Source organism: Diabrotica undecimpunctata, chromosome 6 (genome assembly GCF_040954645.1).
Source record: "Diabrotica undecimpunctata isolate CICGRU chromosome 6, icDiaUnde3, whole genome shotgun sequence".
Lineage (NCBI taxonomy): Eukaryota > Metazoa > Arthropoda > Insecta > Coleoptera > Chrysomelidae > Diabrotica > Diabrotica undecimpunctata.
In genome coordinates, this window is record NC_092808.1 from 82,380,251 (window position 1) to 82,452,339 (window position 72,089).

Here is a 72,089-nt window from a genome sequence, read left to right on the forward strand (position 1 = left end):
ATCAATAAATTGTCGAAAATCGTATCTGCAATAATTTCAGTTTTCACCATTTTTGTCGAAAAGTTGAAAATAGCCAAGATATTGGGCAAAAACAGCAAGAACAATCAATACGGTGGCTGACGCAACGGCGGAATTCATCCCCCTAAACGTTAGCATAATAAAATTTGGCGCAGCCTTAATGCATGGTCAAATGCTATCCTGACTGGACCATAGTAAAATAACTGCGAAGATCATCCTGGAATATATAAAAGAACCTAAATGAAAAACTAAGAATAAACCACTTCGGCCGAACAATTCTTGTACTTATAAACACTTACACACATATTATTATTACATTATACATATTAAACACACATAAAGAAAGAATCATTTTGGAAGAAGTAACGGAAAAAATGGAGAAATTTTATAGACTTTAAAATAATCTTCGATTCAATTCACCCCAGTATGATGTGTAATATACTGAAACACTAGGCAATATCAGACAAATATATTAGGATAATAAGGCTACTTTACGATTAAAGTACTGCAAGAGTTGGGCACGAAGGTGAACTATCTCATCAAATAAATATCAAAAAAGAGGGTAGAGAGGGATGCGTTTTATCACATAGGTTCTGAAGCTATTTTCTTGTTGCATTTTAAATTAATTACTATTTAACTGGGAATAAGCCACAATTAAAGGTTAAAATACGTTTATTGACGTTTCAATTTCCACTTCGGAAATCGTTCTCAAAATACAAACATTAGTAAATTAAACAAATTTTGTTTTTGTTACTTAGTGAAAAATTCTTCTATTAATTTAATTTTATCTGACTCATCTATATTGACAATTCAGACATACATTATACATTTTAAAGTAGACGACTTTAAAATGATATTGCCAATATTGTTGAGTTGCGTTCCTGGGACGACTTTACTTATAAGATAGTTCATTCGATTACATGAAATCAACTTTAACTTGAGAATATCCGTCAGAAAAGATCATAACATGTAATTCGTCTTTAAAAAGACAAATACATGCCATGATGACAGTAAAATTCTCCTGTTAGTGATTCCATAGTAAATTATGAGGGAAAAACCAGGAAAAAAACCTCATAATACTATCCCGACATGGTAAGTATTTGATCTTGCATTTATTTTACCTTCAATAAATACCAAATTCCGATTTTATATGTTTGTTATTTAAAAAATATAAATGATGTATTCTCTATATGTTACTGACTTACCAATACTGGTATTTTCTTTTTAATAACTTCCTCTTTCAATATGGGTAACCAGATCCTACTACATTCTGCCGAGGAATTCGCAACACAATTGGTCTCATTTAGCACATTAAATATTATAATTAATAACACTTTAAAATGTATAATGTATGTCTGAATTGTCAATATAGATGAGTCAGATAAAATTAAATTAATAGAAGAATTTTTCACTAAGTAACAAAAACAAAATTTGTTTAATTTACTAATGTTTGTATTTTGAGAACGATTTCCGAAGTGGAAATTGAAACGTCAATAAACGTATTTTAACCTTTAATTGTGGCTTATTCCCAGTTAAATAGTAATTTATCACATAGGCTTTTTATAATAGCAATAGATTGGATAATAAAGCAAACTAAAAATAAAAGGACTACAATGAGGATTATCAAACAAATTTGCGGACGACATCTGCCTGATAACTTCAAATAATCAAACGCAAAATAAAACGACACAGCGTAGGCGCAAAATTTCGGGCCAATGCTTTTTAAGTGCAATAATTTTTTTTCGAATCCTGAGAAAATTAATAAGTATTTTTGAAAAATTTAAACGCAGAATGAAAGATTACATTATTACCGAGGACCGAAAGTCCCTTAGAATAAACAAGAAGTTTCTTTTGAATGGGATATTTGAAATTAAAAACCACACTTAATTTTCTATTCTTTTTTCAACCCTACAACTTACTAAAATTAACATTATAGAAGTTTTCAGGGACTTTCGGCCCTCAGTAATAATGTAATCTTTCGTTCTGCGTTTAAATTTTTCAAAAATACTTATTAGTTTTCTCAGGATTCGAAAAAAATGAATGCATTTAAAAAGTATTGGCCCAAAATTTTTGCCCCTACGCTCTTAAAAGACATAGCAAAACCTATTGGACTGAAAACAAACAAACAAAAAACGAGAATACTCTCAAACAAAAACAAAGAACAGCGGACCTATACACCTGGCGGAGAAACAAATAGAAGAAGTCAAAGTGTTCTGCTATCTGAAAGGTATGGGCCTCGACAAGTATTAAAAACGAAAGTGCGCCTTTTTTAAACAAATGTAAAATCTGCCTTAGTATACGGAACTCAAACATGGAAATATTATAAAAAACTTTTTCAAAAAATGCATATGTGCCTCTAATATTGAACATATTTTGGTCAGACAAAATCACAAACGAAGAACTGTGGCAAATAAAGAACGAATAAAAATTAGAAATTACAATAAAAAGGCGGAAATGGAAGTGGATAGGCCGCACGCTGCGAAAACTGCGGCCAAATACAGTCAGACAAGCCTTACATTATATCCTACCAGATAAAAAAAAATAAGGATAGCAACTAGCAACATGGAAGAGAACATTACAAAAGGAACTCAATTAAGTTAATTTATCATGGAACGTAGTAAATAATATTGCAATGAACACAAGAGAGTGACGAAAATTAATCAATAAAATTGGACGGGTCTCGAGCAATGATGCATAAGGATAGCAACCTTACACCGTCAAACTTTCTTTTGCTACTAAAATACTTAAGGCACTTTGTATCATCATGGAACTATAAAATTTATGTAAGGTAAACATAACTAATAAATCACAGAAAATAATCTATACAGTTTTATGGTAATAATTTGAAATGCACGAATCGCATTCACTTTACTGTGAATGATCTAACGGACAATGGTTTAGGCCTTGGCCAGAGAAAAAAAGACAAACCTAGTAGTTTAAAATTCTAATTGAATCTCATGCTTAGACTGAAATACCTTGGTGTATTGGATCGATCTAGGAATGAGAAGTACGCCTAGAAATAAGGGCTTGTGGCCCAGTCTTACTCATCCTTAGATCGCTACCGGAACAGAGGGCATTTAAAAAACCCGAAATATACAAATAATTAAGAATATTGTTTTAAATTTTCGCCGGTATATTAAAAGAGGTGTAGTTCGAAAATATAATTGGTGGTTCATTATTTTCATTTTTACCAGATAAGGATGAAAGTTAGTCTGTTCATGTTTGTTACTTAATGTCTCGTTTATATTAGTTTGTTCGTATTCCTTTTCGCTTTTTCTGGTCCCCCACTCCTCCTCCCCAAGAAGGTTCAAAATTAGAGAAAATTTATGTCTTTTATGTACGTTGAGTTTATCTTTTTTGTCATATATGTAGTTTGAGTTTTTTATTTTTTTTTCTTGGTGTTTCATTGGAAGTCCCCCCAAGTTGGAATTTACCCACTACAATGCAAATATTTAAATCCGCCACTATCTGTAATATAAACAATTATTATCGCATAGCTGAATAAATTAAAAAAAAATTGTCAGAAACTTTGCAGGTGGGTCATGGGTAATCTACAGCAGATGAGATACACAAGTAACAGTGATATATTGGAAATATAAATATGTTATGTTTAATACTCAATGTATTGTATTATCAAAGAATATAGACTCATATTGTGTCGTATATTCTTTGGTATTATTTTCCAAACTGCACACAAATAAATACTTTTCGTGCCATCTGTGTCAGAATAAGCCAAATATATTATAAAGGCAACGTAACCACAACCAGTCACTCATAGATAGCAGCACCAAACCTAACAAACTTGTAGGCACTTTCATTTAATGTTTTAATTTATATTTTGTGTGATTATGTGACTTTGCAAAAACTTTTTACCTTCAGTATGGTAAATATAAATCTTGTTGTTTTATGTGATGTTACAATCTCCAGAGTATTTTTTCATTATAAAAATAGAACAAATCGATAAAAATTAAAAAAAAAATCATTCACAAAGATTATAGTTGCAAAAAATTAACAAAATTGATTGTTATTGAGAATTAATGTTATAAGATATTCTATGGAAAAGGAAATCACTTTTTTTGTTGGTTTGCAAAGAGAACATAAATCCTCAATTGTTCAGTTGGCACTGACCATAGACTGTAAGCAGTGGTGTAAACAGACAATGCATTTTGGAATTAGAAAAAACTTAACTAATGCATTAAAACACGAGCACTAATAGTAACGTCGAAGAAATCTTCACACACTTTTCACACAGAACTGTATCAAAAGCACTAAAAGATATGCCAAACACTACAATACAGTTGAGTCTATGGTTCTTTACCCGTATAATAATGTTGAATAATCATATAATGTTTATTAGATTGCTTCCATCAAGAGTTCCATATAGTGGAACTCTAGGGATAGTTTACCACCTGCATGGGGTTGGTTAACTCGAACTCATTGGATACTCATAGTTACTTTATTGGTTCTCTAAGTTCAATAAGAGAGAGAGTACCCAGTTGACAAATGACAACACTAGCTTGTAGCATTTGAAATTTATTGGAATTCCCTCGTATATGTGTTAATTGAAATCCCCTTATATATGCATTATAATACCGAAGAATTTTTTCAATGTTTCTTAGTTCGTATCCTTTAATTTAAAAGCCAAATAATCTTTCGTTCTTTTTAGGTCGCCGCCGTTGATAATAAATCATTTTATTGTTTGTTTATGCCACAGGCACAAATTTCTTCTATATTTCTTTGTTCAAACCGCCCGATATTGCGTTTTCAAATTAAGAATTTACGTCCTAATTTCCGTTGTATCTTGTTTATGTGTCATAAACCCAAAGTGTTTTGTTTATTCCAACTTATGCGATCAAATTTTTAAGATAATTTCGTCACTTTCGTTGGAGCCGCGGTGAAGAGAGGTGGTCTTCAGCGTTATGTCCAAATTTTACGTCAAATTTGAAATGTTCCTCGTTGTTCGTCTTTTTTGTTGTACCTTTTCCTGTTTTTAAGAAGCCAAGTCCAGTTTAGTTTCCAAGGTTTGTGTTTCGGCGACCCATTTTCCTTTTTGTTCGTGTGTCAGAGATTCCCAGCCATTGTTGAGTTTACAGTCCAGTTTATGTCCAGTTTACAGCGCAAGTGTAATTTTTGTGAAATCCAGGTAACTTTCAAATTTTAAAGTAAAGACAGACATTTTTTTAATAATAAGAGTTTGCTGTCATAACAATAAAGGTTTGTAATAATTAATAAATTGTAAAATTTTAGGGTTTGACTTTAGCTGTCAATTTATTTGTTCAGTATTTTTTTTTTTAATTAATGTTAACTCACGACAGCTCGTTTTATTATTTTTGATTTTAGTTTGTTTTATTTTTAAAAAAAGGTTCATCTCTGTGTGGTAAATTTTGTAAGTTTATAATAGTATCTCCAACTCCTGGAATTTGTAAACAGATGAAACATGTAAGTCTTTTTTGTATTTTTGTATTTTACGACTATTGTTGTATTATTTTTTCACTGTCTATTTTGTAATTGTCTGTGGTGACAAAAAAATAAATGTTAAATTTTGTTTCTTAACATTTTGTTAATTCTTTTTTTAACTAACCCTTTTTTTGAGTTTCCATTTGGAAAAGATATGTTTTTTATGTTTAATAATTATATCTCAAGTTACAACTAGTTGTTGTAATAGTTATAATTAGGCACCTTAAAATGGCGCTCTTTATAAATTACTAGAGGTGTTTCCTGTTCCTTTTAATTTTGTCCCAAGATATTCATGACCGTTTGTTTCATATTTTTGTAGTTGCCCCAATCCAAACCTCCTTGTCTTTTACTTATCCACGACCACAGCTCTCCTACCAAAACCTGAGTGCCTTTCGCATATGTTTCGATTATTTTGCTTGCCCTTCTCCACCCCCAGTAGTTTCTTCCCCCAATTTTCTACCCCTTGTATTAATGCCCCATTTAGTAGGCAAAATATTTCGTTACAAGCTTCGACTGTTAACTCTTAATTCTTAATGATCTACTCTCGTTATTTTCCGGGTATTTAAATCACGTGCGTTTGTTTCTGCTTTCATGTTTTTCTAATATAATTTGTACACACTGAAAGAAGAAAATTTTTGGTGTCATCATCAACTGATTAGTGTACATATATAGATTATTTACATTCACTATTTACATATACATATTTATAGAATTATATACAAATTTTTGGTACATATTTCCTTATATTTAGTAACAAAAAAATAGGTCTCCTATTTTGAAGTGTTGTGGCGTCGTTTGTGACTTATTTCTTTCCTGTCGTTACGTTTTATGCTTTAATAAGAATTATTTATTTCGCCTATGTATATTTTTATATTGTTCAATAATTTGTTTCTTTCTTTTATAAATTTATTAATTGTGCACAATTTAAAAATAATATCATTTACGTATATCTTTACTTTACGCACTGCATTCTCTACCGCCAGACAATCAAGCTATGCTATTTGACTTAAATTAAAGTGATTGAATCCTGTGGCCATGCTCTTGCGGCACTTGATTTTGTTTTTGATCCGAATGCTCATTTAACTAATTTTACTAAAGGGTATTTAGGACCCTTTTTACTGGTTACTTGTGAACTTTTGGCTGTAATGTAGGTTTACTTTCGGTATCCTTGTGTCTTGTTTCTTCCATTTTTCTTCTTGATTGAGCTCGGGTTATAGCTAGTATATATGTGTTATCTATGTATACGTTCTTGATGCAATGTTATTTTCGAAAGACTGTCCACGTAATTATTTTTCCCTGTTAGATATTCTATTTCAAATTTGTATTCCTCTGGATCTAGTCTGATCCTCGTAAGTTTTGAAGTAGGTTCCTTTATTGAAAATAGGTGTGTTACGGGTTTATGATCCGTTTTTACCAAAAATGTCGGTGCTCCATATAAATAACATTTGAAAAGGTTATTTCCCTATGAATTGCTAGTAATTCCTTGATGATTATAGGTTTATTACTTTCTCCTTTACTAAAACTTATTGATGCGTATGCTATCGGTAGGTCTATTCCGTTATAGTTTTGACTGTTGCATGCGTCTGTGGTCAAAATGAATTGTTTACTGAAATCCGGATATTTTAAGATTGGTGGTTTCATCAGAGATGATTTGAGCTTATTGAATGATTCTTCATATTCCTTAGACTAAAAAAATTCTACTCCTTTCCTCGATAATCTGTTTAGTGGTATGCATATTTCAGCAAAATTTTGAATAAAACTTCTATAGTAGTTACAAAATGCTACGAATCTTTTTGTCTCTTCTGCTGTCTTAGGTGTCGGATATTGTTTAATCGTTGCATATTTTGCTTTATGTTAAGTTTTCTTAATATTGTTCTGAAGCTATTTTCTTGTGGCATTTTAAATTAATTACTATTTAAATGGAAATAAGCCACAATTAAAGGTTAAAATACGTTTATTATAAAATTACTAATGTTTGTATTTTGAGAATGATTTCCGAAGTGGAAATTAAAACGTCAATAAACGTATTTTAACCTTTAATTGTGGCTTATTCCCATTTAAATAGTAATTTATGTTAAGTTTTAGGTTGAACTTTCGACATGTCTCAAATGTCTTTTTTAGGTTATCTAAATGATGTTTTTCTGATATTCCTTATACTACTATATCGTCCATGTAAAGAAATGCTTTGTCCGGGGTCAAACCGGAAAAAGCTACTGACATTATTCTTGAAAAGCTTTTCGGTCTTACGTTTCATCCAAAAGGTAATCTGATGAATTGAAATGCTCCGTTCTCCGTGCTAAACGATGTGTATTTCCTTGATGATTTTTCTAATGATATTTGGTGAAAACCTGACATTAGGTCTATAACTGAAAACCATTTTGCTCTCCCTAGTTGATCTAGTATTGAGTCTATTTCTGGTAATGGGAATTTGTCTGTGACTATTTTTTTGTTCAGTTGTCTAAAATCTATGCATAATCTTCATGCTTTATTTCCATCTATAGCCTTTTTTGGTACGAGCACTATCGGGCTATTGTATTCTGATATAGATGGTTCTACAATTCCTTGTTTGTACAGTTTTTGTTCGTAGAAGTTGTTACATGTTAGCATGTTGTGCCTTACGGCGAATACATCGTGAGTGTTATTCACATAAAAATACCAATCTATCGCGTGTGCATTCTGGAATATCTAACTTAAGTGATTCCCGTAATTCATTCTTCCTATCTTTACTGTCATTGATCAGTCTCTATGTGCTAAGCAATTTAATGTCTAGTGTTCTGATTGTGTTTGTCTCTATCTTTACCGTTTCGTAGGTTATATTCAACATTTTGATGTACGGATTATTGCTTGAAATGATTGCTCCCGCTATGAATATTCCAAGTAGTATCTCCTGTTGTTCCACTACTCTGTTGTTCTATAGTGTTTGAAAATTTTTTACTATTCTGTAAATTTCTGTAAAGCATCTAGGCAGTATTATTATCGTGTCATTTTCTATGTTATCTAAAATATTCGTACTAACATAACAGTCTCCGTCGTTTTTAATGTGCATTTTCAGATTAGCGAAGTCCAATATGCATTGAAAATTTGAAATGAAGTCTCTCCCAATGATTGTGTCCATTGGAATGGGAAAGTTAGATTCTACTAATTAAATTAAACCCATGTTCTTTTACTTCTAGCATTGTTTCGATTTCTCCCATTGTTTACAATTCTCCTTTAGTTACTCCTTTTATTTTAACTTTTGTGTTTGGTTCCACATGTTCCTGCATAAAATCTTGTGAACATTTGAGTATAGAAATATCGGCTCCTGTGTCTATGATAAATGTATTTGTCTGTCCTAGAATTCCTGTTTTCATTTGTATGACATTTCTTAAGTTTAAGTCGAAGTTGTAAATGTAATGTATTCTACTTCTAACTGTGTATTTCTGTTATCTTAATAATTAAAAACGTGTTTTTCAAAGGTAGGTCTTCTCTCCTTGTCATATTTGTTGTGATATCCTCTCCTATACTCTGCTGTCCTCTCTTAGCTTCGTAATTTGTCCTATAGTTCAACACTCTGCCTTGTGTGGTATCTCTTGTCGCGTCGATCGATAAAAATTTGGACATTAGCTCGTGCGTGGTTGTGAAGAACATGCTTCGAATATTAAATTAGCTTTTTCTGTATTGACGTTGCGTTTCATTGTTGCAACTACAGTTTCCGTTGTATAGTTTTTTCGCTAGTTCCAATAGCATTCCTGCCTCTATTAATGCAACTTTTAATTTCTGCTAATTCTTCAACTTCAGATGCATAGACCGCTGCATCTTTATGTGCTTGTCTTTTCTTCGCCAATTTCTATTACCGTCTTCGGATTGTCGCCTCTCAGTTCTCTATTCAGTGACGCTCCTATTCTTGGGATTGTATCCTCTGTCGTTATAAGGCCGTTCTGGCCTTATTGGTTAATCATGTTTTGATTAATGTTATCGCTGTTTCCTCGTACCTTATCGCTATTTTCTCGAGGAGTGCTCAAGATGCTTTTAAAAATGAATGCAGTTTACCTGCGCTTCCATCAAACTTAAATATATATATACATATATATATATATATATATATATATATATATATATATATATATATATATATATGTATATATATATATATATATATATATATACAAGAAATACTGGATATTATTGACTGTCGATATAAACAAACAACACAGTTTATTAGGGCTGCAGTCAGTAGGTTTGGCCGGGATGTTATAGAAACACTCTTTTGACTTTTGGTCGAGCTTTCGGAATTCTTTTATTCCTTCTTCAAAACACTGTAATTAAAAGAAAGTGTAAATATTTACAACATATCTCAAATTGTCATTACAACTTACTAGTCGTTGAGATTATTTGTGTAAAGCTACGACACTCAACTTTTAATGGCGTGTTTTGACTGATCCATAGAGAACAGAAAAAAAAAACAAAAATAGTGTTATTAAAAAGTAATTAGGAGTTCTTGCTATTATATTAATAGAAATAGTATATTAAACCTGTCTTGATAGTATGCAACATGTTTTGTATGCAGGTAATACACCTGGTACATGGTACGTGTATCTAAAAGTAAATCTTTATTTTATTTTTGATGTTTTGTCAGTAAGTAACAATAAATGTTGCTCAATTTATCTATGTCTGACTTTTTGTTTATACAAGACGTATTATATTTTATGAAACACATTTCCAAGAAATCACTTTTTGAATGGATTTTTTCTTTTGCCAAAATACAGGAATTTTCGAAATTAAATTCATGTTTTAAAGTTAATGCATGTTCTGTGCGCGTGCATGCGTATATCTTTTTGGTTTTTATGTCGCTGCGATTTGATATTACTCTATTGTGAAAATTATGAGATGATTCTCCGATATACACGTTTTTACAATTGGCACACGCTATAGAATAAACAACATTCGATGACTCCTGTATTGTGAAAGGATCCTTTGTCTTTGTGTACAACTTCGATACCGTTTTCACAACCGTTCACATACCGTTTTAAAAATTGCAACTAAGAATGTTTTCAAACAAGATTATGGGCAAGTAATAATTTGAAAACTGACTGTTACGAAATTTATTTTTAGTAGCAACTATTATTTTCAGTTCAAAAACCGCAAAAACTACTCGTTTCAATTATCTGTTATTTATAGTTAACCACATACCGCAGTATCTTTTCTAAACCATAAAATATAAATTTGGCTAGATTATTTTTATTCTTATGAGTTTTGTTAAGAAGGTCTTGAAAAGAGCTTGCTATAATATTATTCCATTTAAAATGATCTCAAAAAGAGATTCCTCTCCGCCTTTTTTAATAATAAAATCACTAAAACTTATTGATATCACTAAAACATATTGATGATAAAATTATAAAGAGGTGCACAGTGCACTTTTCTTTTTTATATTTTATATATGACAAGAACAAAAGATAAAGGCACTGGGGTATACGGAGGAGCCGAATGTGGCTTTGATCATCAACTACTAAAATCAAAAATTAACTTACTTTATCTTCCTCTGCTGTTTAAAGAACAGATATTTAATCCTTTACCCCCCAATCCTTCCCAAAGAATCATCAATCAGCCAATCCCGTCCACTGCTGGACATAGGCCTCCCTCAGTTCTTTCCAGTGTTCTCTACACTGGGCCGCTTGTAGCCAGTTTCCCGCTACTCTTTTTATGTCGTCGGTCCATCTAGTCGGTGGTCGTCCTCGGCTTCTTTTATAATTTCTGGGCCTCCATTCCATAATTCGTCTTGTCCATCGTCCATCTTGTGTTCTGGCTAAGTGTCCTGCCCAGTTCCACTTAAGTCTCGTGGTTCTTTCGATGACGTCTTGAACTCCTGATCTTTGCCTGATTTGTCGGTTTGTTATGTGGTCTCGGAGGCTCACATTCAGCATTGCACGTTCCATGGCTCGTTGTGCAACTCTTAGTTTATTCGCAGATTTCTGCGTGAGTGTTAAAGTCTCTGCTCCATAAGTTTGTACAGGCAAAACACATTGGTTATAAACTTTTCGCTTGAGACACATGGGGATTGAACTTTTTAGAATATGGCTTAGTTTGCCAAATGCTGCCCATGTCAGGCCTATTCGCCTCTGTATTTCATCTGTTTGATTGTCTCTGTTTATTTTGATCTCGTGTCCCAGATATTTGTAAGTGTCTGTTTGTTGTATGGTATTATTGTCGATAGTTATATTTCCACTCATTACGAGATTTGTCATAAGTTTAGTTTTCTCAAAGTTTATCTTTAATCCTGCTCTTTCAGACAGACTTTTAAGCGAATGTAGCATAGAAACCGTATCCTGTAAGTTATCTGCGATTAATACGACATCATCTGCAAACCTCAGATGATTTAATCTTTCTCCATCTATATTGATGCCCATATCTTGCCATTGGGTGTTCTTAAATATTGACTCTAGAGCTGCCGTGAACAATTTTGGTGAAATATTGTCTCCTTGTCTTACTCCTCGACCTAAGCTGAATTTTTCTGTGTCTTCGTGTAGTCGTATACTTGATGTAGCGTTCTCGTAGATGTTTTTGATTAGGGACGTGTACCTGTAATCTATTCGGCTTTGATTTAGGGCTTCCAGTACGGTTTCAAACTCTACAGTATCAAAAGCCTTCTCGTAATCGACAAATGCAAGAACCAGTGGTATGTTGTACTCGATGCATTTTTCAATTAAGATCTTTATGGTGTGCAAATGGTCATTTGTGCCATATCCTCTCCTAAAGCCTGCCTGTTCTTTGGGCTGATAGAAATCTAGTTTAGGTGTTAGTCTCTTTGTTAAGATTTTCATAAAGTGTTTATACATATGTGTCAAGAGGCTGATGGGTCTATAATTTTCTAATTTAGTAATATCACCTTTTTTGTATAACAAGACTATCACTGCATTGTTCCAGTCTTTAGGAATCGTACCCGCATGTAAGCATTTATTAAACAGTTCGCTTACTGATTTTAATAGAATTTCTCCTCCTGCTTTTATTGCCTCAATAACGAGTCCATCGTCACCAGGCGATCGATGGTTCTTCATTTCCTTTAAAGCTGATCTTACTTCTGACACAGTAATGGGTAAAAGTATTTCCGATCCCTGATTTATGAGAGTCTTTACTCGTGTCGGTAAATTTTCTTGTGATCTTTGGCTGGTATAGAGGTCTTTATAAAACTCTCTAGTTATTTTCAGAATGTTTTGTTTATCTGTTGTTGCCTTTCCGTCTTTATCTTCTAGCTTGTATATTTCTTTTTTACTTTGTGTGAGTTCTCTTTTCATTATCTTTAAACCTTTGTTCTTTTCTACTGTTTGAGTAATTACATTAGTATTATATCTTCTTATATCTCTTCTAATATCCGCTGAAATTCTTTTATTTAGTTTTCTATATTCTTCTTTGTTTCCCTTTTCTTTCTCGCTTAGGTTTCGTCGTATTTCCATGAGAGCTTTTGTGACTTTGCTAATCTTTTCACTTTTGGTGTAATTTTTCTTGCAGAATTTGAGTTGTGCGTTTCTAACCGAGTCTGTAATTAATTTATTATGATCGTCGATACTTAGAGGTTTGGGATTAGTACTCTGTAAAGTTTCTGCCATATTTTTTATGTACGCTTCTAGCTGATTTGGTGAATTCCAAACTATGCGTTTGCCAATGTTTATCATCTTTGCTCTTTCTTTTTGTAGGTTTATCGTTATTCTAGCTCTTACTGGTCTGTGGTCTCTTCCTACTGATAGTTTATTAAGTACAGTGACATCTTGAATAATTTGCTTTTTGTCTGTTATTATATAATCATATTCGCTCTTAGTTCTTCCATCTGGACTAACCCACGTCCATTTTCTACTCTGTTTCTTCTTAAAAAAGGTGTTCATTGCATACAGTTTGTGTTGCAGTAGAAAGTTGGTAAGTATTTCGCCTCTTTCGTTTCTTACTCCGATTCCAAAATCTCCGATTGCTACTTCTTGTTCGTCCTTTTTCCTTCCGAGTTTCCCGTTAAAATCTCCCATTATCAGATTGTAATGGGCCGGTTCCTGCTTTTTTGCTCTTTCGATTTCCTCGTAGAAGGCTTCAACAATCTCATCTTCGTAATCGCTGGTGGGGGCGTATACCTGGATTATTTTCAGATTGTATCTCTTATTTAGTCTTAGATTTATATACATAACTCTTGGGGAAATGCAGCCAATGCTCTGTATCATTTTCTGTAATTTTTTGTGTACTAATAAACCTACTCCTCCAGTTGTCGATTCTGTTTCCCCATTATAGTGGAATATGTTGCCTGATTTTAGTTTGACCTGATCTTCACCTCTTCTTTTAACTTCGCTAATTCCTATAATATCCCATTTCACATGTCTGAGTTCTTCCTCCAGTTCCGTCATTTTTTCATCTTTGGATAAGGTTCTTACATTATACGTAATTATGTGCAGCGTTCGTCGTTCTTGGTAGCCTCTTACATCCCGGAGATTCTTTGCACCCTCTGTCCGCTGTCCGTGAATCCTACCGCTACCTTGGTTGGGAACTAGCGAGTGTAGTCTCTTATTCCCAAAGAATAAGAGACTACAAACGCGCCAACTGGAACCTCTTCAAAACCTTTTTATCAGTCACTACTCCTCAGTTAGGCAACTTAACACAGCCTGATGATATTGATCAAGGTATCACGGTTATTAACGAACTGATAACTCAAGCAATTGAGATATCAGTCCCCATCAGTTATGAACCCCAGTAAACCACCTCTATCACAATATATTGTCGATAAAATCAGACAAAACAGACCACTCCTCCGTTAATTTCAATGCACCCGCAACCCCCTAGTCAAAACAGAATACAATCGCCGGTCTGCGGTGATCAAACTACAGGTTAATAATCTGCAAGCCAGTTAATAGATGGCAGCTATTTCTAGTCTTGATTATCGCGATGTTAGTGCGTTCTGGTCCAAACTTAAATGCCTAACGAAACAAAAAACCAACAACCCTACTAACCCCCGATGATCCTAGATTTGGCCACGCGTTTCGTGCAAGGATCGAGAAAGACATAGGGATGACTCGCCACCCCTTTCGACAAACAGAAAACACATAATCATCCTATCGTGGCACCTGTGCATCAACAAACCTTCGAAAATTTTTGCCAAATCAGCAAATCAAATTCACCAGACCTCTACCTAACGAACATAGTCAATGTCACTCTTAGACTCTGCTATTTTCCATCTCCGTGGAAGGTAGCCAATACAATTATGCTAAAAAAAGGGCAAACCCCGCACCGATCTACACTCTTACAGGCCGATTTCACTACTAAACGTTCTAGCTAAAGTCTTCGAGAGAATCCTCAAGGAAAGACATAATGACTTTACCACCGAACCTAATATCATCCCACTATTATAATTTTGCTTTAGAGAAGGCCACTCCACCAAAACGGCATTGACAGAGATCGTCACCCATATTACATAAGTCTAAACGACGGCAAAGTCTCCATAGGCATTTTTTTCGATGTTCAAAAAGCCTTTGACCACGTCTGTTAGATATTCTATTTCAAATTTGTATTCCTCTGGATCTAGTCTGATCCTCGTAAGTTTTGAAGTAGGTTCCTTTATTGAAAATAGGTGTGTTACGGGTTTATGATCCGTTTTTACCAAAAATGTCGGTGCTCCATATAAATAACATTTGAAAAGGTTATTTCCCTATGAATTGCTAGTAATTCCTTGATGATTATAGGTTTATTACTTTCTCCTTTACTAAAACTTATTGATGCGTATGCTATCGGTAGGTCTATTCCGTTATAGTTTTGACTGTTGCATGCGTCTGTGGTCAAAATGAATTGTTTACTGAAATCCGGATATTTTAAGATTGGTGGTTTCATCAGAGATGATTTGAGATTATTAAATGATTCTTCATATTCCTTAGACTAAAAAAATTCTACTCCTTTCCTCGATAATCTGTTTAGTGGTATGCATATTTCAGCAAAATTTTGAATAAAACTTCTATAGTAGTTACAAAATGCTACGAATCTTTTTGTCTCTTCTGCTGTCTTAGGTGTCGGATATTGTTTAATCGTTGCATATTTTGCTTTATGTTAAGTTTTCTTAATATTGTTCTGAAGCTATTTTCTTGTGGCATTTTAAATTAATTACTATTTAAATGGGAATAAGCCACAATTAAAGGTTAAAATACGTTTATTATAAAATTACTAATGTTTGTATTTTGAGAACGATTTCCGAAGTGGAAATTAAAACGTCAATAAACGTATTTTAACCTTTAATTGTGGCTTATTCCCATTTAAATAGTAATTTATGTTAAGTTTTAGGTTGAACTTTCGACATGTCTCAAATGTCTTTTTTAGGTTATCTAAATGATGTTTTTCTGATATTCCTTATACTACTATATCGTCCATGTAAAGAAATGCTTTGTCCGGGGTCAAACCGGAAAAAGCTACTGACATTATTCTTGAAAAGCTTTTCGGTCTTACGTTTCATCCAAAAGGTAATCTGGTGAATTGAAATGCTCCGTTCTCCGTGCTAAACGATGTGTATTTCCTCGATGATTTTTCTAATGATATTTGGTGAAAACCTGACATTAGGTCTATAACTGAAAACCATTTTGCTCTCCCTAGTTGATCTAGTATTGAGTCTATTTCTGGTAATGGGAATTTGTCTGTGACTATGATCGTCACCCATATTACATAAGTCTAAACGACGGCAAAGTCTCCATAGGCATTTTTTTCGATGTTTAAAAAGCCTTTGACCACGTCTGGCATGCTGGACTGGCCAAGAAACTGTTGAACATCGGCCTGTCGCTCTCGTTCGTCAGACTTGTCCATTCATATGTCTCTCAACGTCTAATTACGGTGAAAGAGCAAGGTCATTTCTCCGACTCTTTTTTCTTCAGTAGGTGTACCAGAAGGTTCAGTGTTGGCACCCATATTATACACAATATAGAACAGTGACTTCCCCAACCCACAATACACCAAAACAATCACTTTGCTCTACGCAGACGATACTGCTCTCATAACATCACGAGACGTACACACAGTACTTAGGTGTGCTCAAAATCACCTTAACCTAGTCGACAGGTGGTGTAGGAGATAGAGTAACACCTAACCCAAATAAAATACAAATAATGATCTTCAGACAACCCGTCGTAGCAGATTCATCACATCCATCATAGCCGGAAGAAACGACTTTAGACTCTGGGAGAACCGCCTACAGCTCCGTGACCAGATTGAGTACCTCGGTGTGGTGTTTACAAAAACACTAAACTGGAGCGCCGATCTAGACATACCCTGTAACAAGGCTAGGAGCAGAGTCGGTCTATTCAATGTTCTTAATGTTCTTTGTGGAAAGTTCGAAAGGACACACCCACGTACACTTATATATACATACAAAACATTTATTAGGTCAGTGATCGAGTATAGATCCAGCATCTATAGTACGATTCGCCGTCACCTCACACAAAAACTGCTGAAACTGGAAAGGGAAATCCTGCGTAGAGTAAACAACAAACGACGTGACTACCCCTCCGCCCTTTTTCATCACTTGTCGAATATCCAGCCCATCATTGAGGGGCTCTTCTCTCTGAGCAGGAGTTATACAATCAAAACCATCCGTGGTCAAAACTTCAGAGCCTAAAATATACTAAAAACTACCTGCTCATCCACCGGCAATATATTTAAAAGAAAACCTAAATCCAAACTCCCCTTTCCACCCCCAATATTACTGACCCTTGCCAGCAACGAACTTCCTGATGAATACATTGACATCCTGGAGGCAACTCCCCACTACTACCGTCGCATTAATTAGTAAATGCTCACTTGTAGCTTGTCTAGACGGGGAGGGACTGGTTTTCTGTGGTTTTCCGATACCATTGCACAATGATACCTGTCTATTACAGAAGATAGAGCCACAGCTGCCCTCACGCGATCCGCGTCTCGCTACATTTATTAATTAATAAATTGTATTCATTAATTCAATAAATACATTTAGCAAAAAATTTCTGAAAAAGATCGTTTAACTCAACAACCCTTTCGCTTTTGATTGTCCAAGACGCTCCTCCGCCGACAAGTCCACGAAACCAACCACCAGTAGAAACCACACAGCTAGAGATAGAAAACCATTAACCAAACAAACAAAGCACGTCTTGAAGAGATGAAAACCTATAGCAGGACACGAAACCACAGCAAAGAACACCGAGACAATACGACGTACTTCAGAACAGTTCAGTGTTCTTCAGGCAGAACATCTACCTAAAGACTTTAGAAAAGGCTGGGTTAATAATATCTTCAAGAAGGATGACAGCAAGAGGCGCCCGAACTATCATGAAATTGGGTCAACCCTCTCACCAGAATTGGGAGAATATATCGAAAAATCTTGAAAACTGAATTAAAAGCCAGTATGTAGATATTAAAGACGAAAGTGGTTTTAGAGCTGGGGAATCCTGCGTAGATAAGCGTTTGACAGCACACTACAGTCTCGTCTCCAGACTGCAATAAAAACACAAGACGCACATTCATAAAAAAACTTAAAGGGATTTATACAAAAATAATACAAGCTGTGGTAAAATCGGTACTTAATTCTATCGACAATGTCAGGAATCAAAACGATTAAGACAAGTATGGTGTATAGCTCCAATCGTATTCAAAATATACATAAATGAAGTTTTAAAAGAGTAGAAAAACAAATCTGTCTGATTGTCATTTCAGTCAGTTGCTATCATCAAGTCCTCGTAGACACTTTGTCTCAGGACCAGCAACTTCATGCTGGTAACTTTAAAATCCTAATATATAAGATTAAATCATGTAAACTAAATTGTAACCTATAATTTTTAACGGGTTTTTACACAGATATTTAGTGGCTCAAAACATTTACACCTAGACACTGATGATGGAATATGGATTCCGAAAACGTTTTGTCTTAATGCCCGATTGGGTTTTTTAATTATATACCTTTTATAAACGATTTAACAATTTTTTTTCCAATGAAAAGATCGCCAAGTACATATATGTGAAAATTTAAAGATAATGAAAAATGGAAAGTACCTACTCAGATAATATTCTTCTATATATAACATTTTTATTATATTCTGTATATAACTCTACTACTGGAGTTATTCCAAAGAACGTCTTAGAAAACATAAGAAAAGTTGAGTCTGAATGAATATGTCTATAAAAGCATGCAGAAAGCTGTACTACTCTCGACGTCCAGATGCATACAAAAATTTTTGGAATATACTTCAGCATACCACGTCACTTTAAGGATCAATAATACTGAAAGAGTACCATCAGAGGTGAATTCTTTTGATACCGTTAGTATCTGGTATGAGTAAATTCTCCCCTTCCCCTTAGGAGTGAACGTTGTATGCCTTAAATCTGGAAGGTCTTTATTTGTCTTAATGGTAAGTTCCATTCAACCTATTTTTTTTCCTTGTTATTCATCTATCTATCCATTCAAAATATAAACAGTTTAATTACTACACATTTAACTTAATTTTTTTTTAATTCTAATAAATTCTTCATGTCATATTTAATATATTTATAATAGATATGTATTTTACTTTGATTAAAGTTTAAACAGAAAAACTTGTCTTTTTTTAATAAACACGTTCTTATGCCGTGACATCATTTTTAATAGGTTCTTATTAAATTTTATGGGTAGGATTATTATTTTGGAAAATATTATTATATTTTAAACTATGAGCTGTATTTGATAACTTTACGACATTAGTAATAAAAAATTTGTTAGCTAAATAGCCGGAATAAAACCAAAAAAGTGGATAAATGTTTTATTACATTTTACTAAATCAGCAAACACAAAGTCAATCTGTACAAAATTAAAAATATACCGTTCTGATTTTTACAAGATTATTATCGAGATACTGTATACAAGCTGTTGGCAGTGACGAAGTATTTCAGAAAATTTGAACTAAAAGTAGGCGTAAATATTTTATGAAAAGTCTTAGGGTTTTTTTAATATCGCCAATTACTAAATTTTGCCAAATTTTAGGATTCTCTTCTTTATATACGTTGATCGACGTTAACAAAAAACTCACATTACATTATAAAACATTACATTTAATTTGCCAATACTTTTCCAAGAGGAAGGCTTAATGCTTTGGAAAACAGTTTACATACAATAGGCAAGCATAATTATATTTCTAACAATATAACATTAAAAACTTTTGTTTTAAACACCTCCACAAAATTTATTATCATTTATTATCACTAAAGCTGTTTCGGCACCTTTCTCAAGTGATCTATTTGCAAGCAATTTGATTAAACCCTGCCCAATCACTCCAATGCGTTCAAATATTCCAAACTATCCCTTTTCCCCCCTATAGCACTCTGATGATGGAACGATAAAGGCACACTATTAGCCAAATTATCTTTATGTGGGAATCCTGGGTAATAGGACTCAACATGGTTCCTTAAACGATTTAAAATTCAGGCTAGCGTGAGACGCTTTATTCCTGTTGTCCTCTAAGTGATCTATTTTTGGTATGCATTTACACTTTATAGTCTTCGATTGAATAACTTGAGGAGGAAAGAACTGTTTGCCTCAGGTTGGTCATTCAGAATTATATCTGTATTTTTTAATTTGTGAATTTGCACAGATTGTAATAAAAATAACTTAACGCCTTTATTTTAAATGTGATGGATTTGAAATTGGTCATCAAAAGAATGATTATGGTCTAGAAGGTGAAGTGGGTACGTAGAATCTGTTTTTCTTGTATACGTTTGTTAAAAGCTTGACCGATGGAGTTGCAGATTTTGTTTTAAAATTTTGTTTATTGTTTGTTCCTTGTACCCATTGTTGTACCTATTTGATTAATGATATTCAATTATCTCGATGTTGTTTTTTGATATATGAATTTCTATTAATCTGAGTAACATGCTATGGTAGGCTGCCTATATAAATGATATAGAATGGTATAATGAAGAGAATGGGAGAACTCATGTTTGTTTCTAAGTCTGATAATTGATAAAGCTGCCTTTTAGTTCCTCTATAGCATACCAGTACATCATCCACGTATCTTAACCAATATAAGAACTATTTGAATACGGGATGCTTTAAAATTAAACATTAAGAACAACAAGAGTCAAAAGAAAGAGCACTTAAACAATGGTATATACAAACTTAAGTGTGGTGACTGCCCAAAAACTTCATCGGTCAAACTGATAGAACTTAGACGCATAGCAAAAATAGATTATAGATAGAAGTAACGGTCGAATCTATCATTTATAATTGGAACTATATTAATGTTGATACCATTTAGTTTTACAAATAAATTCAAGCTTTCTTCTGTTCTGTACTTAACATTTTGTAAATTTTAGAAGTTTATAAAAGATTAATTGTTTGTTTTAAAATTTTATTCGGTGCTCTTATAGAGCATAAGGAATAAAAAATTATATTAAAAATGCAAGATGATTATTTCAAAGAAGTTATGCTGTAATGCTAGAAATGTAATTTGCTTAGTTTTTTCTTAAAAAAAAACTGTAATTGTTAAAGAAGGAACCTAATAATATACAATCTAAAAAAATATTTTATTTCCTAATTCTATGCTACAATATAATTTACAGTTATTTTATTTTACAATAAATTAGTTACCTACTATATACAAAAATATATCACAATCATATTAACAATCTAAACACAGAATTTTCATTTATTTATATAATGATAGACGAATAAATTGACTTGGACAAATAATTTATGAATCACATTTTAGTTCTCGTATTCACAGAATGCATAACAAAAAACAGTATGTAAAATCATTACGTTTTACTGAAATTAAACTCGAGTGTTTTCGATCTCCTTTTCCTTTTCCTTTTCCTTGTTCTTTCCTTTTAGAATCATTTGAATCTCTTCCAAAGATTTACCTTTAGTTTCGGGAACAATATAATAACTAAAAATGGCTGTAAATATACAGCTTATTGAAAATACATAAAATGGATACTCTAAACCAAAATTGTCTGCTAGTCGCTGATAGATCTGAAGAGACAATAGTGAAGCTATAACATATGTTGCGTCGACTAGAGTCATACCGTATCCTTTAACATTGGCAGGGAAGAGTTCTGGAGCAAGGACTATAGGAACTAGACCTAGTCCCAATTTAAAGACACAAGCGTACACCATAATACATACTATAGGGATCCAACTGACGGATGCTGTTTCATATCCAGAATTTTTTACAGTAAAGTAAACTGCTAGAATAAAAAGACATATACCAGTTAGCAAACTGGACGAAATTAATAGAGTTCTTCGGCCATATTTATCAACTGAAATCGAAGCTACTGTGGCAGCTAACAGTAATATGAAGGCAAATAATATTCCAGCGGTAGCTGGCTCTATGTATGTTGATCCAGCAGCATCCAAAATAATATGTAAATTCATTAAAAGTACACTAATACTACTAAAATGTTGGGCACCATTTAAAACAAACATAATTATAATGCCTTTTCTGTAACTGGGTACTATAAATAAATCCCAAATCTTATCTTTTTCTGTCTTTTGTCTTTCAATTGCTGCGTTAATTTCATTAAGCTCAGTTTCTACATCGGCACCAGCAGGTCTTAACCATTTCAAAGACTTTTTAGCTTCTTCATGTTTTCCTTTAAAGACTAAGAAATAAGGACTTTCTGGCATAAATGGAAAGATACCAAGTTCTAAACAAGCCAGAATTGCACCTATAGTGCAATGTGCATAATAAGGAATATATGGGGCTACAGCATAAATTAAAAATATACCGAGTAACATCATAAGATAGATAAGACTACTCAAAAATCCTCGAATTTTTTGTTCAGCTATTTCAGCTATATACATGGGAGTTGAGACATATGCTGTATTACTAGCTGTTCCTGCTAAGAACCTCGCAACATACAAGTACTCTACAGATGGAGCTAAAGCTGTAATAATCCACACTGTTAGTGTTAGTACTGCTGCTAATAAAATCGAATTTTTTCGTCCTATTTTGTCAACAAGATACATAGTTAATGGCAGACATGATAACGATCCTACCCATAAGAATGTTTCCAACATTTCACCTTCCCATTCCGTAATTGGCACAGGAGAGTCCGGACCAAGAAGAATGGGTAACACAGGAGCGGTCCATCCATATTGCATTCCATCACTGATTGCGTTCAAGGTGCCTAAAAATAAAATAATTTTTAGAAGTTTTTACTTAAATATCCTAAATATTATGAAAATTATCTAAGTATAAGTTGTTTAATATGCAAGACAATAAAGTAATTTTTAATATAACTGGTTAGTAATATCGTAAAATATTATGGTATGCATACTACATATTATTCATATTTTAAATCATTCGTATTAATCGTAAAGTATTTTAAAACCTATTATATAAATTACTTTAACGTTTTATGTATCTACAGCTGATACACAACACAAGCATAAATCACGATTCCTCAGGTTACATACTAAAATTTAAGAAGTATTTAGTCAACAAAAAAAAGAGTACCTATAAAACGTATTGACAACGTTCCTTTATTGTATAATATTGTAATTGGAGATGATACTAATAAATAACCAGATTTTATTTTATATATATTAATTTTACATGTTTTAAAGAAAAGTCAACAATATATTGCCCCACAAAAAGAGATTTTTTCGTAATCGACAGGCTTATTACTGGACTCTGCCATGAGAAATCATTCATTTCTTAGCCACTCGTGGCGTATTTAAATTGCTATAAATACAAAAGTAATCTATAATATGATCTAATAAGGCACGATCCCTTTAACTTATATAAAACGGTAAAAGAGTTTACATCTGCTTATAAGAGAACCACCTCCCAGACCATGCTAAAGACGGATGGCAAATTATTTGAATCAACCGAAGATAAACTAAAAGAATGGAAAACTATATCAAAATATTTTATCAAAATATACGAGAAGAACGAAGAAGACTGGAAAACAAAGACGAAAGTCCAGAAATTGTAAAAATCAAAATTAAAAATTTCATCAAACAACTCAAAACAAATAGGAGCCCAGATCCAGATGGGATATAATCAGAAACGATAAAATTAATCAACGAAAAAAACATCGAAATTTTTGTCATTTTATTAAATTGCGTTTATAAATACAAAAACAATACCCACAAGACTAGCTAGAATTAATAATCATCCCGCTACTGAAAAAACGAAACCTCCAATGCTGCAACGAGTTCCATTTGATAAGCCTTATGAACGTGCAGTAAGGGTTCTCTTAAAAGTCTTACATAACCGAATCTACAAACGTGCGAAACAATAATCGGCGACGATCAGTTTGGATTCAGAGCAGGCGTGGGAATGAGAGAAGTGCTGCTCAGTTTGCTATTTCTGGTCCAAAAGTGATATGACCGCTAGAAGATATATTTATATGCTTCATTAACTTTGAAAAGGCACTTGGTAGAGTAAGATATGACCTACTATTAGAACGTTTACATGAAGTCGGTTTAGATGAGAAGGGTATTAACTGCTCAAAAACTTGGACTGGTACCAAAACGCTAGAATTAAGGTCAAAGTTTCCATCTTCGCAGAGGTATAAATTAAAAGCATTTGTATTGTGTTTTACCACTCCTACTATTCAATCTTTATTTCGAGTTCCTATTTGAAGTGGCACTGGAGGAATCCAATGACGGACTCAAGGAAAACGATGTTGATTGCGGATTTTGACTTAGCTCTAACGACTCATTAACAGGACTAACTCGGTCTGAGTTTGAATTCGGTATTAAAATAAACATTAAGAGAATCAAAGCAATATCAATCTGAAAAAATTAAATATACCTCAACCTTGAACAATAGACGGGCAAATTTTCGAAAGTTCAACAAGTCCAAGTACCTGAAATGTTGGATCACTAGCAGCAGTCTAAATTCTGATCCAGAAATAATATCGAAAATAAAACGAGATAATACATAAATATAATGTGATCTCTAACACTTCCTTCCTAAGTATTAACCTTTCGTCAAACAGTTGTCTCCCATTCTATTTGACTTACATATATATATACGACTCCTTTTCTGTATTATTAATTATTGTCCAGTTAGGACTGAGTTATATCCTCAGTTATATCTAGAGATTTTTTTTAGATATTTAGTTTTTGCTTGATTTATTTTGAATCCCATTGGTTTTGATTTTGTTTTTAGGTTTAACAGCATTTTCTCTGTCTTCTGTTATTAACGCAACATCATCGAAAAATTTTAGAGAGTTTAAGTTTTCGCCATCTAGCGTTACTCATTTATTTACCCATTCTAGTATTTCGGTCATCTACTCTATTATTTCTTAAGGCTTTGAGGTTTTCCCAAATTTCGATAAAGCCAAATACCTTCTGTACTCTACCCTAGCTATCGTATAGAGGGTGTTATATTCTATTCGTTTGATTTTTCGAGTAGGGGTCTTATTACTTGTATGTATATCTATAGTGCTATAAGCTTTTCTAAATTCTACCTGTTCCCGAGGCAGATAACTATCCAGTTTGTTTTGTTAGTCAACATGTAATTATCTTAACAAATACCTTTTATAAGACTCATAGCAAGCTAATGGGCCTATAGTTTTTAATATTTTTATAACGTGCTGTCCTCTATACCTTATCATTTTTAATATCCAGGAACGTCAGGACATATGTACATTATACATACTATACAGTGTGTAAAGCCAAATGGAATAAATTCATTATTTAGGGTGCTGTACGTATTTATAAAAAATCCCGAAACACGTCAAATTTAAATTATAACTTGTCATTCTTTAATGTGAAAATGCAACCCCTACCTTCAACCCCCTTAAAATGACAGGTACAACCACCAATTTTTAAAATAGGAAGTATAGGCTTGTGATATATCGTTTGAAAGGTCTTTTCATTCTCCATTGAAAAATGTTGTCGCTTTCAAGTTTATTAAGATTAATTAAGATAAAATAAATTAAAATCATGTGGTTACCGAAATTCGCTACAATACAATCAAAAACTAAAATGTAATGCAAAACGTAATAAAATGTAGAACACGAAAAAGAACTATGAATGTTAATGAAGTAGATGTTTAAAATGTTCACCGCGAACGTCTTGGCAACATCCTAATCTCAAATAAAACTGTCTTCTAACATTATTTAACATAACAGGCGTGATCGACCTAATGGAAAGCGTTATTCGTTCTTTTAAGTCATTTAAATCAGAAGTTTTAGTTTTGTATACATGGCCCTTCACATATCCCCATAAAAAGAAATCTAATATTGTAAGATCAGGTGATCGCGCTGGCCATTCAATCGATCCTCGCCTCCCTATCCACCGATTGGGAAATATTGTATCGAGGTACTGCCGGACATTAAGTTGGTAATGTGGTGGTGCTCCATCCTGCTGAAACCATATCGTATTCGCTGGAACTTGAGGGTTTCCTGTATCAGGATATAAATTTGCCAACGTTGGAATGACATCATTTTGAAGTAGTGCCAAATAATTGTTGCCATTCAAGTTGCCCTTAATGAAAAAGGGACCAATGATATTGTTTCCTACAATCCCTGCCTAAACCTTTTCAGGGTATTGAGTGTGTTCTTCTCTCATCCAGTGAGGATTTTCCGTGGCCCAGTAGCGGCAATTTTGCCGATTAGCATGACCGTTAAGTGAAAAAGTACACTCATCAGAAAACATTACGTCTTCTAATTGGATAATATTGTTATCCAACATGTCCATCATTTGCTCACAAAAAAAGTCGCTATTGCGTCCGTTTCGAAGCCATTTTATCGTTGCTTCACAAAGACAGGAAAAGATTAATTTTCACGTTGAGAAAGCCTATGAATAACTGTTCTGATGAGCTTTATTAAAGCGAAATACGTATCAACAGATACATAGACTATTTTTGCGTGAAAGGAAATCTTGACTGTCTTTAATTTTATTTTTATTCGGATCTACTCTGTATGAGTACAAGAAACCAATTCGCTAACGATTTCTGCTTAGCTGAGGAGACATGTCGTGGAATGCAAATTTTAGATTCCCCATGTCTCTATTAACATCTTTATCAGCGTCTGTTATACCTTGCATTTATAGAAGGTTCAGATTAAGGCAGTTATCTGAATTGTGTTTCGAAACTATTTTACGGATTTAATTAAAACAATTTACTAATGCGTGTTAAAATAACGTTGCCACGGAAATTCTTTAAAGTTTTTTAATGGTTACCATCTAAAAACCACATTGCTATGGTTTTTGTTCACTTTCTGATTATCAAGATCTAAACGGGAAATAAGTTTTGAGTATATTTTAGCGAATTTCGCTAACGACATGATTTTAATTTATTTTATCTTAATTAATCTTAATAAACTTGAAAGCGACAACATTTTTGAATGGAGAATGAAAAGACCTTTTAAACGATATATCACAAGCCTATACTTCCTATTTTAAAAATTGGGGGTTGTACCTGTCATTCTAAGGGGGTTGAAGGTAGGGGTTGCATTTTTACGTTAAAGAATGTCAAGTTATAATTTAAATTTGATGTGTTTCGGGATTTTTTATAAATATGTACAGTAACCTAAATAATGAATTTATTCCATTTGGCTTTTACACACTGTATATTGCAATTATCGTATTCTATCGAGAGATGTCCGAAAAACAGATGCAACTGAGGTGATATCTCCATTCTCTACTAGAGCTTCTCTATCATCTTGACCAGGAGCTTTTTGACTTCCCATAGTATTCATTGCGTTTCTTATTTCTTCCTATGTTATATCTAGAAACCTATATATATAACATACAGGATGCTGTATGAAAAATAAGAATTGATATTGGCCACTGTTATGTAAATTATCATGTAAATTTTGTGATTTGTATACACCCTGTATAAAAAGTCTTTAATACAAAATAATATGTGGTTAAATGCTTAAATATATGAATTTTACAAATAAAAGGCAGACATACAGCCCAGTTTTTTTATTAAATATGGCATAAGTACTTTCGCTTTCTCAGAGTATCTTCAGGGGCATTTCATCAAAAATTATTGGCAATCTAGCATAAATGTTACAAAAATTTAAATATATTTACACAAAAACTAACTCTCGACAAAGGACAAACAGTTTAAAAATTGTTTCGATGCTACAGTCTGGGCGGAATCACAGAACAAAATCATTCAGTCTCCTGCGTTCCGCACAGTTTAATAAAATAAAATAAATAATAAAATAATAAATTGTTTGCTCGTGTGAGTCCATTTCAAAGTGGGTAATAGAGATAAACAGGTTTTACAAACGTAAAAACAAAACCAAGAGCTGAATATGAATCCGATCATAAATTGTTATGGGCTTGCTTCAAGATGAAGCTAAAAAGAACAATGCCGCACCAAAATCAAAACACGCTAGAGATTTCAAATCCGAAAACATTTAGAGATGCATTAAAGGCAACTAGTATGTTGAACATACAAGACAATACAGAAGAAATGTGGAGAGGTTTTAGAAATGTCATAGAAACCTCTGTAGAAAAAACTAGAACCGAAAAAAAGATCATCAAGAAAAAACACTGGATGACAGACACAACGCTGCAACTTCTCGAAGAGCGAAGGAGAATAAAATCTCTCATATATCAAAACGACAGCAACAAAAACAAATTAGCAAGGTTAAATAAATATATATATATATATATATATATATATATATATATATATATATATATATATATATATATATAACAAAGTCCCATATCTATCCAAGGAATATAAACCAATCAAACAAACAATAATGGATCAAAACCAACATAACATATAAATGACGAGAAAGGGATTGCGGAGGTATGGAGAAAATATTGTCAAAGTCTATATGCAGATGATTTTCAGAATGCAAATCATGACCAGTTTATTGCAGAAACAGAACCAAACATTCTAAAGTCAGAGGTGAAAAAAGCAATCAAAAAGTTAAAAAATAGAAAATCTCCTGGCACAGACCAGATCACCGCAAAAGATGTAAAAGAGGCTGGAGATGTTGAAGTAAAAACTGATTTGGGAAATCGGAGAGTGGCTCAACGACTGGACAACATCCACTTTCATCCCTATATTCAAAAAAGAGACTCTGCTAGATTGCAGCAACTACAGAACGGTAACCCTAATATCCCATGCAAGCAAGATTCTACTTCATGTAATACATGAAAGACTAAAAGTTTTTCTATTGCCTCAGATATCAGAAGAACAAGCAGGATTTGTCCCAGGAAAATGCACAAGAGAACCCATATTTAATGTCAGACAGCTAATCGAAAAAACTCGTGAATTCAATACTCCTATGCTTATGTGCTTTGTGGATTACACAAAGGCCTTCGATAAAGTCAAATGGCAGCAGCTATGGTCCATACTAGCGGAAATGGGAACACCCCACCACTGAATTCAACTAATCAAAAGTCTTTATGAAAATAATAAGTGCACAGTAAAAATAAACAACACCCATTCTGATCATTTCAGAACAGAGGCAGGTGTCAGGCAGGGATGCATAATCTCGCCAACTCTGTTTAATATCTACAGCGAACACATTATGCAAAAGGTACTAGACGGATGGGAGGGTGAAATATCAATGGGAGGTCAAAAAATCAGTAACTTGAGATATCTGATGACACTTTAATAATCGCGGCAAATCAAGAAGAAATGGAAGACATAATGAGATGCCTGGAAGAGAAAAGCAAAACATATGGACTAAAGCTAAATAGGAGTAAGACAAAGATTATGACAGTAGACAGATCTGGGAATAATCTTCAACACATTAAAGCAATTGGGGGCTTTGAAGTAGTAAATAGTTTCATATATCTGTGGTCCCTAATAACAAATGAAGGAGGGTGTGACAGAGAGATACGTAGAAGTTTGACTATTGCTAGAACAGCTATGATGAAACTGGTAACAATTTAAAAAAAATCTAGCATAACAATACACACAAAACTAAGGCTGGTAAGGACACTCATTTTTCCCATAGCCACATATGCATCCGAAACGTGGACTTCAAAGAAAGCGGATAAAAATAAACTAGACGCTTTTGAAATGTGGGTATACCGCCGCATGTTAAGAATATCCTGTATTGATCATCGCACTAACGTATCGATATTATAACAACTTAAAGTCAAAGATAGATTGCTTAAATAAATACAACAGAGATATTTGCAGTGTCATGGACACATTGCTAGAAGAACAGGTACGATGGAAAAATTGATAGTCGAGGGTAGAGTTGAAGGAAAGAGAGCGAAGGAAAGATCTCCAAGCCGTTTGGTACAAAATATTGATTAACCAAGGGTTACATGAAGCCTAACAACTAGGCCAGTACAAGGAAGGATGGAGGGAAATCGTGAAAAAACTGCAAAGGCCTGATGGTGTCACCACATCCCAAAAGGGATTGGGGCTAAGGAAGAGGAGTAGAAATAAATAACAGACGTACTCACAATCTATTTATTAAGTAAGTGACGACCGGTTTTGACAATTACAGTTTTCTGGTTATCATCAGGTGACTGGTAATTTTTAATCTGTTTGTTCTGTGTTTAATGTTAGTTGTGTGAGTGTATTTAAATGTTTATAACATTTATTGATGTGCTGGATAGCCAACAATTTTTGACATATGCCTCTGAAGATACTCTGAGAGCGAAAGTACTTGGCCAAGATTTAATATGTAAACAAATATTTAATATATATATATATATATATATATATATATATATATATATATATATATATATATATATATATATATGTATATATGCTAGATATCTGCCTTTTATTTGTAAAAGGTGTTTTTGTTAAAAAAATACACAATTGAAAATACGAATATTTTAACGTACATTACCTATTAAGACACGGGCGATACGGCCGTGATACACGAATATTCTCAAAACGTCGTAAACATACGAAAATTAATTTTTTTAGTAGAAGAGAGGGTATGAAATGAGAATTTGCTCAAACAACAATAATAGATACGACATAATAAACGTCATTATTAGTATTGATAACAATTTAATCTATTGTATGTATCTTCCGTTGTTCTAAGTCAAAAAGTTCTTTGTCATATTATATGAAAGTATTGTTACGATAAATTCTGACCCAAAACCGTAAATATATTTATTACTAATATTTTCATTCATTTACGTATTTTTTAGGTAATGCCTACCTGACACACGATGGGTCCCCCTTTGTAATAAAAACAACAATTCGAACCTTCTGGAGACAAGCCGATTTAACCATACCGGTTCTGAGAACAATTCGCCGCTCTGTCTAGAAGGCCTTTCAGCAAAACAGCGGTCTATGTTCGATGTGTTTCGAGAAACAACTGTTTTCATTCTCGAATAACAGGACTTTATATTTATAGAGGAATTTTGGTTATGGTGGGACAGTTAATAAAGAAGATTCGCGCTCGCGATATTGTTGTTACGCTCGCCTACTAATAAATTATTGTATATGTAGTGATAAATAAATAAATATCAGTTATTGTGCTTTTTAATGAATTAAGATAAGAACAAGACATTATAAATTAAAGACTTAACAATTAATAAATTCACAACAAATGGTGCCAGAAGTGAGATCGAACGTAAATTAGACTTATAATAATAATACAAGTGAATATAAAATAAATTGTGAAAATGACGACGATTTATAAGCTGACAGTGACTAATTTAAGAAGACATCTAGAAGACAGAGAATTAGCTTCTACCGGAAAAAAGGCTGAATTAGTCCAACGACTAAAGAACGCTTTGCTAAAAGAAGGACTAGATCCAGAGACTTATATATTTGAAGACAAACATGATGCTGTCCTCTCGTCGATGTCGAAAGTTTCTGGTGATGTAGCCAAAATTTCTGGTGACATCACATCATTAGAGAACAAAGTTTCTGACGATATTTCGAAAGTTTCTTCTGATGTAGCCAAAGTTTCTGGTGATGTAGCCAAAGTTTCCGGCGACATCGCTTCGTTGGAAGACAAAGTTTCTAACGAGATTTCTTCGCTGGAAAGCAAAGTCTCTGCTAACATCTCTTCGGAAATCTCTAAAGTCACTTCTGAGATGTCTGCCCTGGACGATAGAATATCTTCATTAAAAAACCAAGTTGCTGCCGATATGTTAGCCTTCGAAGAAAAGATATGGAAAGAGATGGAAAAGAAGATGGAGGAAACAGGGACAGCAGAGAGAGGTAACAATCCGATTACAGTGGAGATAAAAGAAGACGAGACGAAATTTAAGTTGGAGACACGGCCGAAATTTGAAGGAAGTGGAGGTTCTATTCATGTTAAAGTCCCAACTTTCGACGGAAAATCATCATGGAACAACTACATGAAACAGTTCGAATCAGCCGCAAGAGCGAATGGATGGTCTGAAAAAGAAAAGGCTGTAAACCTGACTATCGCCCTTCGAGGAGATGCCTTAGATGTGCTTCAGACCATAGCCGTAGAGGAGACCGATGATTTCGAACAACTGAAGAAAAGGTTAAATATGCGATATGGCCACGAACATTTGGAGCATGTATATCAGTCACAGCTTAAAAATCGTAGACAGAAGAAAGATGAGGCTCTTCAAGAATATGAGGTAGATATTGCCAGATTAGTACGATATGCTTATCCAACAGCTCCCGAAGACATGATGGAAAAATTGGCCGTTCAAACGTTTATTGATGGTCTTCGTGATCATGAAATGCAGAGAACACTGCGATTAGCTCGTCACAAGACGCTGGTTGATGTCCTATCCGCCGCCCTCGAATACGAGTCAGCTACGCAGGCCTCTGGCGGGTACAGTAAAGTTAGGACTGTAAAAGAGGAAGGAGATGAAGATAAACTTGACCAGCTCGTTAATATGATGAAAAGCATGACATACAAGAAAACGAAGACCATCAGATGCTGGAATTGTGGCGAAATAGGACACGTACGAAGCTCCTGTAAGCACCCTAGGTACGACGCAAATCAAGAAACTCACCATCAGGAAAACTAGAACGGGTCAGCCTTAGGGGGGCAGCTTCGACCCAGAACTTTTCCAAAGACCCTCTCATACTAATAGCTTCTTTGAAATGTCGTGAAGATAGTGTATATGTAGATGGAGACATAAATGGTAAAAAGCATACGTTGTTGGTGGATACCGGAGCGACCAGAACCATTATACGCCCGACAGTTATAAACAGCCGAAAGAAACTGTTACCAACGAGGTTACGACTTCGGACCGCTACAGGTGAAAATGCCAACATTCATGGAGAAATCCAGGTACAATTGGGAATTGGGGCAGAAAAGTTTGTCCATACTGTTATAGTTGCTGACATCGAAGAGGATGTTATATTAGGAATGGACGTAATGAATATGCATGAATTCTAATTGGATTTTAAGAATAAGGTAATCAAAGTTGGCAACGAGGAGGTATTTCTCCATCCACATAATGACAACACTGTGCAAGCAGCCATTACAGAAGATACAGTCGTGCCTGCGAGAAGCGAAACGATCATAGTAGCGCGACTACAGGGAATTGTAGACGAAGGGAGACCTGTTATGATGGAGCCTTGGAACCACGACGATGAGGTTGGCCGTGGAATCATAATTGGAAAGGAATTGGTGACTTCGGCTAAAGAAATTCCTGTGAGACTTATCAATGTCAACGACTACCCAGTGACCATAAAGAAAGAGACAAAAGTAGGAACTTGTGTACCTGTGACATCCATAATTCGTCAGGCGACAACATCTGATAATTCCAACGACAAATTCGACCAAATGGTTGCAGTTGCAGGACAGTCTCTAAATCAGATGGAGAAAAGGAAATTAAGGGAATTTCTTCGGCAGTATCGTGATATTTTCGTACCGAAAAGAGGAAAGACGGGAAGAACTACCGTTGTTAAGCATAAAATTGATACTGGTAATGCTAAGCCAATTCGTCAAACAGCTCGACGATTACCACAGGCGAAGAGAGAGGAAGCTGAAACGATTGTTCAGGAAATGAAGAAAGACGGGGTGATAGAACCTTCTACGAGTCCATGGGTCTCTCCGGTGGTCCTGGTTAAGAAGAAAGACGGAACGACGAGGTTCTGTGTGGATTACCGTTTGCTGAACAACGTTACCAAGAAAGATAGTTATCCTCTGCCTCGGATCGATGACACATTGGACACATTGGCTGGAAGTAAATTGTTTTCTACTTTAGATTTGAAGTCTGGATACTGGCAGGTAGAAATGGACCCAGTCGATAAAGAAAAGACAGCCTTCACCACAGGATCTGGATTGTGGCAATTCAACGTTATGCCATTTGGACTTTGTAATGCTCCTGCGACATTTGAGAGGCTTATGGAAAATGTGTTGAGAGGGTTATCTTGGAAAACATGCCTGGTTTATTTAGATGACATAATCGTCTTGGGGGAGACATTCGAAGATCATTTGAGGAATTCAGAAAACGTTTTTAATCGACTTAAAGCTGCCCAATTGATGCTAAACCCCAAGAAGTGCCAGCTATTTCAAGGTAAAGTCAATTATCTGGGTCATATAGTCAGTAAAGAAGGAGTGGCCGTGGATAAGGGAAAAATCGATTCCATTAAGGAATGGCCAAAACCAACTGACAAACATCAAGTGAGAAGTTTTCTTGGACTATGTACTTACTACCGGAGGTTTATTAAGAAGTTTGCAGATATCGCTAAGCCATTAACGCGACTTACAGAGGAAGCAAGAGAATACCGCTGGGATATAGACTGCCAAAATGCCTTTGAAACGTTGAAAAAGCATTTAATAACATCACCAATTTTGGGGTATCCACTGCCAGAAGGAGAGTTCATCTTAGATACGGATGCAAGTAACGTGGGAATTGGAGGAGTGCTGTCTCAGATTCAAGGAGGACAGGAACGAGTCCTCGGATATTTTAGTAAAGTCCTTTCAAAACCTGAGCGGAATTATTGCGTCACGAGAAGAGAACTTCTAGCAGTAGTTAAATCAGTAGAGCACTTCTACCAATACCTCTATGGCAGAAAGTTTCTAATCCGAACCGACCATGCCGCCCTTAAGTGGTTGATGCAGTTTAAGAATCCAGAGGGTCAGATAGCCAGGTGGATCGAACGACTCCAAGAATACGATTTTAAGATTGAGCACCGGGCCGGAGTTAGCCACAGAAACGCTGATTCTCTTTTCAGAAGGCCATGCCCAGCAGAGTGTTCCCACTGCAACAAAACGGAATCCAAGGAAGCAGCAGTGCTAAGAACGACGATTGTCAACGACGACTGGACGCCTACTAAGATAAGGGAAGAACAAGAGAGAGATCCAGTTATACAGAAAATCCGAAAATGGAAAGAGGAAAACCGTCGACCACCTTGGCAGGAAATATCAAACCTATGCTCAGTAGTTAAGACGTATTGGGCCCAGTGGGACTCATTTATCATCGAAGATGGCTTGCTCAAACGAGTCCTGGAAAATGATGACGGTTCAGAGAAGAGAAGACAGTTGGTGATCCCAAAGAGCAGAATAGCCGAAGTACTTCGTCAGTTACACGACAGTCCATCGGGAGGGTATTTTGGTGTAAGGAAAACCCTTCAGCGAATTCGGGAACGGTTTTATTGGATGAACAGTTCCGACGATGTAAAAGACTGGTGTAAGAAATGTACTATTTGTGCCACGAGTAACGGGCCTTACCGAAAAAGGAGAGCTCCTATGAGACAATATAATGTTGGAAGCCCGTTTGAAAGAATAGCTTTGGACATCGCTGGGCCATTTCCAGAAAGTGAAAAGGGAGGCAAGTACATGCTGGTAGTAATGGATTACTTCACTAAGTGGGTCGAGATTTACGCACTTCCAGACCAGAAGGCCGCCACCGTTGCAGATAAGTTGATCCAAGAATATATCAGCCGATTTGGAGTGCCTTTGGAGATCCATAGTGACCAAGGCAGGAACTTCGAAAGCGATCTATTCCAAGGAATATGTGATAGACTAGGCATGAAGAAAACAAGAACTACCGCGTATCATCCGCAATCGGATGGTATGGTAGAACGAATGAATAGGACAGTTGGCAAGTATTTGACAAAGATGGTGTCCGATCATCAGCGAGACTGGGACCAATACCTTCCGTTCTTCACAATGGCCTACAGATCTGCTGTTAACGAATCAACAGGCCAGACACCAGCCAAAGTCCTATTCGGACGCGAAATGCGACTACCTTGTGATCTAGAGTTTGGGTGTCGACCTGGAGAAGATGTAGCAGGTGAAGATTATGTGATCGAATTACGAAGAAGAATGGACGATGTACATGAGTTGGTCCGTTCCCACCTTCAGATCGCTAGCGACCGAATGAAGAAACGGTACGATACACAAGCCGAAAAGGGTTGCTTTAAGAAGAACGACAAAGTCTGGCTGTATAATCCCAAGAAGCGGAAAGGTTGTTCTCCCAAATTGCAGTAGTTTTGGGAAGGTCCATACCTCATCATGGAGAAGATCAACGATGTCATCTACCGAATAAACAAGATTCCGAGGGGAAAGCCGATGATAGTACACCATAACCGGCTGGCGTCTTTCGAAGGTGACCACGAAGTAGATGAAGAAGTGGAAGTAAACCAAGTCCAAGACGTGTCTGACCTCACGTTTGAGGAATTCATGGGTGCCTATGGAGGTACCGGTAAAGCAAGACATGGTGTTACCACTGAAGAAAAGCAAGATCTACTCGCGCTCCCCGATGACTACTCGCTGGCCCTTACCATCCCGGCCAGTATCAAAGACGCACCAGGGTTGGCATCCGTCTTTCGAAGGAAGTTTGGTCGAGTTGCAGAACTGCAATGCCAGGTGCCAGCTCCCGGTAAAACCTTGAAACTCCAAGATGCATCACGTTACCTTTTCTACCTGGTAACAAAAGACACTGCCCGTGACCAACCTACCTACCGAGATGTATGGGAAGCCTTACTTCAATTGAGAGAGCACGTACTAGAGTCCGACGTGCAAAAGTTAGCCATGCCAAAGTTGGAGTGCCGCCAATTAGATTGGAGGGTTATCCGAAATATGGTGGAAGAGATCTTTAAAGACACCGAAGTCCAGGTGTTATTCTGTTGCAATCCGCATAGTTACTGGTGCGGAGAGAAAACCGTCCCTTGTCATTTTTATACAACTGGAAGTTGTAAAAGAGGGTCCAGTTGCCGATACCAGCATACCGTTCCGGTTCCAGTCCTGACAAGGTTCCAGGAGGAACAATCTTTTAAGAGGGGGGCAATGTTACGATAAATTCTGACCCAAAACCGTAAATATATTTATTACTAATATTTTCATTCATTCACGTATTTTTTAGGTAATGCCTACCTGACACACGATGGGTCCCCCTTTGTAATAAAAACAACAATTCGAACCTTCTGGAGACAAGCCGATTTAACCATACCGGTTCTGAGAACAATTCGCCGCTCTGTCTAGAAGGCCTTTCAGCAAAACAGCGGTCTATGTTCGATGTGTTTCGAGAAACAACTGTTTTCATTCTCGAATAACAGGACTTTATATTTATAGAGGAATTTTGGTTATGGTGGGACAGTTAATAAAGAAGATTCGCGCTCGCGATATTGTTGTTACGCTCGCCTACTAATAAATTATTGTATATGTAGTGATAAATAAATAAATATCAGTTATTGTGCTTTTTAATGAATTAAGATAAGAACAAGACATTATAAATTAAAGACTTAACAATTAATAAATTCACAACAGTATGTTTGTGCCATTCTATTGGTAAAAATGGGAGAAAGGTGTATTGCTCAAATCTTCTATATCTGAATAAGAAAGCAGTGTATTTAATTTTAAGCGAAGCCCATATAAGTTCAATTAGATTAAGATTCTGATGATAATGTAATAACCTCAAACTATTGTAACTATGTATAAGTCTGGTCTGAAGCCATTTAATATAGTTGATAAAGTTAACGTCATCATAAATATTACTTGACTTCGTTTTAGATTTAAAAGTAAATGAAACATTATTTGTTATTTTCCTTTCCCACTCAGCTTAATTATAACTGATGACCCTTCGATTCTGGTTTTTGTAACCCTCCGTTACAGCAATCATATCAAGGTTTATGAGAAGAATGATAATATGTCTCGTCCATATAGATATTTGGTCGTCCGTCCGCAGGTTGCTTGGCTATTTGCCTTAAAAAATTGTCCCTAACTCTCGAATCGATCCCTTGGATCTACCAAAATAATCATGAAAGCGTCTACAATAGTGAAAGCTACATCCTCAACAGGGCCAGTCATGATGTTTTGTGCAGTTTTCAATTTTTGTTCTCGTGTGTCTCTGTGTGTGTGTGAATCATGGGTGTGAATAGTAAACAAGGCAACATCTGTTATAATTTGTAATGCTTTGGTCACTAAACCTTACATATCTCTAACAATGCAAATTTTTTTACTCATTGTTGTTAATGTGAGATAGATTGTAAGAGTTCTTAGATGTTAATATAAAAAATTTTCGAATATTATTTCGCCCCAGAAGTAATTTTAAATTACTTTTTATTTTACGCCATCGATAACCCATAGTACTTTACGCAAACTTTTTTTTAGAACCAATAAGCTTAAAGTCTTCTTTAAGTTATTAAGCAAACTGTCTAAGAGTAGGTGCCGTTTTTATACCAGATTTTAACCCAGATACTCCTACTGTCCGTTAAAACATACGCTTTACAAGTTCCTGTATTATTCGACTTTTACTATTATTTACTAGATGTCACAACGTAGCCTGCTTTTTAAATATGCATCAGTAGTGGTTTGCATTTATCTGCAGTCGACGTTTAGCTAAGTAGGGTGTCGAAAATTTGCAATAAATATTAGCGCACGTGGTATATACAAAATGGATAAAAGGAAGTAAGTATTTTGAGGATACTATGGCATTATTTTTTCAGAAAGATTTAACATTTACTTTCGTTTTGGATTATATTTTACTATAGTTATTACTGTTATCAATATTTATTCTTTTTTCTGGGAAAAATAATGCTCAAAAACGACTGTATGTTATAACATACGGTAGGATAACATGCTACTCAGTCATAACATTTTGTAACTTTTTAGTTATTGGACGAAACCATTGACTCTCAATGAGTTAATAGATGAGGTTGAACACCTAGATGATCCATCTTCATTACTTGATGGTATAATTGTCTTCCCTTCATCCGAAAAATATGATACCGACGAAGATTCCGGGGATGAAAACCACATTGACATAAATAACCTTCCAGGTAGTCAATTAGAAGTACAAGCTGAAGTTGTTTTTGATAGTGCACCGTTGGAGGATGAAGGGCAGAATGAAATTATTATTTCGGGTCCAGAAGATACTACAATTGAAGATTATGATAATGAAGATAACCTCCCGTTGTCTGTGGGTGTGTGTGTCTCGCTTTGGTGTAAGTGCTCCACAACCTAAACCGAAGGAAAAATGAGAGTATTCCTGGAAAAACAAAATATTGATCCCAATTTTTCCGACTGGAAGCCAGTAAGTGCACCAAAAAATATTCTCACGCGTTTACAGTTATTTTCCCTTTTCATTGATGATGAAGTTGTGGACCTAATTACACATTTTAGTAATCTATATGCATCTCAACACAATAGCTCTGGAGAAATCAATCAAAATGAAATTAGGTGTTTTGTTGAGATATTACTTCTAAGTGGATATTTCTCATTTCCTCGAAGGTCTATGCAAAATATACATGATTCTGATAATATCGAATTTCAAAAAGGCGATAAATTTGCTAAAATGCGTCCGCTATTTGACATAATCAATAAAAATTTTCATATGTTTTGTCCATTTGAAGAAGATCACAGTGTTGATGAAGCGATGGTCCCTTACTATGGGCAGCATAGATCAAAACAGTTTATCTGAGGAAAACCCATTAGATGGGGCTATAAACTATGGGTCGGTACCACAAAACAGAGATATGTCTAGTGGTTTGAACCTTATCAAGGTGCCACAACTCCACTTTATGATACATACAAGGAATTAGGATTAGGAGCCAGTGTCGTATTGTCATTTGCCGATAAATTGCAATCTGATAATCCAGGTACGCCGTTTCACTTTTGATTATTTTTTTACCTCACTTCCATTACTACGTGAGCTAACAGCAATAAATTTAAAATGCACTGGAACAATTCGAGAAAATCGAGCTCCGGGTTGTCCTCTAAAAAATTTCAAGCGTTTCAAAAAAGATCAGAGGGGTGTATTTGAATACTTACTCGTAGAAGACGAAAATATTATAGTATGTAAATGGAACGACATTATTGCATCAAATGCTACTGCCAACCCTACAGGTGAAAAGATATTCGCAGAAAGAAAAGAAAAGTATACTCATCCCACAGCCATTTATGATAAAAAAATATAATGAAAATATAGGAGGAGTATACCGTGCAGACCAAAACATGAGCTTATAGAGAATAGGTATTAGAAGCAAGAAATGGTACTTTAGTTTATTTTCGCATTGTCTTGATATGGCAGAGCACAATGCCTGGCAATTGCATAAAAGTAATGGTGGGAAAATGGATCACCTAGCATTCAGAAGATGCATAGCGTCAGGATTACTGGAAATGTATAAGAAAACAACTAAACGCGGACCGTCAAAAAAAGTCAACTTACACATTTTGAGTCAAGGTACGATAGATTAGACCATATCGTCATTTATCAAGAAAAACAAACAAGGTGTTGTGTATGTCATAAGCAGGCAGCGTTCATATGTAACAAGTGCGATGTTGCACTTCACCCTAAATCATGTTTTTTAGTTACCATAATAAAGAATAACTTTAATTTTTATACTTAGTTTCATCTATTGTATAATGAAATCATTGATCCTTAAGTAGCTTGAATTCCTACTGTTGGTTATAACATACGCCTGATAACTCAAAAACGGCCAACCTAAATGAAAAATTTTATTTGTAAAATTCGTATATAATTGAAGTAGAAAGCCATTTATAGCAGAATTTAATAAAAATTTTGAGATAAAAAGTTTTAGGAGTATCTGGGTTAATAAATCTTCCAAATATTTTCGTATCGATATCATCTGAATTAGTTTTTACTGTGTGTTGCATTTGTTAAGTATTGTATAGAGGAGCGGAAGTTCTCCTTCTTAAATATTATTTTTTTGCTAGACAATATGCTTATATACATATTTTATAACATTAATTAATATAAAGCAATATTGTAAAATTAATCTTGACAATTTTGAATTTCTATGGGTGCATTTTTGTTAACTATTTTGAAATTGTGCGTCTGTTATTTTTATTAGAATGACAGAAGTTGTCGTTCTTTTTTGCCATAAATATTAGTTTTCTCATGCGCAAATACAAACCATTCCGCAAACGGCTAAGTAAGAATACTTCTTGTCAATTATCCATTGCAAAATATACGTTTTTCGTTATTTCAGGTTATTAAAAATATCCACAAGGAAAATGAATTTTCTGTAGTTGGCTATATACGATGAATCCAAAAAGTGTTTGATTTAAAAATTCTTTAAAACAAAATTAATACAAAAACACGTTTTCAAAATACAGAACGTTTTCAAAATGACTATTCCGATGATGATGACATCATCAGTGCTTATCTAGGTTTACATGTTTGAAGCCGCTAAAAATTTGGATTACTTCATGGCAACGTAGGACTTAAACACTAGCGTTGCTATGTCCTTAGACGAACTGTCTATGAGGACTTGTTTATAGCAACTAAATAAGTTGCTATCAACAAGTCCTCACAGATACTTCGTCTTTCAGTTGCTATCAACAAGTCCTCATAGACGCTTCGTCTAAGGGCCTAGCGACCTCAGTGTTGGAGTCCTACGTTGCCATGAAATAAATTCCGTCTATAACTTAAATATCCTAGATTATTATCAGCAAAAATGTAACTTAAAATTAATTAACTACATTTAAAGGATTTGTATCCAAATATTTAGTGTCTTCAAACATGTAATCCTAGATAGCACTGATGATGGAATAGTGATTCCGAAAACGTTCTGAGATGTAGCCCGATAGGATTTTATATTATTATACCTTTTATAAAGGATTTTTAAATAAAATTTTTTATTTAAGAGGAATAGAATTTTAATATAATGAATAAATTCTTTTAATTGTTTAAACTAAAAAAATTACACATGTTAAAGCAATCACGTAAAAAACTTAGAGAGTAAAGTAAGTAAGAATTGCCTAGCAAGATAACAGAACACCTAACATATTATTTTGAAACAAAATATAAATATAGTTTTACCTGATAAAACAGCAATTATCTGAAACAAGGTGCCTTTAAATAGATTTTCATAAGCCAAGACCGTCATTTCAAATCCTATTTTGCTGAGAAGAGGACAATATTTTAAATTCCCTTCCAAAATCTGAAAAAAAAATACAATAATTATTATTTTAAGTATAACATTAAAAACGTTGACGATGGTATCCTTAAAAAAAACTAATACTAGATAAACGTTTGCGTAATATTAGCCCAGTAATGGATGGTAATCCATAGGTATAAAATGCTTCGCAATACTGCTATAAACAGTTTAGTCTTGCCTGCCAATTAAACATTTTACTTGATCAGATAATGATGCCTGCAGAGATATACACATAGGATTAAATTATGTTAGTAAACAGGTTTCTGATTTAAGTGAATATGTTTGGTTACATATGTATGCAAAAGCCGTTTTCGACCCGATTTTTAGGTAGGTGCTGCTCTTATTTTCATCTTTTGGTTGTTATCCTTATCTGTTTGGAATCCTAGCTATACAAATTCTAAGCGAGTTTCTATATTTTTTCCATATGAGACTGTTAGGTAGTTTCTTGCCTACTATTCTGCATGTCATGAATATAGTACCTCTTACAATTATTTAAGGACTAAATTAAATAGAATATAAGACAGTGCGTCTCCTCGTTTAAGGCTAGTATTTTCTAAATACCTTTGGTCTTCCACCATACAATTAATGTTCAACATGGTTTCACTGGCTAGATTATAATATCGTGTACAGTGCTGTTTTTACTCAAAATTGTGAGTTTAGTAACGGTCATATTGCAGCTCATTGGCTTATTAGACGTCTTCCATTACCTATTATACAAGTCCAGGAACTTTAGCATATCTGCTATATATAAGATCTCGACACTTACCCGATGGACTTTTATTTGGCCCTGGTATCCAAATCTTTTTAATCAAGTCGACATCGAAATATATTATAGTAATAGAAAGTGATGCGCACGTAGGATTTAGAACGTTGCATGAAAGGACGCTAAGGATGGTTAATGAGATCTATTCGAGACGTAGGCTGAGTAGGTACCGGAGTCACCTCTCTACTTGTTTCCTCTTAATTTTCATTTATGAATTCAAAAGATTCGCTCCTTTTAGAGTTTGGGCCCTCCGTTTCACCAATCCATATGTGAGTGTATAATTAACCAATCTGCAATTATTGGCATGAAAACTTTTCCTATTTAATCAACCAGAAAACTTAATTTCTGTAGTTGGCTGTATACCATGTATCACAAATTTTTTTTTTTAAAATTCCTTTAGAAAAGGTATAATAATAAAAACTTTATGGGGCTACACTACAGAACGTTTTCGGAACTATTTCATCGGAACTATTTCATCATCTAACTATTTCATCTTTAGTGCTATCCTAAAAAGTATAACCATGAATGTATATGTTTAACCCTTATACGGGCAAGATGAGTCCAATGGGCCCCAGACGCCAATTATTTTATCATAAACTGATAAAAAAATTTTTATTGAATTTTATGCATCACTTAATTTGTTTAGAAGTATATTTCCTTCAACATAGTCATAGGCTGTTCAAAATAGTCATTATCATTTAAAATAAAAAAAAATAAAATAACATAAAATTATTGCGTCGAAAGAATTTTGTTACCTAATCGTGTACTTCATACATGAATAATATTTATCATAATATTTTCATAGAAGGGTTTTCATACAATAATGAAAGGCAACAACACCGTAATCTTTTTCCAGGGTATGCATAAATATCTACCCCTCTTTTCAAATAAAATGACCTGGTTGATTTACAAAAGTTTTTATTTATTTATTAATTAAATCTTTATTTGGTTCCAAATGTGTATTACTTGTGAATAAATATTTTTTCTACATTCTCTCTCTTCTTGCCGCATACTATAGTAGCACTTTTTTAAATCTAGACAATTTAAATTTAACTTTAAGAAAAAATCAAAAAAGAATACTAGAAATATATGGGTAAATATGAATAGTACATTCAAGAACAGTGGTGGGCCTAACGGGCCCGAGTTGTCCGGTTACGCAAGTAAAATGCGTTGCCTGGATAAGGGTTAAACCCACTAAATACATTGGTAAAATATGATTAGCTTTGATTTACATTTTTAAAAATTAAAATTTAGGATAATTAAGTAACAATAGAAATTGACTACATGGCAACGTAAGACTGCATTGAGGTTGATAGTTCTTAGACGAAGTGTCCGTGACGACTTGTTGATAGCAACTCAAGCTGGCTGTGCTTACCTTAAACTGCCCACAATTGAAACAAAAGCTTAGAAGGCACCCGGTGAAGATGTAATAATGGCTAAATATTTTAAAAACCCAAGTCCAGCAGCCACAAAATATCTGACATGATTCTTGAATCGTGTATACGAAGCTAAGAAAATACCTTAAGACTAGCTCACAACCACATACAATATCTCTGTTAAATCACGCAGAAAAAAGTATTTTTAACAGTATTTACAACAAATGCGATGAATATCAAAGCCGCTTGTAATATGGTTTCCGAAGGCTTAAGGAATAAGAGATGTAATCCTGAAACTAACATTAATCGCTAAGTGCAAAGAAACTTGTACACTTGTTTTCTTGATTACAAAAAAGATTTTAATTGAATTAAACATCGAAAATGTATAGCAATTCTCCAACAAGTAAATCAAAAAATTCGGAGTAGAAGTGAAATCGTGAGACCAGGATTACTGAACATGACAAATATACTTTACCACCCAAAATTAGCCATGCCAATGAGACTGAAAACACTGAAATGGTATATGTCTGGCTGGAAAGATGGACACTTAAACAAGCCGATATCAACAAGTTAAACGCATTCGAAATATGGATGTACAGAATAATTTTGCGACTAAATTGGATCACAAGAACAACCAATGTAAAAGTATTATCAAGGATGAATACTTGCCCACACCTGATAAAGATCGTCAAAGTTAGGAAAACTTTATATCTCGGACATATTATAATGCGCCACAAAGAATACAAATAACTAACTAACAAACATACTTTACCACCCAAAATTAGCCATGTCAATGAGACTGAAAACACTAAAATGGTATATGTCTGGCTGGAAAGATGGACACTCAAACAAGGCGATATCAACAAGTTAAACGCATTCGAAATATGGATGTACAGAATAATTTTGCGACTAAATTGGATCACAAGAACAACCAATGTAAAAGTATTATCAAGGATGAATACTTGCCCGCTACTGATAAAGATCGTCAAAGTTAGAAAAACCTTATATCTCAGACATATTATAATGCGCCACAAAGAATACAAATAACTACCACTAATTATTAAAGACGAAAATTGAAGGAAAACGTGTTAAAAGAAGAAAGAAGACATTGTGGCTCAAGAATATAAGAGACTGGACCAGAACTTAAGAAAACGCTCTCATACGTTGAGCTCACAATAGAGAAGAATTTGCCATACTGGTCGCCAACTCTATAGAGATGATATATAGGAGCAGAAGGATCATTATAAAATCCAAAACGGAGCATACCCAATGCGGATATATTTTATGTCCAGACTGTGACATTGAGATGTGTTTGATATCTTTTAGTCATAATTAATCAAATACTTGTTATAGGTTCACTGTGTATATAATAACTAATTAACTGCATTCTTCTCCGTTAATTTTTCTGCAAATTACCTAGACATAAATACACTATTAATAACTTACGACAAAGAACGTTTGCTTATATGTCTCTATATTATGTGGATAAACTTTGAACATATCTTATCCTTATAAATCATTAACTGATACTTATCGCATCGATAATAGCAGTAAATTATGGTGATTGTGGTAAAATAAAAAAAAAGTTTATAGAGAAGTTGTATTTTTATTGTAGAATTTTTCATTAGAAATGTGCGATCCCTTTATCATTAAATAAAATTATCATTATTACCTTTTTTCCAGTAGTGGAATAATTATACAACTGTTAAAAAGAACAGTTCATATATTTCGGTTTTAGGGACGAAAGAATTTCTCACTAATAAATTTTAAAAGATAATATTTTGGGTACAAACAGAGTTTTCATGGCAAAATAGCTAGTTACAAAAATAAAAATGTAGTCTAAATAAGTGTCCTGGAAAACATTTAATCTAATTTTTTTGTTGGGAACAAAGTCACTTTTGACATTATCCGTAAATCTGTTTTAAACTTTAAATATCCATTTGAATATTACTGCAGACGTTACCTCCAAAATGTAAGATTTACAACGTCACTATAAATGATAAAATTACATGTCAATTTTTCTTCAGATATAAAATTTTTAATTGTCGTTATAATTATTATTATAACAATGATATACGACTATATTTACTGCGTAGTTAAAAATACTGAAAGTGTATAATTCTGTATATTTAAAAAGAGTATTTGTAATTATCTGAAATTATTATTTAAACGACTAAGCAATTAAATGTCTTCTTAAAATAATTAATATTGTTAGTAGCAAAAATAGATTAATTCTGGGTATGTCAAGGTTTTCTATTGAAAAAATGTTATATATTAATTTATAAATCCTTTTGACATATTGTTCGCATTAAATTAAAACATTTAATGTATGCCATTCACACTAGTAGTTAGAAAGTAATAACTTTATTTCTATATCAAAAAAATTAGTTATAATAAGTTATGATAATGGCTAAATAATCTAATTTACATACGTCAATTAAGAACATACTTTATACATACCTTAGGTTTGCAGATATATTTAAAAAAAAAGTGACGTTCTGCTTAAAAATCTTAAGGTGATTAGAAAATGATGGCCGATTATCACTTATGAAGACTTTGATTAAGAGTTTTACCATAGTAAAAATAAAATCATGAAAACTAAAACTAAAACTGAATACTAAAACAATAGTAGTCGGCAAAGAACCAACCAGATGTAAAATAGAAATTGATGGCATCAGCATTGAACAAGTAATGGAAATGAAATACATCTGAATTACAGTGTCTAGCTATGGAGATCTGAACAAAAAGTGAGAGATCAAGTACAAAAAGCAAATAGACTGGCAGGATTCCTTAGTAACATTATAGTCATTAGTTACTAATTTATAAAGCCAATGTAACACGAATATTGACATATGCCTTAGAAAAAAGACCCGACACACCCACATCGCAAAGCTACTGGAAACGGCAGAAATGAGAGTACTGAAAAGAATTAAAGGAAATACGCTAAGAGATCAAAAGAGAACTAAAGACATTATAAGAAAATGTAACGTACAGTATAAAAATGAATGGACACAAAATAAAAAAAAAATTGAACAACCACATAAGCAGAATGGAGGAGGCCCGTGTATTTAAAATAGCAAGCGATAAGTCACCAATAGACAGAAGAAGTATTGGTCGACAGCGCAAAAATGGAGTGACAATCTTCCATAGAGGCATTAATTCGCCAATGAACAAGCAAAATTGCTTATAAAGAGGAGGAAGAAGAAGAAGAAGAAGAAGAAGAAGAAGAAGAAGAAGTATCATACCGCTGTAATTCTGGCATATGTATAAAATTTTTCTTTGAACGAAAGTACTTTAGACTGCTTTAAAAAGGTGGCGGAGTTTGAGAATCTAGGAATAACCTAATCAAGTAAAGGGAAAAAATGAAAAACTGTACGAAAGCAAAACATGGGTTATAAACAAAAATCAAGAAAATATGCTGAAAATCTGGGAACGGAGTGTTTTAGGAAGGATAATCGGGACAAGTAAAAGACTATGAAGACGTTCGGAGGAGACAAGCAAATACAGAGCAGAAATCAGAGATCTATACGGGAAATAAGAAATTAGGCATAAGAGAATAGGTCGACCAGGAAAAAAGTAACTATAAATGTGCAAGGAATATCTACAAACAATCCGAATAACAAATTGGAGAACTACGGCCATAAACAAGGGAAAATGGAGAAAAACAGTGAAAAATTTTCAAGTCATGAGCCTCTAGCGCAAATTTCCACAAATTAGCCAAAAACTGAACAAAAATAAACAAAAACCAAGAACAGATTTTAAGAGAGGCACTAGAAGACACTAAGAGAAGAACGTCATGCTTAGAAACCGGAAGCAATGGTTTAACATATCATATTCATCATTTTTTTGAGCTGTTGAATTTTAGAAGAATTTCAATACCACCTTGGTTATTGTTATGAAGTAAACGGCATGCAGTGGTTAGGTCACATAGAGAGAATGAATGAGATGGAGATGCCAAAACATATTTATAATCAAAGAATAGATGCAGTGAGAAGGACAGGCAGACCCAGAGCACGATTTAAGGATCAGGTGGAGGAAGACTTGATATGCAGACTTATCCTTGAGCAGGCCAAGACCTACCATGGGTTGTGGAGCCAATGATGATGATGAAACGGCATGCAGTTTTAACATTTAATTTAATTATTGTAAGATGTATTGTCTTACTTAAAATAAAAAAATTGTGATAAACATTGTATAAAAATTGTAATAAAATTGTAATGTCTCTAATTTCTCGTTAACATTTATCTCTAATTCACGAACTGATGATTTTAGACTATAAGTGTCTTATATTTTTGACATCGTGTTTTAAAGCAAAATTCAAAAACGAAAAAATAATACTTTCGTTCCATTAAAAAAAAACATCGACGACGTCATGTACATGAAAAGGTGACGTCATCAGTATTTCGAATTATACAAGCGCAATCGCTGCGCAATCCAAAATATAAATCGACCTGTCTGCGGGTTTCATCAATATAATATGTTCAGTTACAAAAATATTGAATTTATGCAAACGTTTACGTTCTCACTGTATAAAAATATTATAACAAGCATATTTTAACATTTTTATAATGATTCCTCTTCCGCATAATTTATTTATTTGATATAATTCAAACAGTAGCACACCTAAAATTAAAAAAAAATATTTTATTTATGTTTATAACAAACAACAACTGAATGCTGGCTTTTTTGATGATTTAGTGGAATTTCATGGAAAGTCAGATTCAAGTACTAATGGAAAGAACGTAATTGTTCGTAAAAATTTAGTTTCCGGATACGTATCTTAATAGAAACAAGTTGATAGTCCAGATTACATAAAATCGTTCTTGTACAAACACGCAATCAGCATCATTCAAATTAACGGTGATACAAAATCTCAATCAATTTCAAGGGCAAAACAAAAAAATGTTTGTCTCAATTTATGCGTAAATAATATATATAGGTGTATATATATATATATATATATATATATATATATATATATATATATATATATATATATATATGTATATATACATATATATATACATATATATATAAATATATATATATATATATATATATATATATATATATATATATATATATATTATATAATTAACAATTAGTTAAAAGTTCGTTTTTATTTTGAAGTATCGATTTCGAGAATGTGAATTTACATTTTTCCAGGTGTTGATTTGCAATAAAATATTCTTATTTTATTATACACTTTTAATTCATCTGTTCTATTAACAGGTTATCTTAAATAAATGCATTACATAATCATCCCTTTTCATAATATACAATATTTTTAATATCGTTACATCTACTTAAACTTAATGGTACGACTTCAATGTTGATTATATAATTATTTATTAAATTAAATTTTAACGATTAAAAACGTGTTTTTTTTTCAAAACTACTAATTTAGACTTAATTATATGTTCCAGAAGGTCGAGGATGTATCGAGATATAATAATCTATGGAGTGCCAAATAAATTAATCGAAAGGAAAAGTTTTGGCTGATAACGACCTGATGATTCGAATAATTATTTTTGATGCTAGTCTCTCTGTAAATCATATAGTTATAGTTACCTTTATATCTCAAAGTCTATGGATCCATTAAAACTTGTCCTCTTAAAGTATATGGATCAATCAAAACTTGTTCTCTTATAATTGTAAAAATATTATCCCAAAATATGTATTTATTCGGATATATTGACGATGTCAGAGTACTCGTTCTTCATTTAATATCATTTAGGAACACACTAGATACATGAAAATGCACATATCTCAAATCATTGCAATCAAAACGTATGGATAATTTTTTACATTTACTTAACGTGAAAATAACTCAAATTGTCTTAAGAAAAATATATAAGTAGTGTACTAGCAATATGATAAATGAAAACAGTTCCTGACAAGATGTTAAAATGAGTCCAAAATAGACGACGCTAGGACGATATTATAATTTTCATAGTGAAAAAAGAAGAAAAAAAATTAGTGGCACAGCGACAAGCAAAACAGAGCTGGATGCTAGACGAACTCATAAAATTAATGGACAAAAGAAGATTAAATAAGCAAGATCCAGTTAAACACATGGGTATAAATCAAAAGACCAAACCAGATATAAAGTGTGTCAAGAAATACAGGATAAGTAGGAAAGGTAAAGAGACCTTTTCCATAATGATCGACTACCGATGACTCACGATACTTCTCTAGAAACATGCTCACTGATTTTGCGGAAGAAAGTTACAGGTGTAATCAAGCAAATGAAAGAGGGCAAGGCAAACGGATCTAATGAGGTGCCTATTAAACTCCTTAAGCTCATTGATAAAAATAACGTTAAAATTTTAGTTGACTTTTTCAACTTTAATTAATTTAATTGGAACTATTCTAAAAGATTAATTACTGTCAACATTTTTTGTACCAGTGCAGTGTCCAAAAACCTGAACGCCAAAGATTAGTCCAACCATCGTAAAATTTTTCTCATGAGCCACACTTTTTTTCTTAGACTTATTGACAATAAAATATTTTAGAAAATAGTATCTGTAAATAGAAAATATCCCAGCGAGAATCAAGTAGGGTTTACAAAAGGCTTGGCACCAGAAAGTTCTTTAGTTTTAATGTATTAGCGCAAAACTGTTCAGATATGAATTGGGACATACGAAAGATACAGTCGTTATAACAGATAACCTTGGGGATTTAAAATCACTTGTAGAGAGATAAAACTGTTCATGTAAGATTTGAATGAAGATTCAAGAATTTTATAAAAATAAAATTGATGGTCATTAAAAAAATGTCCCAGATAATCTTGTCATAACCAATCTACTGACACGTTAAATCCTTGATATAAAATAAAATAAAATACCAAATAGATATGTAGTTCAAATAATTTCTTTATTCTAGCAGCCTAAGGCTCCGAATAAGAATACTAAGGTGTTCTATCTTATAGTACCTTGTTCTATTATCGAATGTTGGAGATTATTATTGGCAAATGATAACTTTGTTTACAGAAAATCGGCTTTACGGCTAAGGTGTTACGTTTTTTTAACTCTCCTATACGGATAAGAGGCTTGAACACTGAGGAAAACTAAAATAGATAAGCTTGCGGTCTTTGAAAGGTGATGTTACCGGCGCATGTTAAAACTATCATAGACTGACAGAATAACAAATGTAGAACTTCTTCAGGTAATAAAAAAAGTGAAAAAATCATCAGCATCCTAAAAACAAGCAAGCTTTGTTTCTTTGGACCATAGAGAACCTGCTCGGGTTCGTTCGTAAAAATCATCCCATGAGTTTTTTTAATATAATTACATTCATGAGATACCCCAGAATTGGGTTCAAGAGGTTACTAAGGCGATATGTTTTTTTTAACAAATTTTACCAATCAATTTTTCGGCACAAACAATTTTTTTAAACTATTTTGAATCATTCTGAACATAATAGGACTCTTGTAGTTTTTCTTTAAACTTGATCGTTTTTGATTTATAATAAATAATTTAAAACTATAAAAAAAGCAAAATTACGATTTTCATGGCTCTAAACACAAGTAAAAACATAATTTTTGAATTCACCAAGAAAAGAAATTTAAGTTCAAACCTTGTTTTATCATTTCCCGATAAGTGTTTTGGGTCGACTTTATTGTTTTTTAATCGTTAATGAAGCGCTTATGACAGGACGGACATTGGACTGCGGCGTCTATAAGAAAGAGAAACAAGATCTAGGGCACACATTTTTGCTGGTTTAAATTCTCATTGTACAAATGAGCGCCCGCCCTGCCATACACGCTTCGTTATTAATTAAAAATCTATGGTTTAATAGTTATTTATGCACCAACGGTGTTGATTACGCCCGGAGAGCAAACATAATCCAGCTAGGGGGTCTCTGGCCCTAGGGATGAATGTTGCTCGATGGACGTAATCATCGGTAACACCAGTGGTACATACAAAATATGGATATTTTGTAGGTGCGGTAAAATAAAAAGTAAAAACGTCTTAATTTTAGTTTTTATATTATATGAAGTAAAAAATAAAATCTTCTATGTACCACTGGTGTTACCAGATTACTACGTCCATCAAGCAACATCCATTCCTCGGACCAGAGGCCCTCTGGCTGGATTCTGTTTTTGTTCTGTTGTAATTATCTTAATAACATCCTTGGTGCATGAGCCTGAGTGCCCGTCCTGTCATAAGCTCTTTATTAACAATTAAAAAACAATACTTTAAAATAAAATAGGCCCAAAATACTCATCGGGAAATGATAGAACAAGGTTTGAACTTAAATTGCGGTCCTTAGTGAATTCAAAAATAATGTTTTTACTTGTGTTTTTGGGCCTTGAAAATCGTAATTTTACATTTTTCTCATTTTCAAGTTATTTATACCTCGAAAACGACCAAGTTTACAGAAAAACTAAAGGAGACTGAAAAATATCTTGTCCGGGCCAAAAGAATTTATGGTTACAATTGTTTAAAAAAATTGTTTAAAAAATTGTATCTCAAGAAAGTGATTATGTAAAAAAATCTTATGGGAATATTTTTCTGAACGAACCTGAGCTTGTCGCTTTGACTAAATGCAGCACAACATAGAATGCGAAGAAAAATAAAAGATGAAGGAAGTCAAAGCAGGAGAAGAACATCAAAATTAGAATAAATTAAAATCGCCATATTGATTCCCAACGTCTGACGAGGAGACAAAACCTAAAAAAGAAGCAAGATACACTTAACGAAATTGAGGCTTGAGCTAAAACAAAAATAAAATATAATGTAATAAACAAAAATAATCATCAAATCATACCTAGTACATGGAGCACTATAAAAATTGTGTCGGATGCATTGTAAATACAAAATTCGACATATATAATATCTGTTAAATTGCGGAACCAAGAAAAGAATACAAAAAATAGCAAACTTAAAGAAAATGGAACATATTTCCATTTGATTAAAATTATGTGAAAGAGCAGCGAAAGAAATAAATAAGAACATACATAGGAACAACTTCAAAATTGAAAAAAAAGTAGAGGGGCTACTATAAAAAATATAAAACCAGAAGGTTCGTAGTTAAAACCTTAAACTTCCTGAAAAGACAATATATAAACAAGAATAACTCGTTAATTTTCAGCAAAATTTTGTTTTTTACTTACGTTATATAAATTACAGCAGTTTTCTTAGACCAGCTTAAGCTTCGTACAAAACACACGTTATAATTTGGCATTTTTATGATACGTAATACACATAGTAGGTAGCAACATTAGTACAAAATTTAATATGAGTAAAAACCATATCTATAAAAGACGATAGTCGTGAATATAAAAATTATCATTAGAATGTTGTTTAGGAACGTCAAAGTACAAAGTTGTAAATTTTCAAAATAGTTGCTTGTTATATGTATAAAAATAAAATTAGAAAAAATTAAAATAACACTCTAAATGAATACAAAATGTGTATAATTATATTATCATACAAAGGAATAATAATTGACAAAATTCATGACACATACGTATAAAACGTTTATTTAATTACTATCAAATATTTTATTTGTCCTTGAAGTGGGCGATTAAAAGATAGATACATACCTATCTGCTTGGAGTACAAAATTTTACTTCCTTATTAATGGATATCCCAAAAAATTAAGACAAGAAACAATGTTAATAGAAACTATTTTTTGATTTTTATTTATTTTTTTAATGTACTACTTTTAATTGGTTTAAAAAGGTATGCAGTGTAAGTTTTAAGTCTTAGATCCTTCCACCAATTATTTTCTAAATCGTAAAATTTAAATTAATACATTTTTGGATAACTGATATATGCCACATTCAATTATAATTCATTTATTTTTTAAGACATTTCAATTTTTATGTGAGTGTAAAAATATGGACTTCCACTTTTGCGAAGTAAGTAGTTTTCAGTTCCTGACTCTATAAGATAAGCTTCTTCATATTATTATTAAAATACGCAGTATAGAGTTTTTTGGCATCTTTAATCATTGACCCAAAGTGATTTTTTTGATTCATCAACAATTTCGGCGTATTATGTTATTTTCTATATATTTAACTATGTATCTATGTACATATCTATATTATGTATCATTAAGTGGAAACATATATAGGTAACCTACTTCTTCTTAAGGTTCCGTTTTTTAATGAAGGTTGGATATCAACATTACACTTTTCACTTTATTTATTGCAGCTCTAAAAGTTGGATAAAAGTCAAGTTATACTATTCTCTTATATTTTATCAGCAATGCATTCGCCTTTCTCCTCTTAGTAGTTTGTATCTTAATTCCTCATCTCCCATCATTTCGAAAATATCCAAGCTTTTTAATAGTTTAAACTACTGTCTCGTTTTTAAGAACTATACGTAGAAATGTTGATAACTTTGTGTATCCACATAATGCCCTTAATTTTAATTCAAATGCCCAGGCCTTAAAGCCGTAAGTAGCGTTGTAAAAACAGAGCAGCGCACTAGCCTTATTCTTAGGTTCATCAGATTCTATTGCATAATATTTTCTTCATATATACAAATTTGGCTCCATACCTGAGGTTTTTAATAATTTCTTTATTTGTCATTTTTACATGATTCAGAGTATGTTTGAAGGTCTCACGGTATATGTTAAATAGCAACAGTGACAACATAATATACTCCTAGGTTATCCCTCTAAGAATACCTATCTCTTCTGACAGTTGATCTTTGACTCTCATTTTGACTTTCTTATACCAATATACGAGCCCAGACGCATACAAATTGGACCAAAACCAATAAGCAATACAATTTTATTTTTCTGAATTAGCATTTAATTAACTGTTATAAATTAAATGGATGGGGATAAGTTTATTTGATACTATTTGGTTTTACGAATTAATCAACAATATCTAATACTTTTATTACCTACAATAATTAAAAAATAGACAAAAAGAAAAAGTAACGTCTGGCGCAAATTAATTGGACCATCACCCAATGAGTGATAAATATTTATTTATCCAATAAAATCTCTTGCATAATTTTTCTGGAAAATTTGAGTTAAACGACGTTATAATAGTTGAGTGATTTAATTTAGTTATTTTTTAAAATAGTTCGCGAAAACTGTTTCTTTTCGAAGCTTCTACACCCGTGTTGTATTATTTTTTCTCTATAGTAAAATACTGAGGAGAACGTCACGGAAGAAGCGCCATGAGACGGCGGCACAAGTAGCGTCACGAAATAACGGTCTTCACATTAAATTTTATTTAAATCTATAAAATTAATAAACAAATATAAATATGCCTTCGCACAGTATAAAGCTTCGCACTAGTCTACAGTACAGCCTACTGTATATATATACCTATAAAATTAATAAACAAATATTAAGATGCCTTCATTTAATTCCAAAACTATTATTTAAATTTTAAGAATACTAAAAATATAGTATAAAGCTTAGCACTATTCTACAGTACAGCCTACTGTACCACTTTTCTTTTATAAGAAAATCGTAAATCTATAATGAGTTACGAAATTCAATTGTTGCAGCAAATAACATGGAACTTTCAGGATATAAAATTGCTCAAAACTTAAGTATTTCTCAAAGAGCTGTGAGAAATATAAATTTGCAATTAAAAAAAACCGGAAATGTTGAAACAACAGTTAGCGTGCTATTCGGACATTTGTTAAATAAGATCGACGAGCTTCTTTTAGAAAAGTCGCTGTAAAATGGTGCCGTGCTGTTAAAAGAAGGGTTAAGTTTTCGGGCATCTGTGATGGTCTGGGACCGTATGTTCTCTTCAAAAGATGTAAGTATATCTTCTTTTCATTGATGGCACTGTCAATGCTGCGAAGCACAAAAGTATTTTACATAAAGAATTATTGCCATGGCCTTTCAATAACGAAGTTCAAATGTCAGATGTGGGATCTATATTTTAAGAAAATGAGGCAGCCTGTCATACAGCAAAATTCGTAACATCATGGTTATAGGAAATTAATAGTCCTGTTTTAAAATTGCCATTAAGCAGTTCTGCTTTATCTTCTCTTAAGACTTTTTAACATCAGATTAAAAAACTACTTTCAACTACACCAGTTCGCACAATTCCTGAATTAAAGGGTAAACTTTAGGAAGCTGTTTGTTATAAATCGTTCGTAGTATAGCCAGTTTGCTTATTGTATATCTTTCATTCCTTTATGACACCCATTTCAGGCTTCTGGAATTCTGTATCAGTTTATATAGGACTGGTGGATTTGTACCATGTATTTTGGTTTTACTAAATTATCTCCAAAGAATTTTTTTTGCCTGCGATCTAATACCTTGGTGTCATGTAAGATGTTTTAAGTTTTCTGCTACAGAGTCTGCAGCTTAAAACTTAATAAAACAGTTTAGTTGTATGCAGGTGTCTATTGGCTGGCTCATTCCCAGTGAGAAAACCTGTTATTGCTCTGAGATGATTCCTGTTAGTTTCGCAGTACTTCAGTCCTATTCGCACTTGTCCGTTTTATATACATTTTGTCATTTGTTTAACCAGATATACTTAGTTTCCCAGTAAGAGTTATGTTGTTTTCGCATTAGCTCTTTCATTGTCATACATTTCTCGGTAACCTGAAACCCATGCCAGTGTGACCCTGATATGTCCCTCCAGTCTGTCGAGGGTTTCTCTCCTTTAATAGCTGCTTGGGCATTTGTGCCTATATTGATCCCCTTAACTCCCCGTATACTATTCCAGTGAAATAAAAATGTTTAAATTTCTACCAATATCGAATATTCCTGCGCCCGATGAATCTGCAGTTTTAGACCCGTCTGTGTACCAGGTATACCTCTGCAATTTGAGTCGAGTGTTTTCTCTGTCCCATTCTTCTTGTGGGTAAAGTACTTTAGGTCCATATCTGGATACCATATGGTAAGAAACAACTACCGTTGATGTGCACCTCATAGCAGCTGTGATTCCGAGACAAGTAAGTTTTTGGGCCTTGCTTAGTTAAAGGATGGATTTATTTTGCTACAGCTTTAGTAACTATACCACTAATACATGTGTAGTTGTTGGTGTTACCACCATGTTAGAAATCTAATATAACATGTTCAGTTTTAAACCCCACTATAGTGTAAATTGCCGAAGAGCTGAAAATGAACAGATAAATAATTTTCAGGAGTAGTGAATAATAAAGAACGAAGAATAAAGAACTTCTTATTTAAGTGGTATTAAAGAAGTAGTTTCCTATTTCGCTCCGGGCGAAATCATACTAATATTTTAGAGTAATATTACTATAACGGTGGTAAAAAAATCACAAAAGTTGCACCTAATGCAATAATGGACTAAAAAATGTTTTCAATTACCATAAAATGTTTATGCAAATACTTTCCGGCTTAATTTGCATCAAATAAATAAAAGTAATATAATAAATCAGAGTATTATATTATATGCGAGTACTTGCAACCATTTTAAAATTATATTTTTAATTTACGAAAGATTAGTTATTCCTACAAAGACAAGGCGAAAAGCTCGGGATCGTTCGGAAAAATATTCCCATGAGATTTTTTTGCATAATAACTTTCATAAGATACCCAAAAATAAGGTTCAAATGGTCGCCGAGGCAAAAAGATTTTCGATTTTTTTTTCTAAACAAATTGTTACAATTAATTTTCTCGGACCAGACATTTTTTTTAAATTTTTTCGATCATTTTAAATAAAATAGACCGCTTGTAGTTTTACTGTAAACTTGATCGTTTTCAAGTTATAAATACAAGAATAATAATAACAATAAAACAAATAAAAACGCAAAATTAGGATTTTCAAGGCTCGAAAATACAAGATAAAATATTATTTTTAAATTTACCAAAGATCTAAATTCAAGATCAAACCTTGTTCGGTCATGTCCCATAACTATTTTGGGTATAGTTTATTTAAGAACATTGTTTTTAATAGTTGATGAAGCGTTTTTACTTTTTATTTTATTGCATCCACAAAATATATATTCATATTTTATATGCACCCCTGGTGCATACAAAAGTGCATGGTACCGGATGACTACGACCATCGAGCAACATCTATCCCTCAAGCCAGGTGCCCTCTGGCTAAATTATATTGCTCTCCGGGCGAAATCATCGTAATAACATCCTTGGTGCATAAATAACTATTAAATCATTGTTTTTAGTTGATAATGAAGAGCGTACGACAGGACTAGCGGTCATTTGTGCAACGAGAATCTAAACCAGCAAAAATTTGTGCCCTAGATCTTGTTTCTCTCTCTTATACATACCACAGTCCGAGTGCCCATCCTGTCATAAGAGCATTGTTAACGATTACAAAATGTTTTAAAATTAAATAGGCCCAAAACACTTAAATGGAAATGACAGGACAAGATTTAAAATTATTTATACATAAAAAAGATCAAGTTTACAGAAAAACGAACTTTTCGCCTTGTCTAAAATATACCAACAACATAATTAAATTAATTGTTATCTTTAAATATATAAAAATCAATAGTTTACTTTCCTTTGCTTGACATATTCTACCTAGTTTCATTAAAAACATATAAATTAAATATACAGCATAAAATATGAAGAATGATAAAGGGTATTTCACGTGTACTAAAAATTAGACATCTCTGAAAATAATCGGATTTGAAATCTGAAACCTTTCAAATCACTAAAACTGACATAAACATTCAAAATATTGACAGCTTGCTATCAATTGAAATTTTACTGAGAGTGCTCATTTCCATTGATATATTAAGTATTATTTTTAGAGATTCCCTGAGCAAGAAAACCCTGGACGACAAGCAGTAACAACTTTATTGTAGAATAAAACTTCAAAAGCAGTATTTTTAGAGAAACTCGTTGGATTTTTTCGAAATTGATAACAAATTTATCTGCAGCGAGGGCCTGCGTAGCGCAAGCGGTAGGATGCTTGCCTCGCACGCCGGTGGTCCGGAGTTCGAATCCTACCGCCGGCAAGAACAACTAGACATTTTTAAAAATGTCTATAGGCCCCAGGTCGACTCAGCCTGAATAAAATGAGTACCTTGGGTAAAACCAGGGGTAATAATAGGCGGTTGAAGCGTAGCACTGGTCATGTTACCTTCCTTGTAGGCCCTAGATATAGCAGACTACCCTGCTATGAGATTTTTTAAAAAGTTTATATCAAATAACTGCTTTGTGTTACACTTTATGTTAAAAATAAAAACAGATTCGAAAAGTGGGTCAAATTTTGTTTATTTTAACCAAAAATATTTGAAAAAAAAATATTGTTTAAACAATTTATTAATTTACAACCAAATAGTGCACTAGAACTTTTTAAGACCTTTCATATAAAAAAAGAATCATCTTAATATCTGCCATAGTTTTTGCGTTATTTGATATAAACTTTTACATTGGAATTTAGCTATGCCCAGAATCGCGAGGAACGGCCTTAAACCGAAGCAGATAAAGCTTTATAATGATTAGTATAATTTTATAATACTTTAATATGCTACAGCTGTAGTATACATTAAGCGCTCCTTAGAAATTAGAAAAAAAATGACAGATTAGAAGTAGAGACACAAATGAGTAGAAATATTTATTGCTAAATTAAAGGAAATTTTCGTGAAACTGATTCAATCACACTTAAAAGAAATATAGATGAGATACAGTTAGAGAACTATATATGTTTCATTTGATGTAACAAAAACATAAAAAATTTATCCACACATTTTTGTGTCAAATCGTTAAAAAAATAAATTCTTTTTGAGAAATCTATACAAGAATTATTTATTTGATTTTCTTTTCTACACAAGATTTTCTGGTTTACATATAGATATAAAGTTCCATTTAAAATTTCATATGTTTTTAAAACTTATTTAAGTTCATTAAAAAAACTTTTAGGTTATTTTTTTAATTCATATGTGTAACAAATTATATAACAAATACACCAATAAAACAAAAATATTAATAAAATATTATATAAATGACTTACCTCCAATTAAGCGAAGGATCTAAAAATACTCCTGTTAATCATAAAAATCACTTTAGAAACGCAGGTAGGTATATTGATCCAAATCCAAGAGAGTAGACAATACAAACTTTCAGTTAACAAAAATCGCACATTCGTGAGTCGTCCAATTTTCGTTGAAAACTGGTTACCAACAAGAACCTCTTAAACTAGCTTACACTCTGGGTCCGCGAACAAAACTCTCCGGGCCTTGTGTCAGTACGTTTTTAAATAAACGTTAAATAGGACCTGGTTCTTCACATAATCAGCCGCGTACAAAATGAAGAATGTCTTGGAAAAACCCAAGAAAGATCGATCGGTAGCGTTACTGGGAATTAGTTTTGCGTGTTATAGTTGCTACTGTGAATCAGATATATTTTTCAACGTCTGGGATTTTCTGAAATGTGGATTTAAATTTTGTAGCAACACACATTTTTTTAAAATACTTCGATATAATACTACGGAACTAAATCTTTTAAGAATAACATAAAGTCATAATTATAAAACGAGTAAAATTCTAGAGTTTATAAATAAATACAATACAAACCAAAAGAATCAGTAATTAACTTCTAATAAAGTTGCAACAATTATAAGAGTACATAACTACAGTTACATTGTATATAAAGGCGAAGGAAATTCACGATCCCCCAGCATAAAAGAAAGGAAACTTCAGGTGGTTACAACTGGTACACTGAGAAAAAAAAAAATGTTTATAAATGTTTGTTTCTCTAGTAATAGATCTTTAAATATGTATCTAAATGTTTGCAATAATGATGACAATTTGCAGGGTATTAGCTGTAGGTACACTATTCTGAAGTACATTTAAAAATGTTTTAGTAAATACATTCTTTTTTTGATGCATCTCTATAACCCTTCTGTAGTAATCTGGTTGGAAATTACACCCTTAATAAGCTAGGTCTATGAGACCGATTATTCTTATATACATTAATATACGCATATTTAGTTATTGTTTATTGAAAACTAAACACTGTGTTATATGCTTTTATGGTTTTATTATACTCCAAATGATAAAAATAAACAAATTAAAAAACCAATTAAAAAAGAATATTATTATTATTTATTTATTTGTTTGTTTGTATAAATTATTAAAATATGAAAAAAAAATTAGTTTTTAATATATTTTAGAAGTCAAACTAAACGTTAATTCAGTAAAAAAAAATGTCAAGCTGAATATTTTTACCTGAACTTAGATGTCTATACAACTAGTTTTTGATCTCTGCAGTATCATCCTAGCGGCTGCGTTCTTCACAGATGGGTAATAAATGCTCCAAACACATACATTTTGTGCATTTGTAGCATTGATAACGAGGTTTGCGATTTTTTTTACTTGGTCAGTATTTACACCTTCCTTCCAACTTTTCTCTTTTCATAACATTCAATTTACATACATGTGCAATATTTCTGAAAGTCCTGATCGAATATTTTTAGGAATGGTGAACAGACAGAAAGGTGTCATGTTGAACTCATACAAATCATAACCAAGTTTTTCCAAAAAAATCTTTCGCCTTTCCAAAAAAAAATGTTTTTTCTTCTATATTATTGCATTTGTAAATTATGTCTACTCCCCCTTAGTTCGATTATATTCCCCGATGATTTCCGGTTTTTCTTTCCCGGGGTTTCTTCATCAATTTCATCTAAAAAATGCGTAGTTAAAAGTAGTAAAACATTTTTATTACTTCGCGGAATATTTTTTTGGAAGCCAAACATACTTCTTTGATTGGTCGACGAATAGTCACAAACTCCGGCGAGAACTCTCCCTTATTTTTGCTCATCGTATTTATTATTTTTAGCTGTTAATTATCAATTATTTAGAAATAAATTTGTCACATTTACAGCGAAAAAAAATTCCATGGTAACGCTTTGGAGGAAGCAAGGCAATGTTAGCAGTATCTTTTTCACAAGGTCCATTCGGCTGCTTACCGACGTATACTTCTATTGACGAGGTATAAAACATTTTTACATCTACAGGAGCATAAACCTTTTATGCTATATTTTCGTGATTGTTGGGCAAACAAACCCGAAACTCATCTCTGCCATAACATTTTAACAACATTTCTTCTGCTGTTTTAAAATGGAAGATTGAATACTGTTTTGGTAGCTGAGCAGTAAAAATGTCAAAAAATTTCCTTATTGCAGCTAGTTTGTCACGTTTTTGGTGCGTTTCTCGAGTAGTTTTATTATCGAAACGCAAATTTCTTAATACAGAATTTTGTAAAGGGGGCCATTTTCGTCGAGATTTTTATTGGAACTAATTTGTTCAAATTCTTACTCAGTACCAGTATTGTGGTCTTGAGTTTCTAATTAATCAATAACAATGCTTTTATTATCGTTATCGTCCTGTATTTTTGTTAATTGTTAGATTAATTCTCTAACTTATATGCTATAACTAAAAATATGCTATAACAAAAAGTTACGTTATTCTACTAAATACAAACGCCAAAAAGAGAACTGTAGTAAGAATTTTATAATCTAAAAATATCAAGTTTACTAACCTCGGTCCCAGAGACCGGTTTTGATTCTGACGAAAAAAATACACACATTCTGTCAACACCGCTGTTACAGTAAACAGTAGACGTCTTTCCAAGAAGCTGCTATGATGTACCACGTTTGGATCGAAATCAATCTGCAGTTTTCAGCAAATTTTGGTGCTGTCTGTCTCAGAGACCATAGGTTAGCAACGAAGGGTTAAGAATATTTTCTAGATGGCTTGTATGCATTATATCCAGTTTAAAAAAAAAAACAATAGAGAAAACTGTTACTTCATCCTCTATTTCTAGTAAAATTAATTGATTGGATTGGATTGAAGCTTTGGACATAATGTATTTCTTTCGTCCAACCCGTCGTAAAGACCTGTTTGTTTGGATATATTTCTGAATATTATCTACTTAGTAAGAACTCTATAACAACAACTTGTCTGTAAATAAATACAAATCACGACTCTAATTTTTAAGTTAGAAAATTTTTTGTGATGTATATTTTTACAATAACGAAATCACTTATTTAATTTACATTAACTTACAATAAATTGGCATGTCAATATTTTAAAATTGCAGTGAAATTGCTTCATAACAAATTAAATCCTACTACCAATAACTGAATACCTCGAAAACCTGCTGACATTATGCGTTAATACAATAGGTACCTGATTTAATTAAAACACGAAAGAATTCAAAACTCTATTCAAAAATAGTATGCCATAAGTGAAAAAATTTTATGACACAAAAAATATTTGTCAAATTAAAGAAAGTTATAACAAAATCCAAAATAATGTAAATATTATTTTTTTAATTTTTACCATAGTGAATTTCTGGAAAAGCAATATTTACGAATTTTTGTTAAGTGTCCTATTTTAAAAGCAGAGAATATTGAATTATAGTCGCCTCGTATTTCGGTGAGACTGTGTAAAAATATATTTATCTGTAATAAAAGCAGACAATAAAAAATAAAATAAAAGTACTCTACCAGGAGTAGTTATTAACTGCAAAATTATCAATGACTAAGATGTATAATAATACAAAGTTTTAATATTCTCATCGATATTTACATTTAGATGAGCCTGGTAAAATATGTACAGTCGCTCAGATAAAGTTATCATCGATGCATTCTTTGCGTAAGATAACAATTTTTGCCTGAGCAACCGAAACCATAAAGTAGTTTATCCCAATAAATTTCGTTTCGACCGTCCAGTGGTTTACAATTGGGTAGGCAGGTATAATATTTTATATTATTTTAAACTTTATTTTTAAACGAAATATTGTTTATTTGGATGAAACCTGGTATGGTATTCATGACACCGTGAAAAAAGTTGGACGAATAATAACAAAAAGTGTTCTAATTCATTACCGCCCAATAAAGGACAGAATTATAATTTTACACTGCGGTGTAGAAAATGGATGCATCGACGATTTATTATTAATATCTGTAAAAAAAATAAAGACGTGAATCTAGATTATTATGAGGATAGGAGGGTTCAATTTGTGAATCATGGTTTGAAAAATCTATATATATATATATATATATATATATATATATATATATATATATATATATATTATATATATATATATATATATATATATATATATATATATATATATCTATATATATATATATACATATATATCGCACAAGAAGTTCGAGCGTCAATTATAATGCTTTCAGCTATCAATATGATGGAAATGAAGTATAAAAAAAGTTCAACTCAGGAACCATAGATGTAAACGTTTAATGTTTTTTTTTAAGAAAAAAACAGAAGTTAGTTTTTATAAAACTAACTTCTGCAGCTGAAGAGCCAGCGGAACCCTCTAATCAATTGGAATATCTTTACAAAGCCGTGTAGTAAAATGTAAGCGACATTTTCAATACCTCTCTGATGATACCATCCAAACATATGCTGAAACATGTTTATGAAGAATTGTGTTCTAAATTGTCTAAATCAGAAGCAATTGTAGAAACATATTTATCAGAGTGTCCAAAGCAATCTGCTACAAGACTATAGGAGAAACATCTTACCTACATGACAGGACAGAGAATTATAATTTTACACTGCGGTGGAGAAAATAGATGGATCGATGATGTATTATTAATACCTACAAAAAAATATTAAAGGAACCTCTTCTTCCGAGATTACCTAAATATAGTGTGATTATCATGGACAACGTATCATATTATTCAAGATTAATGAGAAAATTCCAAATATTACTTGAAACAAATTACAAATTCAAGAATTTGTTTGAGAAAGATTTGTACTTTGAAGCATCATATAGTAAAAAGGAATTGTTGGAAGTTGTTGACAGTAGACAGTACCAGAAGGAATATGTTGTTGATAACTGTACTCGCAGTAATGGGCATACCGTGCTTGGTATGCCCAGTATTACAATTACTTCCTCCTTACTATTGTAAATTGAACCCAATAGAGTTAATATGGACACAACTTAAAGGTAATAGAAGAAGAAGAAACGTGGCTCCTAAATTTTTGTCTACTGCTCTCCAGTTAATTAGAAGAGAAGTCACAAAGATCACAGCAACCAACTGGAAAAGTGTAATTAAACATGTAATCGCAGTGGAAAATGACTATGTTAAATATTTACCAGCATTAACCAAATGAACTATAAATATAGAAGATACAACTGATACTAGTGATAACAGTGATTATTAGTTCTTATTTCCAACTAGGTGTTAGTTGAAACCTTTATTTTTATTGTAATTGTACAAATTCTCGTTTTGCTTATATATCTTTGAAAATAGAGTACAAATACACTTCATGATAGAACAAAAACATACAACATAATTTAATTTAAAATAATCAAAGTACAGGTTAAGTTATTATAAAATACCTGCTAGATATATAAAAAAGATGTTCATAAAAGTTTTAGACCTATTACCCATTTTTAAATTATTGAGATACTAAGTCTTCTCTCACACGGTGTCAAACCAAAGTTGTTAATAGAATACGCTGTATATAATTTAAAAAATTAATTCTTTATTTTTTTTATTACAATAACTAAGTTATCAGGGATAAAATGTGATCATAAGTTTTAAAACTTATGAGCAGTTGTGTTATTAAAACGTTTGTATACTAAAATACTTGTACATAAAAAATTTATTTAATTGTATGTGATAATTACTTTTATTAACAATTTTTTATAGGTATTGTTATTTTACAATAAGTTCTATTTAGCCGAGTCGATTAGTGTTATCACTTCCTAGATATATCACAGAAGTTAACAACACCAATATTTTTTATTTAAACTTTATAGAAAATGAAACTTTTTCTTAAATAAAAATAAAAACTTTTATTTAATTAAAAATTAGATATCTACGCTACTGTTCAATAAAGTAGTGGTAACTCTAACAGTGTTGCCATTTTAGTAGTATTTTACTCCTCTGGTTCCTATAAATTTTCTCACGAAATTACGTGTCGACTATACTAGGTATAATATATCCCATTGTATTATGTTTGAGATTTCTGATCGCCGCCGTATATATTACCGTGCTACGGTCCTCGTTGAGTATCGACCTTTATGAACATATTTTTTCATTTAGTCCTATTTTTGCAGCATGAAGCCAGTTTACCACTAGTACCAAGCCTCCTTATCTTTTTTTATTTTTAATTTACTGGCCTCTTTATCCACGCCATCCATCCATGTCAATCTCGGTTTATCATCTAGTTTTTTCGGGTTTAGCTAATATATTACGTCTTGCAAAGTAGCTTTCATTTGCTTAAGCCAGATGTGCTGTCAACTGTAAGTATCTAAATTTTATTACAGGAACTACATTTTTGGCCAGCTTTATCAGTAGATATTTCGTTGTATTTATTATATACCTTAAAATAATCTGTAGTGGAATGCACCCAGTTATCAGATCCGCACATTAGGACTAAAAGTATAAAGGTTCTTGACTCAATTGTCTTGTTTTTCTTGTTGTACAATGACTTCCAAGGTAGTTGAGAAGTCGACTAAAACTTCTTTTATTTTTAAGTGTTATTCTTCGGTTTATCTCTTCCAATATTGTCTTTGTGGTATTTACCATTGCTCTAGAATAATATGTGTCCGTTTTCGTCTGTTGTAGATATCACTCATTTTTTAGGTACATACATTAGGACTGGGAGTAATGAGATTATACATATATACATTTGTCTTTGTTTTTTGGACAATGACCTTTAAGTGTTATATAACTTTATAATAACTTTCTTTTTTTTTTGCAAGTATTATTCTTCGGTTTATCTTCTTTAATATTATGTTTTTATACCATGCTTTTTGAATATTAATACTCCATTTTAGTCTGTAGTACAAAGCACCCATTTCTCAGATCCATACCTTACGACTGAAAATATTAAGGTTCTGTGTACCATTACCTTTTTTGTTTCCTGTTAGATAATGATTTCTTAAGTATTTGGTAAGTCCATTATAACTACTTCTATTTACATGCAATTCTTCAGTTTATTTTTTTCCATATTGTATTCTTGGACATTTCCCTGCTTCTTAAGTCAGAAGATGCTTGAAAAACGTGAAAATTCTAGTTACTAATTTTAAAGCTGTGTCCAATTTTTCTGATTCTATAGTATGTTCCTGATGCCTAAGTCAACATAAACATCTTACAGCTTACATAGTTACAGGTCGTTCTTGCAACACGGTTCAAGTCATCTGCACATACCAATTTTTGAAAAGATTTATTGGATGTAATAGCTCGGTTATTTGCTTCTGCATCTTTTATCTTATAACTTTCTGAATCCCTCCAAACTTAGTCCTCTGCTGATATTGAATTTTGCACTTAATTTTCATTTAAGCTGATTCCTTTTGTTGTATAATTTGTACAGCGAACTGATATTATATTTTTTAGGCATTTGCTCTTTTTCCCATACTCTTACTTAAAAAAAGTTAAAAGCTAAAAGCTTAAAGTTTTCTTGCTCGTCCATATTTAAATAGTTATGCGCGATTGCTTTCTTTTTATGGTCGGTGGATTGATTCGATTCTCATTTAGGTTATAGTTAGCTCATTTGCCATAAATCTTATATCTAGAGCATTATCGTCATCAGTTTAAAGCAAAGCTTTCAAATGTCCCATTGGTGCCAAAAATAATTTTATGCTAAATAGCTAAATAGTTCTTTCCATGTCCCTATATAATATATATATATATACATATATATATATATATATATATATATATATATATATATATATATATATATATTATATATATTTTGTCTCAGTTAAAGTTCTTTTTTTGTACTCTTTAAGTTGTTTGTCCCGTTATGATTTGTTTAAGATTCTTTCACTTCTTTAAGAATTTGACTTTACTGTTACCTATCAAACCTCTCAGAAAAGATCTAATTAATTAATTTTTATGTTTCAAACTTGTGTTTTAAATTGCTCAAAAACATTGTACAAATGTGTTTTGTCTTGAGCTTTAGTTCTAGTTTGTTGCCATTTCCTTACTTTCCCTCTAGCAAAACCTGCATCTGGTTTTGCACGTATCACTTATACCCTTAGATATAAAGTTGTTTTTAACCTCTACAATTCTTAAATTATAAATGAAACCTACGCCAGCTAGCTCATCTCAGTGTAGGTTGGCCTGGTCAGGATAACCATATTCATGCATACAGAAAAAAAAAATTAAGATTAGTTGAACTCAAATATTTATTTTAAATTTAAGAAACTTAAAAACCACACGCAACCATTTGGTATTTTTTACAATTAAGTTCTAATTTTGGAAGAAAAGTATAAAAAACGTCGTCTGTTTTTGTTTGATGACATATTTAATTTCTCTATATGCTTAAAAATTGCTACTTAATACTTATAAAATTATAAGCAGGGTCATCTTTACTTTGAAGGCTTTCTGAGGTAAATTTAAATTTAAGGTGTTTTTCAGTAAGAGTTTAAGAGACCTGAACGCAAGATCGCAACTAACAGAACGACAGAACCACCGATTGTAACGGTAGACTATTGTCTGGCTATCTCGAGGACAGATTTAACCTACATGTTTTTAAAATGGAAACAGACTTTCCATCTATTTGGACATACCAATTCCACAAAATATAGGTCAGAAATATAAAATACATTCTGCAACCGAGGATGATTCAACTCATAACCTAGTCGTACTGACCCTGAAAGCACTAAAAACAAACTATATGCAACCCCCAAAAAGGACAAGTTGGCCAAACTACAAAAGAATTGTGAGCGAAACTATCAGAACAGTTATCTATCAGCTATCCACAATATTAGCTATCCAGAATAAATAACAAAAAGGATCTAAAAACATGTGTTACAAAACTCGAAAAAATGATACAAAATGTTATCAATGCCAGCTTCACAACAAAACAAACACTCATGAGAAAACCAGATACCGCAATTAACAGAATAAATTACGAAAGGGTTTAATGCAAAGAAACATACATCAGCTGCCTTGCTCTATGTCAGTATAGCTTTTGATAGAGATTGGAGCGAATACTTGCAATATAAAATAAACGAATATAGGTTCAAAATTCGGATAGTGCTAACCCTGTCCAAAGTCGAGACAATGGAGGGTGGAGTGCCACAGGGAGCGGTATTGTCGCCATTTCTATATAACATATACACGACAGACATCCAACCGAACTCAAATCGTTGTTAAAATTACACGCTACAAGATACTTTCAAATGACATTTAACTGAAGGCAAGCATGGTGTGTGCAGTGAAAAATTGCAGTCAACCTTGAGAAAAGACGAGCAGTCATATACCAATGAAGAAAAGGTATACGGTATAAGCAGGGAACTATCCCTATTTAATAACCCAATTGAATGGGTAAACTAAGCCAAATTTAACCAACACTAGTATATGCCTCAGCTGCATTTGGACTCACGTGTAAAACTAACAAAAAAAAGATACAGACCGTCCATAACTTCATGATCAGAGAAGCTCTGAATATACCTAAATACGTGTCATTAACGTACGTATTAAGGGGTTCACAACAAAAGAGAATCCTAAAAATTATGGACGAAAAAGTACACGGAATAGTCAACGATCTCAGGAACCATCCACGCGGACTGTTAAAAGAGTTGACAGAGTACGATGAAAACCAAAGGCCCTAAAAGGAGCTTAGCTTCCAAAAGAAATTAGTTACTCTATATTATATTTTGTTTCTTTTATTGAGTTATTATTTTTTTAATTTTTACTAACCATTTATACTATAAAAAAAAAACAAAGGTCACGTACGACAAACGTGGACTTTATGGTCATACCCTTCGATTGCTTAGACGACGGCTGCGACGAGAACAAAATTTAATGTACCAAAATTCGGCGGCCGAATAACCGAGCAGACACATTTCGGACAGAAAGAGACACACTGGCTCGCTGTCCGGAACACGCTTATAGACTTATTGGTTTTCAGGAGAATTATCATTACAATGATATATAGTTAGAAGGTCATCAAAAATCATATTCAAAATTGTAACACTACTATGTTATGACCTGTGATGGTAATGCACCTAGATATCGCTCTCTTAGTGTGAAAAATTAGGATATTCCTCAAATGTCATTATCAAATTATTTATAAAGTCCTTTTACCCTATGACGGCCGATATGCAATTAAGATATAATCAGTGGGCCTCAAACAGTGGGGCTGTAATATTTAATTCCGATCGCTTGAAAAGTAAAAATATTTAATTTCCTGTATTTTATGTTCATTAATAATATTGGATTTTACTGTAACAAAGGCAAATAAAATGAATATAATATGTATATACAGGGGGTGTTCAAAGAAGTGGGACGGAATATTTCGAATACTCGAAATTATTTGTCGACATCTAATGTTCATCAAGGTCTCTTTATATCCCTATATTGCGCAGAGTGAAAATTATATGAATGGTTTTGCATGCAGTAAAATTGGAAAATACTTGACAAGTTGCTGGTATGTCCAAATGAATAAAATACATCCAAGACCTTACTTTCTGCAGACACTATATTAAATGTAACCTTGAAACAAATTGGCACTCCAGTAATTAATACCGAAGCTATTAAGAGTATGCAGTCCAGTAATTAGACCGAAGGTAGTTTATCGTTTAACTAAAACACATAAAAAAGTCAGAATTGAATTCCCAAAACACTTTTTTGTTATTTCTTTTTAGTTAACGATTTGTCCCAATCACTGTATGATATTACACTATCAGAGTCATCACTATCTGAATTGTCTATCCGAATAATTAGAGGCCGGACCTCATCTATAACTTGCTTGGTTTGAAAAGACTGAGCGATTATGTCTTCCGTATGTCTAATACAATTTTCCCATTGTTCTGCCTTTATTTGTTCTAGCGATTTTATCCATAAACTAAGAACGCTAGCGTCATCTGTTGTTTTGGATGCATGTTTATCATAAAAATTTTTAGCTATATCCAAAACTAACTCAACTGCATTATAGTGGTAATGGTAGGGTGGAAGTCGAAGAACTTCATGGCCATATTTAAGAGCCATTTGGTCAGTAACAAATTTCTTCTGAATTTTGTGCTCTCCACACCTTTGAAGTAAAAATATGTCACTGTAATAAATTTTCTTTTTTGTCAACCACAACTTTATTTCTTCTTTTGTCTAGCTTATTGAAGAAGATCTCTCTTCTACTCTTGAGTGGTAGGATGCATTATCCAACACTAATATGGATGGTTGCTCCAATTTTTTTAGCAAATGTTCTTCAAACCATTCTTCAAAAATATTTGCATCCATATTTCCATAGTAATCACCTGTATTCTTTGTGGACGAAAAAATTAAACTATTGTCAGGAATAAAACCCTCATCATTTCCAGCATGAAGTATAATGTAGCGTTTACCATTACCGAAACGACTAGAAGAATAACATTTCGTGGTGCCATTTTGCCAGGATGATTTTAACATATTTCCTTTAGCGAAAATTCAAGTTTCATCTAAAAATACAACTTGCCTTGGACTATCAGACGTTTTATTGTTCATGTATTTTCTTAAAAAATTCCACCGTTTTGAAACAACATTAGGGAGTTTACAAAATACTTGTCCATTATTTGTGTTTTTATATCGAAAACCTAAATTTTCAGCACTCTCCACAAACTTGTTAAACTAATATCAGAGAGTTCCTTGTCTTTTATTTTTTGTAATACAGCACTAATTGTTACATGTTCTTTGGCTTTATACAAATTATATATAATATATTTAATTGCAAGTTTAATTGACTGGTGCAAATCTAAAGTTTTTGGATATCGACGATTTCTGTTGCTTACTTTCTTTATTTCATCCTCACTCATGTTAATAATTCTTCAGATGTCCTCTCTGAGATACCGCAAGCATCGCATGTGCGTTTCTGAACTGCCATAACAGACGTCAATGGACCCATATTATTTTTTCAAAATTGAAATAATTTTCGACTTTCAGAACTAAACGCCGTTCTTCTGGAGGTAACACTCTACGTTTCGACTGTATTTTATTTCCTTCCAAATTACTTATTTTACTTTAAAGTACCGCTTCACTACACTACTATAAAAAAAATTAGTACTTATATACAACTACTACACCCTAAAAAGGACGAAGTTTGTACAGACGAAACAATCGAACACAAATTATTTAACAGCCAATTTTAAACAAGAATAAACACTGCATTGATTGTGACTGCAAAAACCGTTCGAATGTGTTAAATAAAATTTTTGCTGATTATGTATTTTGCTAAATTTTTAAATAACACTAATACAACCCACGTCCATTAATTAATTTTTAACGATAAACAGAAGTGTAATATGATGTTAATAGTGTCATTAACAGAAAGATATTTTCGAACAACATGAATCATTTTTCAATAATTGTGTTGATTTAAGAAACATATTACTAAACAAATTTTTAAAGTGTGTATAAAGAAGATTACAATTATT

At 32.9% G+C, this 72,089-nt stretch overlaps 1 protein-coding gene across 2 annotated transcripts; it reads right to left on the reverse strand.

Annotated features, from left to right (window-relative positions):
- Positions 1 to 19,207: 19,207 nt before the first annotated feature.
- LOC140443513 (facilitated trehalose transporter Tret1-like) lies at positions 19,208 to 59,972 on the reverse strand. 2 transcript variants are annotated; one of them, XM_072534824.1, is made up of 3 exons: positions 59,692 to 59,972; positions 41,549 to 41,669; positions 19,208 to 22,584 (listed from the first exon to the last, which is right to left on the reverse strand). In XM_072534824.1, the coding sequence occupies exons 2-3, from the start codon at positions 41,613 to 41,615 to the stop codon at positions 21,227 to 21,229; spliced, it is 1,425 nt and encodes a 474-aa protein (XP_072390925.1). In that variant the 5' UTR covers positions 41,616 to 41,669; positions 59,692 to 59,972; the 3' UTR covers positions 19,208 to 21,226. The 2 variants fall into 2 exon arrangements, with proteins under 2 accessions (XP_072390925.1, XP_072390926.1); XM_072534825.1 differs by lacking the exon at positions 59,692 to 59,972 and adding an exon at positions 52,924 to 53,089.
- Positions 59,973 to 72,089: the final 12,117 nt, after the last annotated feature.

Excerpts from the sequence above, each read along its gene's own strand:
- LOC140443513 (XM_072534824.1), bottom strand. The coding sequence starts at position 41,615 with ATGACGGTCTTGGCTTATGAAAATCTATTTAAAGGCACCTTGTTTCAG. Across the intron at positions 22,585-41,548 it reads GATAATTGCTGTTTTATCAG|GCACCTTGAACGCAATCAGT; the intron begins GTAAAACTATAT and ends TTTTATTTTTAG.